The 72,089-nt window shown below is 46.4% G+C and overlaps 2 non-coding genes and 1 pseudogene across 2 annotated transcripts; all 3 read right to left on the minus strand.

Moving 5' to 3' along the window:
* Nucleotides 1-35,224: 35,224 nt before the first annotated feature.
* On the minus strand, nucleotides 35,225-35,296 carry TRNAC-GCA (transfer RNA cysteine (anticodon GCA)). Its single transcript has one exon. It is a non-coding gene; the product is annotated as a tRNA-Cys (tRNA).
* Nucleotides 35,297-37,818: 2,522 nt separating this feature from the next.
* On the minus strand, nucleotides 37,819-37,890 carry TRNAC-GCA (transfer RNA cysteine (anticodon GCA)). The gene has a single exon. It is a non-coding gene; the product is annotated as a tRNA-Cys (tRNA).
* An 11,088-nt stretch (nucleotides 37,891-48,978) lies between these two features.
* Nucleotides 48,979-49,727, minus strand: LOC132424243 (ras-related protein Rap-1b-like; annotated as a pseudogene).
* Between the last annotated feature and the right edge of the window lie 22,362 nt (nucleotides 49,728-72,089).

Raw genomic sequence — 72,089 nt, forward strand, 5'->3', positions numbered from 1 at the left:
TGCCAAGCAGAAGGTCGACTTCAGAGGCAGCCTGACAAATGTACAATTTGCCCCTGAACGCTACCCTGGGTTTTGTAAGACACAAGGACAGTTTGGCCCATCCCCGGGAATTACGTCGTTGAGGCCATTCAGCCCACGCAGGACTACCCTGGTGCCAAAGTCTTATCAGCGAAGGTCCAGGGTGCTGCTTGAGTCTCTTTCTGTTGGTCAGAAACTACAAGTGCATGTGCTGGGTTCAATTTTGATATTGGTTACCTAAAGCCAAGAGCATTATTTTCCCGGCGGGAGAGCTGAAAGTGCGGCCTCAAAGTGTCCTGAGAAACAGTGCGGTTCCTCGTGTTCTCTTCACAAGTAGAATGGCTATGTGCGGGGAAAGGGAGTTTGCCTAGAGAAACACTCTGTTTACTACGCCGTGCAGGAGGCCTCCGGGCGCCCTCTGTCCATCAACGGAACACTCTACTGTTCCAAAATGACCCAAGTGAGGTTCAGGTATTCCCTCCACGAATACCTGACGCGTGCAGAGGTTTTCCAGGAAACCTTAGGCGAGTAGTGCATTGAAGTTAGTATGCCTTTCCTAGGGTCCCCGCTGCCTCACCACGTCCCTTGGAAGAACACTGTGTACCGAGACTCTTCTTGGCCCCCTGAGCACCTTTCCGCTGTCAAAGTCCTCCGGATCACCTCTTTGAATGCAGACTGAGAAGCGACAAAGTCTCCTCTTTGCTGTAGAGCTAGATAGCCACGACATTCAAAAGTGCCCCTGAACAGAGGTGTAGAAGGTCCTAGGTGGCATGCCAGGGGCTCCCACTGCTGACGCTGAGGAGCCATGTGAGACACGGTGCGTAGTGTTCATTCTGGGTGTACTTACCTACCGGCTCTTCCTGGCAAGCTGTAACTCGACCTTTGATGCAGTCTGGAAAATGGACAGTTTCCCCCCCGAACACTGCTAGGCTTTTGGCAGGTTCAGGGAGCACCTAAATCTGATACCTAGCACCTTTAAGAGTTCATGCCATTCGCACAGCGCACAACCAACTCCCTGGCTACAAACCTATTCAGAGAAGGTGCCACCGTCCTCCTGGGGTCCCCCTCAGTTCCTGAGAAACTATACGCACGTGGGCTGTGTGCAACTCTGAGACCGGGACCCTTAGAGAACTGTAGTACCTCCCAACGGGAAAGAAGGATCGTTCAGCGTGAAAGCTGCCTGAAATACAGTGCTCTGTCAGTCCATTCTTGCATGCTGGAATGTCTTTGGAAGGAAAGTGGAATTTTCTTGAGAGCGGTGGTGGGTTTCCGCTTCCATTCCTGGGGCATCCCAGAGCCGCCTTTACACAGAAGGAACACGACACTGAGCGCCAAGCTGAAGGCAAGGTCCAGGAATTGCATCCACAAATGCCAGGCAGGCGTGCAGCATTTCCCAGGGAGCCCTACTCAAAGCAGTGGCTAAACGCTAGTGGGCTTTTCAGGACTCCTGGGACTCCCGCGCCCTCACCACGTCTCACGGCAACACCATGTGTACCGGTTGTCACGTCTTAGGCGACCTACCGACGTACAGGCACCTAGGCCCTTCGCATCGTCTCTTGGAACGAAGAGTGAATTCAAGGCAAAACACTGTTCTCTTTGTTGCACCGTTGGATTGCCCATCTTTCAAAAGTCCTCCCGAACACGGGTCTGGCAGGTCTTAGGTGGACCGCAAGCGGTCCCCGTTGCTGAACCAGGATGGCAATGAAAACACCCCCTGCTTAGCGTTCGCACTGGGAACACGAAGCTGCCCTCGCTTGCCAAGCAGACCGTCGACTTCAGGCGCAGCCTGACAAACGGACTTGTTGCCCCTGCAACACTGCCTGAGCTCTGGTAGGATACAAGGACACTTTTTGGCCTCACCTAAGGAATTACGTCGGTCACGCCTTTCAGCTCCCTGTGTGCCGAAGTTTTATCAGGGAAGGTCCAGGGTGCTCCTTGAGTCTCTTTTCGCCGGTCAGAAGCTACACGTACGTGTGCTGCGTCAAGTCTGACCGAGGGGCCTAATGAGAAAAGCATTATTTTCCCAACGGGAAAGCAGGACACTTGCGGCCTCAGATTTAAGTGAAAAACAGCGTTGTTGCCCGTGCCCTCTTCACAGTGGTAATGCCGAGTGATTGAACGGCAGGTTTCCTAGGCTAACAGACAGTTTCCTACTCGTTACAGGAGGCCTCCAGCAGCCCTTGTTCACATAACGGGAAAGCCAGACCTGTCCCCCAGGCTCAACGTAATGGCAGGGTTTCCACGCACGACTTGACGTGTACAAACGATTTCCATGAACCCTTAAGGGAAGCAGGGCATTAACGCTGGAATGCTTCTCCCAGGACTCCCTCTGCCCCACCATGTCCCTTTGGAAGAATACTGTGCACTCAATGACTCCCGTTGACCGATTGAGCACCGTTCGGCGACCCAGGTACCTCCGGATCACCTCTTGGAACGCAGTGTGAAAGGCAGCAAACTGTTGCCTTCGTTGGATAGAGAGATTGACAAGTCTTTCAACTGTGCCCCGACCCGAGTTCTGGAAAGTCTTCGGTGTGATGCCAGTGGCTCTCAGGGCTGACCCTGAGCTGCAATGTAACAAGCTCTGTGCTGACTGTTCATTCTCCGCTTACATACCTGCCGTCTCTCCCTGCCCAGCAGAAACTCGACTTTACATGCCGTCCGGAAAACGAACGGTTTCCTCCTGAAGCCTGCTAGTCTTTTGGCAGGTTCAAGGACACCCAGATCTAGCTAGCGCCTTAAAACGCCTATGTCACTCGGACAGTGCTCATCTCCCTGCGCAAGATATTATTCTGAGAAGGTACCACAGTGCTTCTTGTGTCTCTTCTGGTGCTTGAGAAACTACACGTACGTGGGGCTGCGTTCAACTTTGATGCCGGGACCTTAGGAGAAACGTTGGATTGTCCCTAGTTGAACGAAGAATCCTCGTAGCCTCAAAGGTGCCTAAACACAGCGTTCCGCTAGTCTTCCCTTGCATGCTGGAACGTGTCTCAAAGGAAAGGGTGCTATGCAAGAAAGAAGAAAGGTCTTTCCACTTCCTTGCCTGAGGCGTGCCAGAGCCCCCTTCGCATAAAGGGCAGACCACACTGGTCACGAAGATCCAAACAAGGTCCGGGAACGGCATCCACAGTGCCTGCAGGCATGCAGCATTTGCCCAGAAGCCTTCGTCAAAGCAGTGGCTTGACGCTAGGGTGCTGGTTCAGGACTCCTAGGACTCCTGGGTCCTCACCACCTCGCATGGAAAAACACTGTGTACCCAATGTGTACCCAATTCTTAGGGGACCCAACCAAATACAGGTACCTGGGCCCTTCGGATCGTTTCTCTGCAAGAAGAATGAAAGGCGACACTCTGCTCCCTTCGCTGCCCGTCTAGACTGCCGAGCTTTCAAAAGGCCTCCCGAACACAGGCCTAGCAGGTCTTCGGTGTTATGTCAATGATCCCCACGGCTGAACCACTGCTGCTATGAAGAGACACTGTGTTTACGGTTCATGCTGGGAACACTTCCCTGCCGCCCCTCTCTCTCTCTCTCCTTCTCTCTCTCTCTCTCTCTTTCTCTCTCTCTCTCTCTGCCAAGCAGAAGGTCGACTGCAGAGGCAGCCTGACAAACGTACAATTTGCCCCTGAACGCTACCCTGGGTTTTGTAAGACACAAGGACAGTTTGGCCCATCCCCGGGAATTACGTCGTTGAGGCCATTCAGCCCACGCAGGACTACCCTGGTGCCAAAGTCTTATCAGCGAAGGTCCAGGGTGCTGCTTGAGTCTCTTTCTGTTGGTCAGAAACTACAAGTGCATGTGCTGGGTTCAATTTTGATATTGGTTACCTAAAGCCAAGAGCATTATTTTCCCAGCGGGAGAGCTGAAAGTGCGGCCTCAAAGTGTCCTGAGAAACAGTGCGGTTCCTCGTGTTCTCTTCACAAGTAGAATGGCTATGTGCGGGGAAAGGGAGTTTGCCTAGAGAAACACTCTGTTTACTACGCCGTGCAGGAGGCCTCCGGGCGCCCTCTGTCCATCAACGGAACACTCTACTGTTCCAAAATGACCCAAGTGAGGTTCAGGTATTCCCTCCACGAATACCTGACGCGTGCAGAGGTTTTCCAGGAAACCTTAGGCGAGTAGTGCATTGAAGTTAGTATGCCTTTCCTAGGGTCCCCGCTGCCTCACCACATCCCTTGGAAGAACACTGTGTACTGAGACTCTTCTTGGCCCCCTGAGCACCTTTCCGCTGTCAAAGTCCTCCGGATCACCTCTTTGAATGCAGACTGAGAAGCGACAAAGTCTCCTCTTTGCTGTAGAGCTAGATAGCCACGACATTCAAAAGTGCCCCTGAACAGAGGTGTAGAAGGTCCTAGGTGGCATGCCAGGGGCTCCCACTGCTGACGCTGAGGAGCCATGTGAGACACGGTGCGTAGTGTTCATTCTGGGTGTACTTACCTACCGGCTCTTCCTGGCAAGCTGTAACTCGACCTTTGATGCAGTCTGGAAAATGGACAGTTTCCCCCCCGAACACTGCTAGGCTTTTGGCAGGTTCAGGGAGCACCTAAATCTGATACCTAGCACCTTTAAGAGTTCATGCCATTCGCACAGCGCACAACCAACTCCCTGGCTACAAACCTATTCAGAGAAGGTGCCACCATCCTCCTGGGGTCCCCCTCGGTTCCTGAGAAACTATACGCACGTGGGCTGTGTGCAACTCTGAGACCGGGACCCTTAGAGAACTGTAGTACCTCCCAACGGGAAAGAAGGATCGTTCAGCGTGAAAGCTGCCTGAAATACAGTGCTCTGTCAGTCCATTCTTGCATGCTGGAATGTCTTTGGAAGGAAAGTGGAATTTTCTTGAGAGCGGTGGTGGGTTTCCGCTTCCATTCCTGGGGCATCCCAGAGCCGCCTTTACACAGAAGGAACACGACACTGAGCGCCAAGCTGAAGGCAAGGTCCAGGAATTGCATCCACAAATGCCAGGCAGGCGTGCAGCATTTCCCAGGGAGCCCTACTCAAAGCAGTGGCTAAACGCTAGTGGGCTTTTCAGGACTCCTGGGACTCCCGCGCCCTCACCACGTCTCACAGCAACACCATGTGTACCGGTTGTCACGTCTTAGGCGACCTACCGACGTACAGGCACCTAGGCCCTTCGCATCGTCTCTTGGAACGAAGAGTGAATTCAAGGCAAAACACTGCTCTCTTTGTTGCACCGTTGGATTGCCCATCTTTCAAAAGTCCTCCCGAACACGGGTCTGGCAGGTCTTAGGTGGACCGCAAGTGGTCCCCGCTGCTGAACCAGGACGGCAATGAAAACACCCCCTGCTTAGCGTTCGCACTGGGAACACGAAGCTGCCCTCGCTTGCCAAGCAGACCGTCGACTTCAGGCGCAGCCTGACAAACGGACTTGTTGCCCCTGCAACACTGCCTGAGCTCTGGTAGGATACAAGGACACTTTTTGGCCTCACCTAAGGAATTACGTCGGTCACGCCTTTCAGCTCCCTGTGTGCCGAAGTTTTATCAGGGAAGGTCCAGGGTGCTCCTTGAGTCTCTTTTCGCCGGTCAGAAGCTACACGTACGTGTGCTGCGTCAAGTCTGACCGAGGGGCCTAATGAGAAAAGCATTATTTTCCCAACGGGAAAGCAGGACACTTGCGGCCTCAGATTTAAGTGAAAAACAGCGTTGTTGCCCGTGCCCTCTTCACAGTGGTAATGCCGAGTGATTGAACGGCAGGTTTCCTAGGCTAACAGACAGTTTCCTACTCGTTACAGGAGGCCTCCAGCAGCCCTTGTTCACATAACGGGAAAGCCAGACCTGTCCCCCAGGCTCAACGTAATGGCAGGGTTTCCACGCACGACTTGACGTGTACAAACGATTTCCATGAACCCTTAGGGGAAGCAGCGCATTAACGCTGGAATGCTTCTCCCAGGACTCCCTCTGTCCCACCATGTCCCTTTGGAGGAACACTGTGCACTCAATGACTCCCGTTGACCGATTGAGCACCGTTCGGCGACCCAGGTACCTCCGGATCACCTCTTGGAACGCAGTGTGAAAGGCAGCAAACTGTTGCCTTCGTTGGATAGAGAGATTGACAAGTCTTTCAACTGTGCCCCGACCCGAGTTCTGGAAAGTCTTCGGTGTGATGCCAGTGGCTCTCAGGGCTGACCCTGAGCTGCAATGTAACAAGCTCTGTGCTGACTGTTCATTCTCCGCTTACATACCTGCCGTCTCTCCCTGCCCAGCAGAAACTCGACTTTACATGCCGTCCGGAAAACGAACGGTTTCCTCCTGAAGCCTGCTAGTCTTTTGGCAGGTTCAAGGACACCCAGATCTAGCTAGCACCTTAAAACGCCTATGTCACTCGGACAGTGCTCATCTCCCTGCGCAAGATATTATTCTGAGAAGGTACCACAGTGCTTCTTGTGTCTCTTCTGGTGCTTGAGAAACTACACGTACGTGGGGCTGCGTTCAACTTTGATGCTGGGACCTTAGGAGAAACGTTGGATTGTCCCTAGTTGAACGAAGAATCCTCGTAGCCTCAAAGGTGCCTAAACACAGCGTTCCGCTAGTCTTCCCTTGCATGCTGGAACGTGTCTCAAAGGAAAGGGTGCTATGCAAGAAAGAAGAAAGGTCTTTCCACTTCCTTTCCTGAGGCATGCCAGAGCCCCCTTCGCATAAAGGGCAGACCACACTGGTCACGAAGATCCAAACAAGGTCCGGGAACGGCATCCACAGTGCCTGCAGGCATGCAGCATTTGCCCAGAAGCCTTCGTCAAAGCAGTGGCTTGACGCTAGGGTGCTGGTTCAGGACTCCTAGGACTCCTGGGTCCTCACCACCTCGCATGGAAAAACACTGTGTACCCAATGTGTACCCAATTCTTAGGGGACCCAAGCAAATACAGGTACCTGGGCCCTTCGGATCGTTTCTCTGCAAGAAGAATGAAAGGCGACACTCTGCTCCCTTCGCTGCCCGTCTAGACTGCCGAGCTTTCAAAAGTCCTCCCGAACACAGGCCTAGCAGGTCTTCGGTGTTATGTCAATGATCCCCACGGCTGAACCACTGCTGCTATGAAGAGACACTGTGTTTACGGTTCATGCTGGGAACACTTCCCTGCCGCCCCTCTCTCTCTCTCTCCCTCTCTCTCTCTCTCTCTCTTTCTCTCTCTCTCTCTCTGCCAAGCAGAAGGTCGACTTCAGAGGCAGCCTGACAAACGTACAATTTGCCCCTGAACGCTACCCTGGGTTTTGTAAGACACAAGGACAGTTTGGCCCATCCCCGGGAATTACGTCGTTGAGGCCATTCAGCCCACGCAGGACTACCCTGGTGCCAAAGTCTTATCAGCGAAGGTCCAGGGTGCTGCTTGAGTCTCTTTCTGTTGGTCAGAAACTACAAGTGCATGTGCTGGGTTCAATTTTGATATTGGTTACCTAAAGCCAAGAGCATTATTTTCCCGGCGGGAGAGCTGAAAGTGCGGCCTCAAAGTGTCCTGAGAAACAGTGCGGTTCCTCGTGTTCTCTTCACAAGTAGAATGGCTATGTGCGGGGAAAGGGAGTTTGCCTAGAGAAACACTCTGTTTACTACGCCGTGCAGGAGGCCTCCGGGCGCCCTCTGTCCATCAACGGAACACTCTACTGTTCCAAAATGACCCAAGTGAGGTTCAGGTATTCCCTCCACGAATACCTGACGCGTGCAGAGGTTTTCCAGGAAACCTTAGGCGAGTAGTGCATTGAAGTTAGTATGCCTTTCCTAGGGTCCCCGCTGCCTCACCACGTCCCTTGGAAGAACACTGTGTACCGAGACTCTTCTTGGCCCCCTGAGCACCTTTCCGCTGTCAAAGTCCTCCGGATCACCTCTTTGAATGCAGACTGAGAAGCGACAAAGTCTCCTCTTTGCTGTAGAGCTAGATAGCCACGACATTCAAAAGTGCCCCTGAACAGAGGTGTAGAAGGTCCTAGGTGGCATGCCAGGGGCTCCCACTGCTGACGCTGAGGAGCCATGTGAGACACGGTGCGTAGTGTTCATTCTGGGTGTACTTACCTACCGGCTCTTCCTGGCAAGCTGTAACTCGACCTTTGATGCAGTCTGGAAAATGGACAGTTTCCCCCCCGAACACTGCTAGGCTTTTGGCAGGTTCAGGGAGCACCTAAATCTGATACCTAGCACCTTTAAGAGTTCATGCCATTCGCACAGCGCACAACCAACTCCCTGGCTACAAACCTATTCAGAGAAGGTGCCACCGTCCTCCTGGGGTCCCCCTCGGTTCCTGAGAAACTATACGCACGTGGGCTGTGTGCAACTCTGAGACCGGGACCCTTAGAGAACTGTAGTACCTCCCAACGGGAAAGAAGGATCGTTCAGCGTGAAAGCTGCCTGAAATACAGTGCTCTGTCAGTCCATTCTTGCATGCTGGAATGTCTTTGGAAGGAAAGTGGAATTTTCTTGAGAGCGGTGGTGGGTTTCCGCTTCCATTCCTGGGGCATCCCAGAGCCGCCTTTACACAGAAGGAACACGACACTGAGCGCCAAGCTGAAGGCAAGGTCCAGGAATTGCATCCACAAATGCCAGGCAGGCGTGCAGCATTTCCCAGGGAGCCCTACTCAAAGCAGTGGCTAAACGCTAGTGGGCTTTTCAGGACTCCTGGGACTCCCGCGCCCTCACCACGTCTCACGGCAACACCATGTGTACCGGTTGTCACGTCTTAGGCGACCTACCGACGTACAGGCACCTAGGCCCTTCGCATCGTCTCTTGGAACGAAGAGTGAATTCAAGGCAAAACACTGCTCTCTTTGTTGCACCGTTGGATTGCCCATCTTTCAAAAGTCCTCCCGAACACGGGTCTGGCAGGTCTTAGGTGGACCGCAAGCGGTCCCCGCTGCTGAACCGGGATGGCAATGAAAACACCCCCTGCTTAGCGTTCGCACTGGGAACACGAAGCTGCCCTCGCTTGCCAAGCAGACCGTCGACTTCAGGCGCAGCCTGACAAACGGACTTGTTGCCCCTGCAACACTGCCTGAGCTCTGGTAGGATACAAGGACACTTTTTGGCCTCACCTAAGGAATTATGTCGGTCACGCCTTTCAGCTCCCTGTGTGCCGAAGTTTTATCAGGGAAGGTCCAGGGTGCTCCTTGAGTCTCTTTTCGCCGGTCAGAAGCTACACGTACGTGTGCTGCGTCAAGTCTGACCGAGGGGCCTAATGAGAAAAGCATTATTTTCCCAACGGGAAAGCAGGACACTTGCGGCCTCAGATTTAAGTGAAAAACAGCGTTGTTGCCCGTGCCCTCTTCACAGTGGTAATGCCGAGTGATTGAACGGCAGGTTTCCTAGGCTAACAGACAGTTTCCTACTCGTTACAGGAGGCCTCCAGCAGCCCTTGTTCACATAACGGGAAAGCCAGACCTGTCCCCCAGGCTCAACGTAATGGCAGGGTTTCCACGCACGACTTGACGTGTACAAACGATTTCCATGAACCCTTAAGGGAAGCAGGGCATTAACGCTGGAATGCTTCTCCCAGGACTCCCTCTGCCCCACCATGTCCCTTTGGAGGAACACTGTGCACTCAATGACTCCCGTTGACCGATTGAGCACCGTTCGGCGACCCAGGTACCTCCGGATCACCTCTTGGAACGCAGTGTGAAAGGCAGCAAACTGTTGCCTTCGTTGGATAGAGAGATTGACAAGTCTTTCAACTGTGCCCCGACCCGAGTTCTGGAAAGTCTTCGGTGTGATGCCAGTGGCTCTCAGGGCTGACCCTGAGCTGCAATGTAACAAGCTCTGTGCTGACTGTTCATTCTCCGCTTACATACCTGCCGTCTCTCCCTGCCCAGCAGAAACTCGACTTTACATGCCGTCCGGAAAACGAACGGTTTCCTCCTGAAGCCTGCTAGTCTTTTGGCAGGTTCAAGGACACCCAGATCTAGCTAGCGCCTTAAAACACCTATGTCACTCGGACAGTGCTCATCTCCCTGCGCAAGATATTATTCTTAGAAGGTACCACAGTGCTTCTTGTGTCTCTTCTGGTGCTTGAGAAACGACACGTACGTGGGGCTGCGTTCAACTTTGATGCCGGGACCTTAGGAGAAACGTTGGATTGTCCCTAGTTGAACGAAGAATCCTCGTAGCCTCAAAGGTGCCTAAACACAGCGTTCCGCTAGTCTTCCCTTGCATGCTGGAACGTGTCTCAAAGGAAAGGGTGCTATGCAAGAAAGAAGAAAGGTCTTTCCACTTCCTTGCCTGAGGCGTGCCAGAGCCCCCTTCGCATAAAGGGCAGACCACACTGGTCACGAAGATCCAAACAAGGTCCGGGAACGGCATCCACAGTGCCTGCAGGCATGCAGCATTTGCCCAGAAGCCTTCGTCAAAGCAGTGGCTTGACGCTAGGGTGCTGGTTCAGGACTCCTAGGACTCCTGGGTCCTCACCACCTCGCATGGAAAAACACTGTGTACCCAATGTGTACCCAATTCTTAGGGGACCCAACCAAATACAGGTACCTGGGCCCTTCGGATCGTTTCTCTGCAAGAAGAATGAAAGGCGACACTCTGCTCCCTTCACTGCCCGTCTAGACTGCCGAGCTTTCAAAAGGCCTCCCGAACACAGGCCTAGCAGGTCTTCGGTGTTATGTCAATGATCCCCACGGCTGAACCACTGCTGCTATGAAGAGACACTGTGTTTACGGTTCATGCTGGGAACACTTCCCTGCCGCCCCTCTCTCTCTCTCTCCCTCTCTCTCTCTCTCTCTCTCTCTCTCTCTCTCTGCCAAGCAGAAGGTCGACTTCAGAGGCAGCCTGACAAACGTACAATTTGCCCCTGAACGCTACCCTGGGTTTTGTAAGACACAAGGACAGTTTGGCCCATCCCCGGGAATTACGTCGTTGAGGCCATTCAGCCCACGCAGGACTACCCTGGTGCCAAAGTCTTATCAGCGAAGGTCCAGGGTGCTGCTTGAGTCTCTTTCTGTTGGTCAGAAACTACAAGTGCATGTGCTGGGTTCAATGTTGATATTGGTTACCTAAAGCCAAGAGCATTATTTTCCCGGCGGGAGAGCTGAAAGTGCGGCCTCAAAGTGTCCTGAGAAACAGTGCGGTTCCTCGTGTTCTCTTCACAAGTAGAATGGCTATGTGCAGGGAAAGGGAGTTTGCCTAGAGAAACACTCTGTTTACTACGCCGTGCAGGAGGCCTCCGGGCGCCCTCTGTCCATCAACGGAACACTCTACTGTTCCAAAATGACCCAAGTGAGGTTCAGGTATTCCCTCCACGAATACCTGACGCGTGCAGAGGTTTACCAGGAAACCTTAGGCGAGTAGTGCATTGAAGTTAGTATGCCTTTCCTAGGGTCCCCGCTGCCTCACCACGTCCCTTGGAAGAACACTGTGTACCGAGACTCTTCTTGGCCCCCTGAGCACCTTTCCGCTGTCAAAGTCCTCCGGATCACCTCTTTGAATGCAGACTGAGAAGCGACAAAGTCTCCTCTTTGCTGTAGAGCTAGATAGCCACGACATTCAAAAGTGCCCCTGAACAGAGGTGTAGAAGGTCCTAGGTGGCATGCCAGGGGCTCCCACTGCTGACGCTGAGGAGCCATGTGAGACACGGTGCGTAGTGTTCATTCTGGGTGTACTTACCTACTGGCTCTTCCTGGCAAGCTGTAACTCGACCTTTGATGCAGTCTGGAAAATGGACAGTTTCCCCCCCGAACACTGCTAGGCTTTTGGCAGGTTCAGGGAGCACCTAAATCTGATACCTAGCACCTTTAAGAGTTCATGCCATTCGCACAGCGCACAACCAACTCCCTGGCTACAAACCTATTCAGAGAAGGTGCCACCGTCCTCCTGGGGTCCCCCTCGGTTCCTGAGAAACTATACGCACGTGGGCTGTGTGCAACTCTGAGACCGGGACCCTTAGAGAACTGTAGTACCTCCCAACGGGAAAGAAGGATCGTTCAGCGTGAAAGCTGCCTGAAATACAGTGCTCTGTCAGTCCATTCTTGCATGCTGGAATGTCTTTGGAAGGAAAGTGGAATTTTCTTGAGAGCGGTGGTGGGTTTCCGCTTCCATTCCTGGGGCATCCCAGAGCCGCCTTTACACAGAAGGAACACGACACTGAGAGCCAAGCTGAAGGCAAGGTCCAGGAATTGCATCCACAAATGCCAGGCAGGCGTGCAGCATTTCCCAGGGAGCCCTACTCAAAGCAGTGGCTAAACGCTAGTGGGCTTTTCAGGACTCCTGGGACTCCCGCGCCCTCACCACGTCTCACGGCAACACCATGTGTACCGGTTGTCACGTCTTAGGCGACCTACCGACGTACAGGCACCTAGGCCCTTCGCATCGTCTCCTGGAACGAAGAGTGAATTCAAGGCAAAACACTGCTCTCTTTATTGCACCGTTGGATTGCCCATCTTTCAAAAGTCCTCCCGAACACGGGTCTGGCAGGTCTTAGGTGGACCGCAAGCGGTCCCCGCTGCTGAACCGGGACGGCAATGAAAACACCCCCTGCTTAGCGTTCGCACTGGGAACACGAAGCTGCCCTCGCTTGCCAAGCAGACCGTCGACTTCAGGCGCAGCCTGACAAACGGACTTGTTGCCCCTGCAACACTGCCTGAGCTCTGGTAGGATACAAGGACACTTTTTGGCCTCACCTAAGGAATTACGTCGGTCACGCCTTTCAGCTCCCTGTGTGCCGAAGTTTTATCAGGGAAGGTCCAGGGTGCTCCTTGAGTCTCTTTTCGCCGGTCAGAAGCTACACGTACGTGTGCTGCGTCAAGTCTGACCGAGGGGCCTAATGAGAAAAGCATTATTTTCCCAACGGGAAAGCAGGACACTTGCGGCCTCAGATTTAAGTGAAAAACAGCGTTGTTGCCCGTGCCCTCTTCACAGTGGTAATGCTGAGTGATTGAACGGCAGGTTTCCTAGGCTAACAGACAGTTTCCTACTCGTTACAGGAGGCCTCCAGCAGCCCTTGTTCACATAACGGGAAAGCCAGACCTGTCCCCCAGGCTCAACGTAATGGCAGGGTTTCCACGCACGACTTGACGTGTACAAACGATTTCCATGAACCCTTAAGGGAATCAGCGCATTAACGCTGGAATGCTTCTCCCAGGACTCCCTCTGCCCCACCATGTCCCTTTGGAGGAACACTGTGCACTCAATGACTCCCGTTGACCGGTTGAGCACCGTTCGGTGACCCAGGTACCTCCGGATCACCTCTTGGAACGCAGTGTGAAAGGCAGCAAACTGTTGCCTTCGTTGGATAGAGAGATTGACAAGTCTTTCAACTGTGCCCCGACCCGAGTTCTGGAAAGTCTTCGGTGTGATGCCAGTGGCTCTCAGGGCTGACCCTGAGCTGCAATGTAACAAGCTCTGTGCTGACTGTTCATTCTCCGCTTACATACCTGCCGTCTCTCCCTGCCCAGCAGAAACTCGACTTTACATGCCGTCCGGAAAACGAACGGTTTCCTCCTGAAGCCTGCTAGTCTTTTGGCAGGTTCAAGGACACCCAGATCTAGCTAGCGCCTTAAAACGCCTATGTCACTCGGACAGTGCTCATCTCCCTGCGCAAGATATTATTCTGAGAAGGTACCACAGTGCTTCTTGTGTCTCTTCTGGTGCTTGAGAAACTACACGTACGTGGGGCTGCGTTCAACTTTGATGCCGGGACCTTAGGAGAAACGTTGGATTGTCCCTAGTTGAACGAAGAATCCTCGTAGCCTCAAAGGTGCCTAAACACAGCGTTCCGCTAGTCTTCCCTTGCATGCTGGAACGTGTCTCAAAGGAAAGGGTGCTATGCAAGAAAGAAGAAAGGTCTTTCCACTTCCTTGCCTGAGGCGTGCCAGAGCCCCCTTCGCATAAAGGGCAGACCACACTGGTCACGAAGATCCAAACAAGGTCCGGGAACGGCATCCACAGTGCCTGCAGGCATGCAGCATTTGCCCAGAAGCCTTCGTCAAAGCAGTGGCTTGACGCTAGGGTGCTGGTTCAGGACTCCTAGGACTCCTGGGTCCTCACCACCTCGCATGGAAAAACACTGTGTACCCAATGTGTACCCAATTCTTAGGGGACCCAACCAAATACAGGTACCTGGGCCCTTCGGATCGTTTCTCTGCAAGAAGAATGAAAGGCGACACTCTGCTCCCTTCACTGCCCGTCTAGACTGCCGAGCTTTCAAAAGTCCTCCCGAACACAGGCCTAGCAGGTCTTCGGTGTTATGTCAATGATCCCCACGGCTGAACCACTGCTGCTATGAAGAGACACTGTGTTTACGGTTCATGCTGGGAACACTTCCCTGCCGCCTCTCTCTCTCTCTCTCTCTCTGCCAAGCAGAAGGTCGACTTCAGAGGCAGCCTGACAAATGTACAATTTGCCCCTGAACGCTACCCTGTGTTTTGTAAGACACAAGGACAGTTTGGCCCATCCCCGGGAATTACGTCGTTGAGGCCATTCAGCCCACGCAGGACTACCCTGGTGCCAAAGTCTTATCAGCGAAGGTCCAGGGTGCTGCTTGAGTCTCTTTCTGTTGGTCAGAAACTACAAGTGCATGTGCTGGGTTCAATTTTGATATTGGTTACCTAAAGCCAAGAGCATTATTTTCCCGGCGGGAGAGCTGAAAGTGCGGCCTCAAAGTGTCCTGAGAAACAGTGCGGTTCCTCGTGTTCTCTTCACAAGTAGAATGGCTATGTGCGGGGAAAGGGAGTTTGCCTAGAGAAACACTCTGTTTACTACGCCGTGCAGGAGGCCTCCGGGCGCCCTCTGTCCATCAACGGAACACTCTACTGTTCCAAAATGACCCAAGTGAGGTTCAGGTATTCCCTCCACGAATACCTGACGCGTGCAGAGGTTTTCCAGGAAACCTTAGGCGAGTAGTGCATTGAAGTTAGTATGCCTTTCCTAGGGTCCCCGCTGCCTCACCACGTCCCTTGGAAGAACACTGTGTACCGAGACTCTTCTTGGCCCCCTGAGCACCTTTCCGCTGTCAAAGTCCTCCGGATCACCTCTTTGAATGCAGACTGAGAAGCGACAAAGTCTCCTCTTTGCTGTAGAGCTAGATAGCCACGACATTCAAAAGTGCCCCTGAACAGAGGTGTAGAAGGTCCTAGGTGGCATGCCAGGGGCTCCCACTGCTGACGCTGAGGAGCCATGTGAGACACGGTGCGTAGTGTTCATTCTGGGTGTACTTACCTACCGGCTCTTCCTGGCAAGCTGTAACTCGACCTTTGATGCAGTCTGGAAAATGGACAGTTTCCCCCCCGAACACTGCTAGGCTTTTGGCAGGTTCAGGGAGCACCTAAATCTGATACCTAGCACCTTTAAGAGTTCATGCCATTCGCACAGCGCACAACCAACTCCCTGGCTACAAACCTATTCAGAGAAGGTGCCACCGTCCTCCTGGGGTCCCCCTCAGTTCCTGAGAAACTATACGCACGTGGGCTGTGTGCAACTCTGAGACCGGGACCCTTAGAGAACTGTAGTACCTCCCAACGGGAAAGAAGGATCGTTCAGCGTGAAAGCTGCCTGAAATACAGTGCTCTGTCAGTCCATTCTTGCATGCTGGAATGTCTTTGGAAGGAAAGTGGAATTTTCTTGAGAGCGGTGGTGGGTTTCCGCTTCCATTCCTGGGGCATCCCAGAGCCGCCTTTACACAGAAGGAACACGACACTGAGCGCCAAGCTGAAGGCAAGGTCCAGGAATTGCATCCACAAATGCCAGGCAGGCGTGCAGCATTTCCCAGGGAGCCCTACTCAAAGCAGTGGCTAAACGCTAGTGGGCTTTTCAGGACTCCTGGGACTCCCGCGCCCTCAGCACGTCTCACGGCAACACCATGTGTACCGGTTGTCACGTCTTAGGCGACCTACCGACGTACAGGCACCTAGGCCCTTCGCATCGTCTCTTGGAACGAAGAGTGAATTCAAGGCAAAACACTGTTCTCTTTGTTGCACCGTTGGATTGCCCATCTTTCAAAAGTCCTCCCGAACACGGGTCTGGCAGGTCTTAGGTGGACCGCAAGCGGTCCCCGTTGCTGAACCAGGATGGCAATGAAAACACCCCCTGCTTAGTGTTCGCACTGGGAACACGAAGCTGCCCTCGCTTGCCAAGCAGACCGTCGACTTCAGGCGCAGCCTGACAAACGGACTTGTTGCCCCTGCAACACTGCCTGAGCTCTGGTAGGATACAAGGACACTTTTTGGCCTCACCTAAGGAATTACGTCGGTCACGCCTTTCAGCTCCCTGTGTGCCGAAGTTTTATCAGGGAAGGTCCAGGGTGCTCCTTGAGTCTCTTTTCGCCGGTCAGAAGCTACACGTACGTGTGCTGCGTCAAGTCTGACCGAGGGGCCTAATGAGAAAAGCATTATTTTCCCAACGGGAAAGCAGGACACTTGCGGCCTCAGATTTAAGTGAAAAACAGCGTTGTTGCCCGTGCCCTCTTCACAGTGGTAATGCCGAGTGATTGAACGGCAGGTTTCCTAGGCTAACAGACAGTTTCCTACTCGTTACAGGAGGCCTCCAGCAGCCCTTGTTCACATAACGGGAAAGCCAGACCTGTCCCCCAGGCTCAACGTAATGGCAGGGTTTCCACGCACGACTTGACGTGTACAAACGATTTCCATGAACCCTTAAGGGAAGCAGGGCATTAACGCTGGAATGCTTCTCCCAGGACTCCCTCTGCCCCACCATGTCCCTTTGGAAGAATACTGTGCACTCAATGACTCCCGTTGACCGATTGAGCACCGTTCGGCGACCCAGGTACCTCCGGATCACCTCTTGGAACGCAGTGTGAAAGGCAGCAAACTGTTGCCTTCGTTGGATAGAGAGATTGACAAGTCTTTCAACTGTGCCCCGACCCGAGTTCTGGAAAGTCTTCGGTGTGATGCCAGTGGCTCTCAGGGCTGACCCTGAGCTGCAATGTAACAAGCTCTGTGCTGACTGTTCATTCTCCGCTTACATACCTGCCGTCTCTCCCTGCCCAGCAGAAACTCGACTTTACATGCCGTCCGGAAAACGAACGGTTTCCTCCTGAAGCCTGCTAGTCTTTTGGCAGGTTCAAGGACACCCAGATCTAGCTAGCGCCTTAAAACGCCTATGTCACTCGGACAGTGCTCATCTCCCTGCGCAAGATATTATTCTGAGAAGGTACCACAGTGCTTCTTGTGTCTCTTCTGGTGCTTGAGAAACTACACGTACGTGGGGCTGCGTTCAACTTTGATGCCGGGACCTTAGGAGAAACGTTGGATTGTCCCTAGTTGAACGAAGAATCCTCGTAGCCTCAAAGGTGCCTAAACACAGCGTTCCGCTAGTCTTCCCTTGCATGCTGGAACGTGTCTCAAAGGAAAGGGTGCTATGCAAGAAAGAAGAAAGGTCTTTCCACTTCCTTGCCTGAGGCGTGCCAGAGCCCCCTTCGCATAAAGGGCAGACCACACTGGTCACGAAGATCCAAACAAGGTCCGGGAACGGCATCCACAGTGCCTGCAGGCATGCAGCATTTGCCCAGAAGCCTTCGTCAAAGTAGTGGCTTGACGCTAGGGTGCTGGTTCAGGACTCCTAGGACTCCTGGGTCCTCACCACCTCGCATGGAAAAACACTGTGTACCCAATGTGTACCCAATTCTTAGGGGACCCAACCAAATACAGGTACCTGGGCCCTTCGGATCGTTTCTCTGCAAGAAGAATGAAAGGCGACACTCTGCTCCCTTCGCTGCCCGTCTAGACTGCCGAGCTTTCAAAAGTCCTCCCGAACACAGGCCTAGCAGGTCTTCGGTGTTATGTCAATGATCCCCACGGCTGAACCACTGCTGCTATGAAGAGACACTGTGTTTACGGTTCATGCTGGGAACACTTCCCTGCCGCCTCTCTCTCTCTCTCTCCCTCTCTCTCTCTCTCTCTCTTTCTCTCTCTCTCTCTCTCTGCCAAGCAGAAGGTCGACTTCAGAGGCAGCCTGACAAACGTACAATTTGCCCCTGAACGCTACCCTGGGTTTTGTAAGACACAAGGACAGTTTGGCCCATCCCCGGGAATTACGTCGTTGAGGCCATTCAGCCCACGCAGGACTACCCTGGTGCCAAAGTCTTATCAGCGAAGGTCCAGGGTGCTGCTTGAGTCTCTTTCTGTTGGTCAGAAACTACAAGTGCATGTGCTGGGTTCAATGTTGATATTGGTTACCTAAAGCCAAGAGCATTATTTTCCCGGCGGGAGAGCTGAAAGTGCGGCCTCAAAGTGTCCTGAGAAACAGTGCGGTTCCTCGTGTTCTCTTCACAAGTAGAATGGCTATGTGCAGGGAAAGGGAGTTTGCCTAGAGAAACACTCTGTTTACTACGCCGTGCAGGAGGCCTCCGGGCGCCCTCTGTCCATCAACGGAACACTCTACTGTTCCAAAATGACCCAAGTGAGGTTCAGGTATTCCCTCCACGAATACCTGATGCGTGCAGAGGTTTTCCAGGAAACCTTAGGCGAGTAGTGCATTGAAGTTAGTATGCCTTTCCTAGGGTCCCCGCTGCCTCACCACGTCCCTTGGAAGAACACTGTGTACCGAGACTCTTCTTGGCCCCCTGAGCACCTTTCCGCTGTCAAAGTCCTCCGGATCACCTCTTTGAATGCAGACTGAGAAGCGACAAAGTCTCCTCTTTGCTGTAGAGCTAGATAGCCACGACATTCAAAAGTGCCCCTGAACAGAGGTGTAGAAGGTCCTAGGTGGCATGCCAGGGGCTCCCACTGCTGACGCTGAGGAGCCATGTGAGACACGGTGCGTAGTGTTCATTCTGGGTGTACTTACCTACCGGCTCTTCCTGGCAAGCTGTAACTCGACCTTTGATGCAGTCTGGAAAATGGACAGTTTCCCCCCCGAACACTGCTAGGCTTTTGGCAGGTTCAGGGAGCACCTAAATCTGATACCTAGCACCTTTAAGAGTTCATGCCATTCGCACAGCGCACAACCAACTCCCTGGCTACAAACCTATTCAGAGAAGGTGCCACCGTCCTCCTGGGGTCCCCCTCGGTTCCTGAGAAACTATACGCACGTGGGCTGTGTGCAACTCTGAGACCGGGACCCTTAGAGAACTGTAGTACCTCCCAATGGGAAAGAAGGATCGTTCAGCGTGAAAGCTGCCTGAAATACAGTGCTCTGTCAGTCCATTCTTGCATGCTGGAATGTCTTTGGAAGGAAAGTGGAATTTTCTTGAGAGCGGTGGTGGGTTTCCGCTTCCATTCCTGGGGCATCCCAGAGCCGCCTTTACACAGAAGGAACACGACACTGAGCGCCAAGCTGAAGGCAAGGTCCAGGAATTGCATCCACAAATGCCAGGCAGGCGTGCAGCATTTCCCAGGGAGCCCTACTCAAAGCAGTGGCTAAACGCTAGTGGGCTTTTCAGGACTCCTGGGACTCCCGCGCCCTCACCACGTCTCACGGCAACACCATGTGTACCGGTTGTCACGTCTTAGGCGACCTACCGACGTACAGGCACCTAGGCCCTTCGCATCGTCTCTTGGAACGAAGAGTGAATTCAAGGCAAAACACTGCTCTCTTTGTTGCACCATTGGATTGCCCATCTTTCAAAAGTCCTCCCGAACACGGGTCTGGCAGGTCTTAGGTGGACCGCAAGCGGTCCCCGCTGCTGAACCAGGACGGCAATGAAAACACCCCCTGCTTAGCGTTCGCACTGGGAACACGAAGCTGCCCTCGCTTGCCAAGCAGACCGTCGACTTCAGGCGCAGCCTGACAAACGGACTTGTTGCCCCTGCAACACTGCCTGAGCTCTGGTAGGATACAAGGACACTTTTTGGCCTCACCTAAGGAATTACGTCGGTCACGCCTTTCAGCTCCCTGTGTGCCGAAGTTTTATCAGGGAAGGTCCAGGGTGCTCCTTGAGTCTCTTTTCGCCGGTCAGAAGCTACACGTACGTGTGCTGCGTCAAGTCTGACCGAGGGGCCTAATGAGAAAAGCATTATTTTCCCAACGGGAAAGCAGGACACTTGCGGCCTCAGATTTAAGTGAAAAACAGCGTTGTTGCCCGTGCCCTCTTCACAGTGGTAATGCCGAGTGATTGAACGGCAGGTTTCCTAGGCTAACAGACAGTTTCCTACTCGTTACAGGAGGCCTCCAGCAGCCCTTGTTCACATAACGGGAAAGCCAGACCTGTCCCCCAGGCTCAACGTAATGGCAGGGTTTCCACGCACGACTTGACGTGTACAAACGATTTCCATGAACCCTTAAGGGAAGCAGCGCATTAACGCTGGAATGCTTCTCCCAGGACTCCCTCTGCCCCACCATGTCCCTTTGGAGGAACACTGTGCACTCAATGACTCCCGTTGACCGGTTGAGCACCGTTCGGCGACCCAGGTACCTCCGGATCACCTCTTGGAACGCAGTGTGAAAGGCAGCAAACTGTTGCCTTCGTTGGATAGAGAGATTGACAAGTCTTTCAACTGTGCCCCGACCCGAGTTCTGGAAAGTCTTCGGTGTGATGCCAGTGGCTCTCAGGGCTGACCCTGAGCTGCAATGTAACAAGCTCTGTGCTGACTGTTCATTCTCCGCTTACATACCTGCCGTCTCTCCCTGCCCAGCAGAAACTCGACTTTACATGCCGTCCGGAAAACGAACGGTTTCCTCCTGAAGCCTGCTAGTCTTTTGGCAGGTTCAAGGACACCCAGATCTAGCTAGCGCCTTAAAACGCCTATGTCACTCGGACAGTGCTCATCTCCCTGCGCAAGATATTATTCTGAGAAGGTACCACAGTGCTTCTTGTGTCTCTTCTGGTGCTTGAGAAACTACACGTACGTGGGGCTGCGTTCAACTTTGATGCCGGGACCTTAGGAGAAACGTTGGATTGTCCCTAGTTGAACGAAGAATCCTCGTAGCCTCAAAGGTGCCTAAACACAGCGTTCCGCTAGTCTTCCCTTGCATGCTGGAACGTGTCTCAAAGGAAAGGGTGCTATGCAAGAAAGAAGAAAGGTCTTTCCACTTCCTTGCCTGAGGCGTGCCAGAGCCCCCTTCGCATAAAGGGCAGACCACACTGGTCACGAAGATCCAAACAAGGTCCGGGAACGGCATCCACAGTGCCTGCAGGCATGCAGCATTTGCCCAGAAGCCTTCGTCAAAGCAGTGGCTTGACGCTAGGGTGCTGGTTCAGGACTCCTAGGACTCCTGGGTCCTCACCACCTCGCATGGAAAAACACTGTGTACCCAATGTGTACCCAATTCTTAGGGGACCCAACCAAATACAGGTACCTGGGCCCTTCGGATCGTTTCTCTGCAAGAAGAATGAAAGGCGACACTCTGCTCCCTTCGCTGCCCGTCTAGACTGCCGAGCTTTCAAAAGTCCTCCCGAACACAGGCCTAGCAGGTCTTCGGTGTTATGTCAATGATCCCCACGGCTGAACCACTGCTGCTATGAAGAGACACTGTGTTTACGGTTCATGCTGGGAACACTTCCCTGCCGCCTCTCTCTCTCTCTCTCACTCTGCCAAGCAGAAGGTCGACTTCAGAGGCAGCCTGACAAACGTACAATTTGCCCCTGAACGCTACCCTGGGTTTTGTAAGACACAAGGACAGTTTGGCCCATCCCCGGGAATTACGTCGTTGAGGCCATTCAGCCCACGCAGGACTACCCTGGTGCCAAAGTCTTATCAGCGAAGGTCCAGGGTGCTGCTTGAGTCTCTTTCTGTTGGTCAGAAACTACAAGTGCATGTGCTGGGTTCAATGTTGATATTGGTTACCTAAAGCCAAGAGCATTATTTTCCCGGCGGGAGAGCTGAAAGTGCGGCCTCAAAGTGTCCTGAGAAACAGTGCGGTTCCTCGTGTTCTCTTCACAAGTAGAATGGCTATGTGCAGGGAAAGGGAGTTTGCCTAGAGAAACACTCTGTTTACTACGCCGTGCAGGAGGCTTCCGGGCGCCCTCTGTCCATCAACGGAACACTCTACTGTTCCAAAATGACCCAAGTGAGGTTCAGGTATTCCCTCCACGAATACCTGACGCGCGCAGAGGTTTTCCAGGAAACCTTAGGCGAGTAGTGCATTGAAGTTAGTATGCCTTTCCTAGGGTCCCCGCTGCCTCACCACGTCCCTTGGAAGAACACTGTGTACCGAGACTCTTCTTGGCCCCCTGAGCACCTTTCCGCTGTCAAAGTCCTCCGGATCACCTCTTTGAATGCAGACTGAGAAGCGACAAAGTCTCCTCTTTGCTGTAGAGCTAGATAGCCACGACATTCAAAAGTGCCCCTGAACAGAGGTGTAGAAGGTCCTAGGTGGCATGCCAGGGGCTCCCACTGCTGACGCTGAGGAGCCATGTGAGACACGGTGCGTAGTGTTCATTCTGGGTGTACTTACCTACCGGCTCTTCCTGGCAAGCTGTAACTCGACCTTTGATGCAGTCTGGAAAATGGACAGTTTCCCCCCCGAACACTGCTAGGCTTTTGGCAGGTTCAGGGAGCACCTAAATCTGATACCTAGCACCTTTAAGAGTTCATGCCATTCGCACAGCGCACAACCAACTCCCTGGCTACAAACCTATTCAGAGAAGGTGCCACCGTCCTCCTGGGGTCCCCCTCGGTTCCTGAGAAACTATACGCACGTGGGCTGTGTGCAACTCTGAGACCGGGACCCTTAGAGAACTGTAGTACCTCCCAACGGGAAAGAAGGATCGTTCAGCGTGAAAGCTGCCTGAAATACAGTGCTCTGTCAGTCCATTCTTGCATGCTGGAATGCCTTTGGAAGGAAAGTGGAATTTTCTTGAGAGCGGTGGTGGGTTTCCGCTTCCATTCCTGGGGCATCCCAGAGCCGCCTTTACACAGAAGGAACACGACACTGAGCGCCAAGCTGAAGGCAAGGTCCAGGAATTGCATCCACAAATGCCAGGCAGGCGTGCAGCATTTCCCAGGGAGCCCTACTCAAAGCAGTGGCTAAACGCTAGTGGGCTTTTCAGGACTCCTGGGACTCCCGCGCCCTCACCACGTCTCATGGCAACACCATGTGTACCGGTTGTCACGTCTTAGGCGACCTACCGACGTACAGGCACCTAGGCCCTTCGCATCGTCTCTTGGAACGAAGAGTGAATTCAAGGCAAAACACTGCTCTCTTTGTTGCACCGTTGGATTGCCCATCTTTCAAAAGTCCTCCCGAACACGGGTCTGGCAGGTCTTAGGTAGACCGCAAGCGGTCGCCGCTGCTGAACCGGGACAGCAATGAAAACACCCCCTGCTTAGCGTTCGCACTGGGAACACGAAGCTGCCCTCGCTTGCCAAGCAGACCGTCGACTTCAGGCGCAGCCTGACAAACGGACTTGTTGCCCCTGCAACACTGCCTGAGCTCTGGTAGGATACAAGGACACTTTTTGGCCTCACCTAAGGAATTACGTCGGTCACGCCTTTCAGCTCCCTGTGTGCCGAAGTTTTATCAGGGAAGGTCCAGGGTGCTCCTTGAGTCTCTTTTCGCCGGTCAGAAGCTACACGTACGTGTGCTGCGTCAAGTCTGACCGAGGGGCCTAATGAGAAAAGCATTATTTTCCCAACGGGAAAGCAGGACACTTGCGGCCTCAGATTTAAGTGAAAAACAGCGTTGTTGCCCGTGCCCTCTTCACAGTGGTAATGCCGAGTGATTGAACGGCAGGTTTCCTAGGCTAACAGACAGTTTCCTACTCGTTACAGGAGGCCTCCAGCAGCCCTTGTTCACATAACGGGAAAGCCAGACCTGTCCCCCAGGCTCAACGTAATGGCAGGGTTTCCACGCACGACTTGACGTGTACAAACGATTTCCATGAACCCTTAAGGGAAGCAGGGCATTAACGCTGGAATGCTTCTCCCAGGACTCCCTCTGCCCCACCATGTCCCTTTGGAGGAACACTGTGCACTCAATGACTCCCGTTGACCGATTGAGCACCGTTCGGCGACCCAGGTACCTCCGGATCACCTCTTGGAACGCAGTGTGAAAGGCAGCAAACTGTTGCCTTCGTTGGATAGAGAGATTGACAAGTCTTTCAACTGTGCCCCGACCCGAGTTCTGGAAAGTCTTCGGTGTGATGCCAGTGGCTCTCAGGGCTGACCCTGAGCTGCAATGTAACAAGCTCTGTGCTGACTGTTCATTCTCCGCTTACATACCTGCCGTCTCTCCCTGCCCAGCAGAAACTCGACTTTACATGCCGTCCGGAAAACGAACGGTTTCCTCCTGAAGCCTGCTAGTCTTTTGGCAGGTTCAAGGACACCCAGATCTAGCTAGTGCCTTAAAACGCCTATGTCACTCGGACAGTGCTCATCTCCCTGCGCAAGATATTATTCTGAGAAGGTACCACAGTGCTTCTTGTGTCTCTTCTGGTGCTTGAGAAACTACACGTACGTGGGGCTGCGTTCAACTTTGATGCCGGGACCTTAGGAGAAACGTTGGATTGTCCCTAGTTGAACGAAGAATCCTCGTAGCCTCAAAGGTGCCTAAACACAGCGTTCCGCTAGTCTTCCCTTGCATGCTGGAACGTGTCTCAAAGGAAAGGGTGCTATGCAAGAAAGAAGAAAGGTCTTTCCACTTCCTTGCCTGAGGCGTGCCAGAGCCCCCTTCGCATAAAGGGCAGACCACACTGGTCACGAAGATCCAAACAAGGTCCGGGAACGGCATCCACAGTGCCTGCAGGCATGCAGCATTTGCCCAGAAGCCTTCGTCAAAGCAGTGGCTTGACGCTAGGGTGCTGGTTCAGGACTCCTAGGACTCCTGGGTCCTCACCACCTCGCATGGAAAAACACTGTGTACCCAATGTGTACCCAATTCTTAGGGGACCCAACCAAATACAGGTACCTGGGCCCTTCGGATCGTTTCTCTGCAAGAAGAATGAAAGGCGACACTCTGCTCCCTTCGCTGCCCGTCTAGAGTGCCGAGCTTTCAAAAGGCCTCCCGAACACAGGCCTAGCAGGTCTTCGGTGTTATGTCAATGATCCCCACGGCTGAACCACTGCTGCTATGAAGAGACACTGTGTTTACGGTTCATGCTGGGAACACTTCCCTGCCGCCTCTCTCTCTCTCTCCCCCTCTCTCTCTCTCTCTCTCTCTCTCTCTCTGCCAAGCAGAAGGTCGACTTCAGAGGCAGCCTGACAAACGTACAATTTGCCCCTGAACGCTACCCTGGGTTTTGTAAGACACAAGGACAGTTTGGCCCATCCCCGGGAATTACGTCGTTGAGGCCATTCAGCCCACGCAGGACTACCCTGGTGCCAAAGTCTTATCAGCGAAGGTCCAGGGTGCTGCTTGAGTCTCTTTCTGTTGGTCAGAAACTACAAGTGCATGTGCTGGGTTCAATTTTGATATTGGTTACCTAAAGCCAAGAGCATTATTTTCCCGGCGGGAGAGCTGAAAGTGCGGCCTCAAAGTGTCCTGAGAAACAGTGCGGTTCCTCGTGTTCTCTTCACAAGTAGAATGGCTATGTGCGGGGAAAGGGAGTTTGCCTAGAGAAACACTCTGTTTACTACGCCATGCAGGAGGCCTCCGGGCGCCCTCTGTCCATCAACGGAACACTCTACTGTTCCAAAATGACCCAAGTGAGGTTCAGGTATTCCCTCCACGAATACCTGACGCGTGCAGAGGTTTTCCAGGAAACCTTAGGCGAGTAGTGCATTGAAGTTAGTATGCCTTTCCTAGGGTCCCCGCTGCCTCACCACGTCCCTTGGAAGAACACTGTGTACCGAGACTCTTCTTGGCCCCCTGAGCACCTTTCCGCTGTCAAAGTCCTCCGGATCACCTCTTTGAATGCAGACTGAGAAGCGACAAAGTCTCCTCTTTGCTGTAGAGCTAGATAGCCACGACATTCAAAAGTGCCCCTGAACAGAGGTGTAGAAGGTCCTAGGTGGCATGCCAGGGGCTCCCACTGCTGACGCTGAGGAGCCATGTGAGACACGGTGCGTAGTGTTCATTCTGGGTGTACTTACCTACCGGCTCTTCCTGGCAAGCTGTAACTCGACCTTTGATGCAGTCTGGAAAATGGACAGTTTCCCCCCCCGAACACTGCTAGGCTTTTGGCAGGTTCAGGGAGCACCTAAATCTGATACCTAGCACCTTTAAGAGTTCATGCCATTCGCACAGCGCACAACCAACTCCCTGGCTACAAACCTATTCAGAGAAGGTGCCACCGTCCTCCTGGGGTCCCCCTCGGTTCCTGAGAAACTATACGCACGTGGGCTGTGTGCAACTCTGAGACCGGGACCCTTAGAGAACTGTAGTACCTCCCAACGGGAAAGAAGGATCGTTCAGCGTGAAAGCTGCCTGAAATACAGTGCTCTGTCAGTCCATTCTTGCATGCTGGAATGTCTTTGGAAGGAAAGTGGAATTTTCTTGAGAGCGGTGGTGGGTTTCCGCTTCCATTCCTGGGGCATCCCAGAGCCGCCTTTACACAGAAGGAACACGACACTGAGCGCCAAGCTGAAGGCAAGGTCCAGGAATTGCATCCACAAATGCCAGGCAGGCGTGCAGCATTTCCCAGGGAGCCCTACTCAAAGCAGTGGCTAAACGCTAGTGGGCTTTTCAGGACTCCTGGGACTCCCGCGCCCTCACCACGTCTCATGGCAACACCATGTGTACCGGTTGTCACGTCTTAGGCGACCTACCGACGTACAGGCACCTAGGCCCTTCGCATCGTCTCTTGGAACGAAGAGTGAATTCAAGGCAAAACACTGCTCTCTTTGTTGCACCGTTGGATTGCCCATCTTTCAAAAGTCCTCCCGAACACGGGTCTGGCAGGTCTTAGGTAGACCGCAAGCGGTCCCCGCTGCTGAACCGGGATGGCAATGAAAACACCCCCTGCTTAGCGTTCGCACTGGGAACACGAAGCTGCCCTCGCTTGCCAAGCAGACCGTCGACTTTAGGCGCAGCCTGACAAACGGACTTGTTGCCCCTGCAACACTGCCTGAGCTCTGGTAGGATACAAGGACACTTTTTGGCCTCACCTAAGGAATTACGTCGGTCACGCCTTTCAGCTCCCTGTGTGCCGAAGTTTTATCAGGGAAGGTCCAGGGTGCTCCTTGAGTCTCTTTTCGCCGGTCAGAAGCTACACGTACGTGTGCTGCGTCAAGTCTGACCGAGGGGCCTAATGAGAAAAGCATTATTTTCCCAACGGGAAAGCAGGACACTTGCGGCCTCAGATTTAAGTGAAAAACAGCGTTGTTGCCCGTGCCCTCTTCACAGTGGTAATGCCGAGTGATTGAACGGCAGGTTTCCTAGGCTAACAGACAGTTTCCTACTCGTTACAGGAGGCCTCCAGCAGCCCTTGTTCACATAACGGGAAAGCCAGACCTGTCCCCCAGGCTCAACGTAATGGCAGGGTTTCCACGCACGACTTGACGTGTACAAACGATTTCCATGAACCCTTAGGGGAAGCAGCGCATTAACGCTGGAATGCTTCTCCCAGGACTCCCTCTGCCCCACCATGTCCCTTTGGAGGAACACTGTGCACTCAATGACTCCCGTTGACCGATTGAGCACCGTTCGGCGACCCAGGTACCTCCGGATCACCTCTTGGAACGCAGTGTGAAAGGCAGCAAACTGTTGCCTTCGTTGGATAGAGAGATTGACAAGTCTTTCAACTGTGCCCCGACCCGAGTTCTGGAAAGTCTTCGGTGTGATGCCAGTGGCTCTCAGGGCTGACCCTGAGCTGCAATGTAACAAGCTCTGTGCTGACTGTTCATTCTCCGCTTACATACCTGCCGTCTCTCCCTGCCCAGCAGAAACTCGACTTTACATGCCGTCCGGAAAACGAACGGTTTCCTCCTGAAGCCTGCTAGTCTTTTGGCAGGTTCAAGGACACCCAGATCTAGCTAGCGCCTTAAAACGCCTATGTCACTCGGACAGTGCTCATCTCCCTGCGCAAGATATTATTCTGAGAAGGTACCACAGTGCTTCTTGTGTCTCTTCTGGTGCTTGAGAAACTACACGTACGTGGGGCTGCGTTCAACTTTGATGCCGGGACCTTAGGAGAAACGTTGGATTGTCCCTAGTTGAACGAAGAATCCTCGTAGCCTCAAAGGTGCCTAAACACAGCGTTCCGCTAGTCTTCCCTTGCATGCTGGAACGTGTCTCAAAGGAAAGGGTGCTATGCAAGAAAGAAGAAAGGTCTTTCCACTTCCTTGCCTGAGGCGTGCCAGAGCCCCCTTCGCATAAAGGGCAGACCACACTGGTCACGAAGATCCAAACAAGGTCCGGGAACGGCATCCACAGTGCCTGCAGGCATGCAGCATTTGCCCAGAAGCCTTCGTCAAAGCAGTGGCTTGACGCTAGGGTGCTGGTTCAGGACTCCTAGGACTCCTGGGTCCTCACCACCTCGCATGGAAAAACACTGTGTACCCAATGTGTACCCAATTCTTAGGGGACCCAACCAAATACAGGTACCTGGGCCCTTCGGATCGTTTCTCTGCAAGAAGAATGAAAGGCGACACTCTGCTCCCTTCGCTGCCCGTCTAGACTGCCGAGCTTTCAAAAGGCCTCCCGAACACAGGCCTAGCAGGTCTTCGGTGTTATGTCAATGATCCCCACGGCTGAACCACTGCTGCTATGAAGAGACACTGTGTTTACGGTTCATGCTGGGAACACTTCCCTGCCGCCCCTCTCTCTCTCTCTCCCTCTCTCTCTCTCTCTCTCTCTCTCTCTCTCTCTCTCTGCCAAGCAGAAGGTCGACTTCAGAGGCAGCCTGACAAACGTACAATTTGCCCCTGAACGCTACCCTGGGTTTTGTAAGACACAAGGACAGTTTGGCCCATCCCCGGGAATTACGTCGTTGAGGCCATTCAGCCCACGCAGGACTACCCTGGTGCCAAAGTCTTATCAGCGAAGGTCCAGGGTGCTGCTTGAGTCTCTTTCTGTTGGTCAGAAACTACAAGTGCATGTGCTGGGTTCAATGTTGATATTGGTTACCTAAAGCCAAGAGCATTATTTTCCCGGCGGGAGAGCTGAAAGTGCGGCCTCAAAGTGTCCTGAGAAACAGTGCGGTTCCTCGTGTTCTCTTCACAAGTAGAATGGCTATGTGCGGGGAAAGGGAGTTTGCCTAGAGAAACACTCTGTTTACTACGCCGTGCAGGAGGCCTCCGGGCGCCCTCTGTCCATCAACGGAACACTCTACTGTTCCAAAATGACCCAAGTGAGGTTCAGGTATTCCCTCCACGAATACCTGACGCGTGCAGAGGTTTTCCAGGAAACCTTAGGCGAGTAGTGCATTGAAGTTAGTATGCCTTTCCTAGGGTCCCCGCTGCCTCACCACGTCCCTTGGAAGAACACTGTGTACCGAGACTCTTCTTGGCCCCCTGAGCACCTTTCCACTGTCAAAGTCCTCCGGATCACCTCTTTGAATGCAGACTGAGAAGCGACAAAGTCTCCTCTTTGCTGTAGAGCTAGATAGCCACGACATTCAAAAGTGCCCCTGAACAGAGGTGTAGAAGGTCCTAGGTGGCATGCCAGGGGCTCCCACTGCTGACGCTGAGGAGCCATGTGAGACACGGTGCGTAGTGTTCATTCTGGGTGTACTTACCTACCGGCTCTTCCTGGCAAGCTGTAACTCGACCTTTGATGCAGTCTGGAAAATGGACAGTTTCCCCCCCGAACACTGCTAGGCTTTTGGCAGGTTCAGGGAGCACCTAAATCTGATACCTAGCACCTTTAAGAGTTCATGCCATTCGCACTGCGCACAACCAACTCCCTGGCTACAAAACTATTCAGAGAAGGTGCCACCGTCCTCCTGGGGTCCCCTTCGGTTCCTGAGAAACTATACGCACGTGGGCTGTGTGCAACTCTGAGACCGGGACCCTTAGAGAACTGTAGTACCTCCCAACGGGAAAGAAGGATCGTTCAGCGTGAAAGCTGCCTGAAATACAGTGCTCTGTCAGTCCATTCTTGCATGCTGGAATGTCTTTGGAAGGAAAGTGGAATTTTCTTGAGAGCGGTGGTGGGTTTCCGCTTCCATTCCTGGGGCATCCCAGAGCCGCCTTTACACAGAAGGAACACGACACTGAGCGCCAAGCTGAAGGCAAGGTCCAGGAATTGCATCCACAAATGCCAGGCAGGCGTGCAGCATTTCCCAGGGAGCCCTACTCAAAGCAGTGGCTAAACGCTAGTGGGCTTTTCAGGACTCCTGGGACTCCCGCGCCCTCACCACGTCTCACGGCAACACCATGTGTACCGGTTGTCACGTCTTAGGCGACCTACCGACGTACAGGCACCTAGGCCCTTCGCATCGTCTCTTGGAACGAAGAGTGAATTCAAGGCAAAACACTGCTCTCTTTGTTGCACCGTTGGATTGCCCATCTTTCAAAAGTCCTCCCGAACACGGGTCTGGCAGGTCTTAGGTGGACCGCAAGCGGTCCCCGCTGCTGAACCAGGACGGCAATGAAAACACCCCATGCTTAGTGTTCGCACTGGGAACACGAAGCTGCCCTCGCTTGCCAAGCAGACCGTCGACTTTAGGCGCAGCCTGACAAACGGACTTGTTGCCCCTGCAGCACTGCCTGAGCTCTGGTAGGATAAAAGGACACTTTTTGGCCTCACCTAAGGAATTACGTGGGTCACGCCTTTCAGCCCCCTGTGTGCCGAAGTTTTATCAGGGAAGGTCCAGGGTGCTCCTTGAGTCTCTTTTCGCCGGTCAGAAGCTACACGTACGTGTGCTGCGTCAAGTCTGACCGAGGGGCCTAATGAGAAAAGCATTATTTTCCCAACGGGAAAGCAGGACACTTGCGGCCTCAGATTTAAGTGAAAAACAGCGTTGTTGCCCGTGCCCTCTTCACAGTGGTAATGCCGAGTGATTGAACGGCAGGTTTCCTAGGCTAACAGACAGTTTCCTACTCGTTACAGGAGGCCTCCAGCAGCCCTTGTTCACATAACGGGAAAGCCAGACCTGTCCCCCAGGCTCAACGTAATGGCAGGGTTTCCACGCACGACTTGATGTGTACAAACTATTTCCATGAACCCTTAGGGAAAGCAGCGCATTAACGCTGGAATGCTTCTCCCAGGACTCCCTCTGCCCCACCATGTCCCTTTGGAGGAACGGTGTGCACTCAATGACTCCTGTTGAGCTGTTTGCCATTTTTCATTTGGATATTTTTGTGTCAGTATAGAAGAAGCCACTCTGTTCTGTTGTGTTGATGAAATTTGTACACTGCGCGCGAACTGATTTTTCTGAGTCATTCTGTCTCTGGGAGGAGGGTGTGGGGCAGAGTGTCACCTTCAACATTTTCTCTGTAGAGAATCAGGTCAGTTGTGCTCTCTCTTCTGCCTTCGGATTCCTCTTCTTCTTTCCATGTAGTTATTTTGGCAAGGACTTCCTCTACCTTGGTGAATGAAAGATGTAAGCGTGCTCAGGGTTAGAGTTAGGTGTAAGCTATATCTGGTCCCCTTCCCCCTCCTCCCTCTCCATCTGTCTGAAATCTCAAGTAATGTCAGGACTAGGCCATTCCCCCACAAGACTCAGCTAGTTTCATTGCAGTGCTGTTTTCCCTCTGTCTCTTCCATAATTTGGTATACCTTCTGTGTCCCTTCTCTGGCCAAGGGACACTTCAGACTTTTCCCTGTTTGAATGGGAGGTCTGTGTACATTTCGAGACCAATCCTTTCTTTGTTATGTATGTGTTGGCAAATTGTAGTCCACCAGATGGGTGGTCTTAGGCCAGCCTTTGTTGCAGTCCCGGCACCAGCCTCTGGGGACTTCTCCCTGTGAGCCCCAGACTACTCATGTATGTGCTCTGCTTTAGTGGGCTCCAGTTCCTCCCACTGACTCTGGGTGAAGCTTGGCACAGTGCTCCATTTCAGATCCGGCTGTGCTGAGCTCCACTGAAGCCCGAGTTTGGGCCCCATGGACCTCTGGGTCCTGGTTTGGAGAACCCTCCATGACTACACTCACCCGGAGCCTTTATGGGCAGTGGGAGGGGGGCACCCCACCCCTCACTCAGGGTGTTGCCATCTATGAACTCCTCTCCTGTCTCCCATGTGGTGCTCTGCCATGACAGTGAACAGCAGATGGGCCTTCCCAGCCTTTATCACTGCTTTTTCTGCCCAGTCAACCTTCTGCTCCTAGATTAGGCATAGATCTGCATCTTCTTGCATATCCACCTGGCACAAAAGAGATCCACCTAGAGGGCTTGGCATAAACTTTGGGCCCGAGGGCTCACTCCATCCCACCTAGCCAGCTTAGGCTTGAGGTGATGACATGACCAACCCACCAGGCTTCTGGCCCTTCATCAACCTGCTCTTGCTGTAGGCTAACCACCCCGCAGGACAAGACCACTCCCCTACCCCACACATCCAGGGAAGGGACTGAGGTCTACCCAGCTGACATCAGGGTGGTGGCCTGGCCTGGGGCTCCCAGACTTACCTTTGGATTTTTATGGAGAAATGGTCCAAAGCCTATTGGGTGAAACCTTACCCAACGTCTACAGCCCTGAGGACACCTTGACTGTGACCTTCCTTGAGGCCACAACCTCAGCGCATCAGGACACAGCAGAACCATATTTCCAGCCAAGTGAGTTTAGGAGGGAGCTCTTCTAGGATATGGATGTCTGGTTACACAGGTTCCAAGTTCAGTTGTGCTCTATTGCCAGGGAATTGGTGTCACATCTGGTGGTTCCCTGGCCTGGGTTTCTTCCTTACTACAGTGACACCAATCCAGCCCACCCAACAGCTGTGGGGCAGCTTAGGTGTAGCCAAGACCCCAGATTTGTGGACACAGCTGCTTTCAGACCAGGCTCTCTTCCTTTTCATCAGGGATGTGGCCCAGAACAAGCCATGGGTCTTCTCTGGGTCTCCTCAATGTCCCCATCTGCACAGTAGTGCTCATTCTGGCATTGCCTTTCTAGGGAAGCCATCAGGTGGATAGACCTAGAAACACCTACAGTGCCTTTCCCACCTGTGGCTTGGTATGACATGGAATGCAGGCACACACTACACAAAGGAAGGATTCAGTCAAGGGCTGGCTTAGAGCAGAATACAACTGAAACTGGCCTGGGTCTACTCTGGGATCTAGTGAGAGTCACTCATCTTCCAACCTACTTCCCAGGCCCGCTGTGGGAAGACTGAAAGTCAAGAAACTTCAGACATCACCCGCTCTGGCATACAACCTTCCAGGTCCTCCTGTTGCAGGTAGATTCAGGTCCAAGTGTCACCTCTTGGTCTCTGGGTTGGGCTGTCCCTGCAATGGCTCCCAGCATCCTTGTGGATATGTGGTATGGTCACTTACTTCTGGTCACATATCCTTGTGGATATGGGGTATGGTCACATACCCCATCCCTCCAGAATGCATGGACATTGTGATTTGGTCCTTGCCTCTAGATGGATTTAGGGAAAGTCTGTGACTTCTACTCATTTCCTCTCACCTGTGATCGTTTATGTGTGTTTGTGTGTGTGTATGTCTCTGTGTGTGTATATACATATATGTACATATATGACGCACAATATACATTTGTATTATATATTTATAATGTAGAAAGATTTATGATACATGATATATTTATATATAATAAAGTGTATATATATGCATACACACAGTGGAACATTACTCAGACATAAAAAAGAATGAAATAATGCCACTTTGCAGCAACATGGATGGGCCTAGAGATTATCATATTAAGAGTCAGTCAGACAGAGAAAGACAAATACCATATGATATCAGTTATGTGTAGAATCTAAAAATGATACAAATGAACTTATTTACAAAACAGTGATAGACTCACAGACATAGAAAACAAACTTACGGTTACCAAAGGGGATAGCAGGGTGGGAGAGGGATAAATTAGGAGTTTGAGATTAACATATACACCCTACTATATATAAAATAGATAAACTACAAGGACCTACTGTATAGCACAAAGAACCATATTCAGTATCTTATAATAACCTCTAATAGAAAAGAATCTGAAACAGAATATGTATATTTTGGGTGGTATGTGGAAGGAAGCTTTTCCCCAAAGATTGGTGGTTTTAAAATAAGGCCACAAATTCATTGATACTCTTCCCTTTAGAAGGTACAGGCTCCCCTGAGTGTGGACTATCCTTAATGACTGGCTTCTAACAAATAAAATGTAACAGAAATGATGGTTTATGCAAGGGAAGATAGCTGCCACATCCTAAGAATATTCAGGCACTCCTGTAAAGTCTAGATGGCAATGAGCATAGGCCTCTTGCCAACAGCCAGCATTAGTTTGTTGACTGTGTGAGTGAGTGAGCCCCTTTGAAAGCAGCACGGCCAGTGGCATCCAAGCCTTCCTCCATGAATAGCTTGATGGCAACCTCATGAGTGACCCCGAGCCATAACCACCTAGCAAAGCTTCTCCTGAATTCTTGTCCCTCAGAAACTGTGTAAGGTAACAAATGTTCATCATTGTTTTAAGTCAATAAGTGACAGGGTAAATTTTTATGCAGCAGTAGGTAACTAATATACTGAGAGCAGTAAGAACTCCAACCCCTAAGACTAATGAGAGGCGAGTAGGGCTCCAGCCCTAGAGGAAAGGGGGTACTGAACTGGAAATGAAGACAGAGACTCAGGTGGAAATTGGGAGCAGTCAAAGCAACAGGAACCACATGTTGGACTGAGTCCTGGAGACAGAGCTATGAATCCAGAGATTATTTTATTTCCCTGATTTGGAGTTGCATTGCTGCAGAGCCTGGAGCAGGACTGAGTCTGGAAGGTTGGCTAGTAATGGGTCAGTCTGTGCACAGGGTCCAAAACCTGGTAGAAATGTTGGCTTCCTGATCTGGCTCCAGGCAGACTGACGTCCCAGGGCCTAAACTGTCCCAGGATGATGCAAGAGGGAAGAGATATGGGAACATATGTATATGTATAACTGATTCACTTTGTTATAAAGCAGAAACTAACACACCATTGTAAAGCAATTATACTCCCATAAAGATGTTAAAAAAATCATTACTGGAGTAATAAATGTTCTGAACAGCTCAAAATAAACAAAGTTAAAGTGAGCAAAAAAATAATAAGATAAAGGTACATAAAAGTGCATGTGTGTGTGTATTTTTGTCTATTGGTGTGTCTGGATCTGTGTGTGTGTGTGTGGTTGGGGGACATCTGGTGTGGGGGTGTCTTTGGGTGTCTCTGGGTGTGTGGCTGTGTTTGTGTGTGTCTGGTGCAGGCAGGGTGGGTTTACATGAGCACATAGTTCTACTGTGAGGGAATTAATAAGCCAAGGCGCCTCCATGAACCTGAGAGTGAGTGCCTCCTTAAATTTTTAGCCCTAGGTACCTTGCTTAACTCACCCTAGAGCCAGGCTTTTAAAGAAGCTGCCAGGAAGAACAAAAGAAAAAAACACAGGGGGCACCTGGATTTGAACCAGGGACCTCTTGATCTGCAGTCAAATGCTCTACCACTGAGCTATACCCCCTGATGCTATTATGCCTCCTATAAGCACTTATTCCACTTTTATGAGTTTCATCATACTTCATAAATATCTGTGTGGCTGAGATTCCTGCTAGATTTAATTTCATCCCTGATTCCGTTATAGCCACATCATCTCCTACTTATCCCAGAGCTTGTATGTTCATTCCGTTCTCAGAACTTAAAGCTCAGTGCTCTAATATCAAACTCTCCAGTGTTTAAAATACACCACCAACTGCCCATAAATCTCCAGGCACATCAGTGAATGTTGTAAATATCGTGGGCTGCCATCAAGTATTGGACATGGAGGTGGTCTTAACTGGAAATCCACAACTGGACTACAGAGGTTCATGTTCAGCTCTGAATTACAGGCAAATATTGTATGTGTGCATGGATTGTATATGGTACATGATTTTATCAGATTTTCAAGGGGATCTCATCCAGGTGAACTGTCTCACTTTACAGCTGGAAAAAGAAACAGATAAGAAGTCCAAAATTCACCTTTGAACACCACTGATTCCTAGTTCCTTGAGTTCCAGTCTGAGAACTTTCAATCTTGTGTATTGAGAAGAAAGGTCGAGGAAATCTCTGTCGCTGCAGTAAGTTCTCCCTGATGAAGGCTGGAAGCTCTGTGAAGCTAAGGAGCCCACAGCCCCCAGAGCTCCAGCTCACAGCTCTCTGAGGGCTGTAGACGACCCTTCCCAGCCACTCCACTCTGAGGTTCTACCGAAACTTCAGATTGCAAACCCAGTGTGCCCCAAACTACACTTGCTGTTTTCCTGCTCAAACCTGCATCTTCTCCTATTTTGCTTTGTTGTAATAATAGTCCATATTTACTAAACACTTGCTATGTGCCAGGCTCAGTTCTAGCCATAACTTCTGGCTCAATCATCAGAAATAAATCCTACAAAACAGATATTATAGTTAGCATACTGATTTTACAAGTAAGAAAACTAAGGCACAGAGTGGCCATGCAGCTGAGAGGTGGTGGGGCCAGGATTTCATTGTGGGCTCAGAGCTGGGTGCCAGGCCTACCTATGTAACCATCTGATTAGCCTTTTCCCTGTCTTGATTGGTGACACCACTGCATACTGTCATTTGGTCAAAGAATGTAACACAGCACTGGGCTTCTTCCAACCTCTCCTCCCAGTGCCAGTTAATCACTGGGTACTGCTGAGTTTAGCTTTGACATCACTTACGCCCACCCCCACCCTTGCACCTCAGTGCCACCACCTCCTAAATGGCCTCCCAGCTTCCACCCCTGACATCCATCTCCTACTGCTCCCACAGCAGTCATTTTAAAGTCAGGTGCATCTAGACTACTCCTCTTAAAGGCCTTCATGATAAACTGCAAGACTCTCAGCACAAGAGTTCTTACATTTTGATCCCTGTCTGCCTCCTCAGCTTCAGCCTCCTCTGCTGACACTCCCCATAGCACATTTTGTGCTCCAGCTGCCTCCAACTGCATCCATCTGGCTCCAGCCTCTGCCCATGCAGTTTTCTCTGCTTGGGACCCAACCCTCACTCACCGCACCCCTGCCTCTCCTCCACCCTCCCTCTGGTGCGATACTGTTCTTCTATGAGACCCTGACTTGCCATCAGCTCCTCTTGGAAGCCTCCTGTAACCTCCCTCCTCTGGACAGAGGTAATAACTGCCTCCTCTGCATTCCTGAAGCTGGCCCAGCTCGGTCCAGCTCACAGCTGTCTGACTTCTTATTTTACAGGCCTGCTTCCTGGCTGAAAGCACACTGAGTCCAGAGGCTGTGTCTTATTCACTTCTGGGTTCACACTTTGCACAATTCTGGCATGTAGTAGGGGCTCAGTGGATGTCATTCAAGCTGATTTTAAAATGCAGCAGTGCCTGAGTGTCAGGCAGGAGTTAAACCTAGACTAAGGCCTGACCTCTGGCCCCACCCTGGCTAGGGAATGCAGGCACCCAAGGTGGGGTGCTCGCTGCAGCCAATGAACTGGGGATGGAAAGGTAATAGAAAGTCCCCAAGCTTTAGATCAGGAAAAGAGTGCAGTTTCCTAAATTTTAGGCCAGTTCATGTTTATCCACAGCAGTGCTCTGTGAACAAGGACTCTATTCCCTGACTGCCCTCAGGACACTATAAAGTGTGGGCATCATCACTGTTACTGGGTTTGCCCTGCAGCCAAAATGTTCTAAAAGGCTATGGACAGTTGTAGCATTTTGGGAGCATTGCTAAATGGAAATTTGTGACAAAGCTTTTAACAGAAGGAGAACAGAATGAGTAGTATCATGAAGTCATTGAGAACGTGTTCTCCTAGTTTAAATCCTGGACCTGTCTTTGTAGCATCTCCAAGTCTCAGACTCCTTGTGTAAAATAGAGATAATGTATCTCGTAAAATTTTGGTGAGAAATGAAGGAGATAATTAATGTAAAGTACCTAGTCTGCTGCCTGGCATATATACAAGGGACATTAGTTATTATTCAACCAGTCATGAGCTACAGAATATATTAAAGTCAAAATCAATCCATACTCTTCTAAAGCAAAAAGAAAAATGTGGAGGGGGCACCTGGATTTGAACCAGGGACCTCTTGATCTGCAGTCAAATGCTCTACCCTTGAGCTATACCCCCAGTGAAATGGCCTTGTTTTTATATTCTATCTCTCTCTCAACATTATAGCTCTAAACACCTGCAGTGACTCAGTGGAGCTATAATTAGAGAGAATGCTGCCTGGAAGGAGTCTGGGCATCATAGAATTTCATTACGAAAAAAGACCTGACTCCTGAGAATTAAGTTCTCTGAGCCTGGAAACTCTCTTGACTTTCATACCCAAAGCCTCTTCTGTCTGCCATAGCTTATACAAAGTGAACCTTGGTTCCAGGTAAAAATCATCAGATTTTCCACAAATAGCATCATCAGTATAATGTGATGATTGGATTCCTGTCATGCTTCCTTAGCCACAGCTCCCAGAAACTGAGATCCTCATTGCACTTCTGATTTCACAGAACTGATCTCATAACTGGCACTCAATAGACATTTGTTTCATTAAATTGATTCTGGAAAATATATGTATAAATAATGATTTGTGTGAGATAGCTTTTCCAAGACGTAACTGTAAGATGTTTTTACTCACACAAAAACAGATGGCCAAGGAGATACACTCTTATGTAACATAACTTGCTTGAAACTTGGAATACTGCCAACTCCAAAATGTCATTTGATGAAGAGAAACAAGATTCTAAATAAGAGCTTCTTAATCGAGTAAATTATTTATCATGGTCTTACCACCAAGATTCCTTTTCAACTTCCAAACGCCACCACAGTTGGAGCAACCTGTATTTCTGGGCACCATAAACATCCCCTCTTCCCCTAATAAATTCTTCATGTGCTTCTTATGGAGTCTTAAACCTATTAGGAAGGCTCTCTTCTGCCAATTTCCTGACCATATACATTATTGAAATCTTTTCAAAAGATCCTAGTGTGTCAGGGTGGTGGTTGGTTGGGAGCCCAGGAGAGGGGAGTCTCCACTACATTCATTTTCCCTCCTAACTCAGGCTGGAATTGAGAGATAAGAAAAGAACCACATGTACCCTTTGCTCATTGTTATTTTCTCACCCTGGATGTCAGTGGGAGTAGAGATTTTAGCAGTAACAGATGTATCGTGTGCTTTGTATCGAAGAACTCTGGCGTTGGAAAGGATTTAGAGATCATTTATTTCAACCACTTCCTTTGCAGACTAAGAAACAGATGGAGGGAAGATGGAAAACCCTGCTTAAAGGCACAGACATAACAGTAGCAAAAGCAACAGAACCAAGGGTCCATTCCACTGGCAACTCCTTAGAGGCTATTTGGAAGCCTCCAGTGCTTGGAATGACGCAGGTGCTCATCAAATGTTTGTGGAATAAATATCAAACTGTAGTTATATAGTTAGACCAAACATCCTGGTTTGCTGGGGATTCTCCTGGTTTTAGCACTGTATGTCCTACATCTTGGGTAATCTCTCAGAAAACCAGGCTGGGGTTGTTTGGTCACCACAAATATGACCTTATTTTTTATCATTCGTAGTATTTCCTAAACCTAAGGAATTCCTAAACCTAAGGAATTCCTAAACCTATTTCACTTTCCACTGTCTCAATTTTTTTTTACCATTATCACATACCTCCTATACTAATATTTATTATTTGTCTTGAAATCAACCCACTTTTTTTTTATATTTAGCCTCATCCTAAGCAGAAATATTCTTGAAATCATGCCAACTGTATTTCTTTGTAGTGCACCTCAAAATAAATACACAGCTTTTGAAATATATTAAAATTGTATTTAACACATGTTGCGCTTAACTACTTGCCATGTACCATTCTAAGTGATTTACAAGTATTGATTCATTTAATCTTTAAAACAATCCAATGAGAGAGGAACTATTGTCATCCTTACAGTGAGGAAATTGAGGCACAGTGAACTTAAATAACTTGCCAAAATATTGGCTCTCTGTACACAGTTGCCAAACAGAAATACACAGCTGGTAAATTTATCCATGTTCCCCAAAGTCATCTTGGAAACCTTCAGTGATAATCACAGTGTGATGATAATTTTATGTGTCCACCTGACTGGGTCACAGGGTGCCCAGACATTTGGTGTCTAGATGTGTCTATGAGGGTGTTTCTGGATGAGATTAACATGTGAATCAGTAAAGGAGTAAGGCAGATTAATCCCCTCTTTTTCGGTGGGCCTCTTCCAATTCACTAAAAGACTGAAAGATCAAGTAAGAACAGAATGGAGGTTCCTTAAAAAAATACAAATAAAACTACCATACGACCCAGCAATCCCATTACTGGGCATATACCCTGAGAAAACCATAATTCAAAAAGAGTCGTGTACCACAGTGTTCATTGCAGCACTATTTACAATAGCCATGAGACGGAAGCAACCTAAGTGTCCATCATCCGATGAATGGATAAAGATGTGGCACATATATAAATACAATATTAGCCATAAAAAGAAATGAAATTGAGTTATTTGTAGTGAGGTGGATGGATCTAGAGTCTGTCACACAGGGTGAAGTAAGTCAGAAAGAGAAAAACAAATACCATACAGAGTGAAGTAAGTCCGAAAAAGAAAAACAAATACCGTATGCTAACACATATATATGGAATCTAAGAAAAAAAAAAGTCATGAAGAAGCTAGGGGTAAGACGGGAATAAAGACACAGACCTACTACAGAATGGACTTGAGGATATGGGGAGGGGGAAGGGTAAGATGTGACAAAGTGAGAGAGTGGCATGGACATATATACACTACCAAACGTAAAATAGATAGCTAGTGGGAAGCAGCTGCATAGCACAGGGAGATCAGCTCAGTGCCTTGTGACCACTTAGAGGGGTGAGATAGGGAGGGTGGGACGGAGGGAGACGCAAGAGGGAAGAGATATGGGAACGTATGTATATGTATAACTGATTCACTTTGTTATAAAGCAGAAACTAACATACCATTGTAAAGCAATTATACTCTAATAAAGACGTAAAAAAAAAGTATACCACACACACAAAAAAACCCCCACAAATAACCAGTGTTGTTGGAGAGGATGTGGAGAAAAGAGAACCCTTGTACACTGTTGGTGGGAAAGTAAATCGAGGCAGCCACTATGGAAAACATTATGGAGGTTCCCCAAAAAGCTAAAAGTAGAACTAACATATGATCCAGGAATTCCACTCCTGGATATATATCCAGAGTAACTGAAAACACTAATTCAGAAAGATACATGCACCCCAACGTTCATAGCAGCACTATTTACAATAGCCATAATATGGAAGCAGCATTGTTTACAATAGCCAAGATATAAAAGCCAAGATAAGTATTCATCAACTGTTGAATGGATAAAGAAGATACAGGTATTGGAACATTACACAGAAAAAAGAATGAAATTTTGCCATTTGCAACAATATGGATAGGGAATTGGAGGGTAATATTCTTGGTGAAATAAATCAGATAGAGAAAGGCAAACACTGTATGTGTTGCGGAGCACAGGCTCCCGGACGCTCAGGCTCAGGAGACCCCTAATACACGGGACAAATGAAGGAATATAACAAAACAGAAACAGGTTCACAGATATACAGAAAGAACTAGTGGTTACCAGGAGGAGAGAAAAAAGAAGAGAAGTAAGGGGGGGGTGGTTAAGAGGCACAAACTACCATGTATAAAATAAATAAGCTACAAGGATATATTGTACAACACAGGGACTATAGCCAATATTGTAAAATAACTTTTTTTTTACATCTTTATTGCAGTATAATTGCTTTACAATGGTGTGTTAGTTTCTGCTTTATAACAAAGTGAATCAGTTATACATATACATATGTTCCCATATTTCTTCCTTCTTGCGTCTCCCTCCCTCCCACCCTCCCTATCTCACCCCTCTAGGTGGTCTGTATAATAACTTTAAATGGAATATAATCTATAAAATTTTTGAATCACTATTTTGTACACCTGAAACTAATATTGTAAATCAACTATACTTTAATAATTAAAAAAATAATCCAATAAGAGGTACCTCCTCCTGCCTGACTACTTTGAGCTGAGACATCAATCTTTTCCTGCCTTCAGAATGATGCTGAGCAGGACCCTGTGGGACTCCTGGGCAGAAAGACCTTCTGTGCCCCCATTTCTTTGATTATAGGAAATAGCCTTCATTCAGTCTCCATGACCTTCCCTGAGTTCCAACGGGCAGATTCAAGCAGCTGTTATTTAGGGAAGGGAGGAGATATGAGACATGGGAGAAACAAAGTCAAGAGAAACAGTAGTTCAGCATTGGGGCAAGGTCCTGGTTCCCCATCAATGGACACACACACAACAATATCTTTGAGCTATTTTGCAGATACTGAAACCCCCTCCAGGTAGGAAAAGTTAACGATTAATGATGATATGCTGCCTACAAGAACAAAGACTACAGACCAATTAGAACCAGAAGGTTGATGATGCTGACTCCCACTTACCTTACCACCAACCAATCAGAAAAATGTCCATGAGCTTGATCATGGCTTCTTTGAATCATTACTATAAAAACTTCTTACTACCCTCTCCAAGGAGGCACAGTGTTTGGAGGCACTAGCCTGCTGTGTTCCCTCTTTGCCTGGCAAAGAAATAAAGCTACTCTTTCTCTTTCCTCCTAAATTCTGTCTCCGTATTTCTATTTGGCAACTGTGTACAGATAGCCAATATTTTGGCAGCAGAAATCAAACTGAAACATCAGCTCATCTGGGTCTCCAGCTTGCTGACTACAAATTTTGGGACTTTTCAGCCTGCATATTCATGCGAGTCAATTCCTTATCATAACTATCTTTATATACATACATACATCCTATTGTTTCTCTTTCTCAGGAGACCCCTAATACACAGGACATGCTCTGGGAAGAATTGTTGGGCCTGTACTGGCCTTGAGGCTCCTGTCCATATTGTTGAGATTTCATATACTTCATGAGGCCCAGAACAGCACCTGCCACAAGATGGGGGTTCAGTAATGATGGTTAAGCTGACCTGCTGTTTTATTCCTAACTTCATGTTCCTTTCACCATGATGACATCACATATGTGAATTTACTCTCATTGTCAAAACTTAAACAAAAGTAAAGGTTAATACGTTATAACTATAAGGTATACGAGCCAATAATCTGTCCTGAGTTCCAAAGCCTATACTCAGTCACATTGGACCTACAAAGAGGAGGGGATTACAGCACAAAACATCTTACGGAGACCTTAGAAAAATTGTGATAATCATTCAAAATGTGCTCAACCACAGGAAACTGAGTCTTCCAATATTTCCAGATTTGATAGAACTTTTTTTGTAATGCGGATGAAATAGAATTTAGATTTTTCAGTAATTAGAAACATTTTTTTCCTCTTATATTAATATATTTCTTCACAGTTGAATTCTTTTTCACTTTTTTTTTTTTTTTTGCAGTACGCAGACTTTTCACTGTTATGGCCTCTCCCGCTGCGGAGCACAGGCTCCAGACGCGCAGGCTCAGCAGCCATGGCTCATGGGCCCAGCCGCTCCACGGCATGTGGGATCTTCCCGGACCGGGGCACAAACCCGTGTCCCCTGCATCAGCAGGCGGACTCTCAACCACTGCACCACCAGGGAAGCCCCTCTTTTTCACTTTTTAATCCTCAGTTTTCTCAGCTGTAAAATGGGGATGTTGTAATTAGAATATCTCTTATATCCTTTCCAGTTCCAGCAATCTATGACTCATAAATTCGAAACTTAGCTTCTAGTTCGGGATCATGTCAGAGAGTACAAGTGTGCTCAAATAACAGAAGAAAAGATGACTAAGCTATGTGGGAGGTTTCACATACAGTGCAACATAAAAAAGAAAGGGAGGGACTTTCCTGGTGGTCCAGTGGTTAGAACTCCATGCTTCTAATGCAGGAGGCATTGGTTGGATTCCTGGTTGGGGAACTAAGATCCCACATGCTGCTTAGCATGACCAAAAATTTTTTTTTAATTTTAAAAATTAAAAGAAAAAAAAGGGAATATGTTCTTATCATGGCCATGAGATTTGCCATCAATGTTACTACCCTAACTTTTCTTCATTTTATTCTGCACAAGATTTCTTTTCTTATAAATACTTAGGCTCAATGGAAAGATGCTCAACATCATTAATCATAAAAGAAATGCAAACCATATTAAGATATTGAAGCCGAATCTGGTCTCTGTACCCTGAGACTGAATTAAATCTTGGAGACAGAGTTTTGGGTGAAGTAGAAAAGAATAGCTTTATTGCTTTGCCAGGCAAAGGGGGCCACAACAGGCTAATGCCCACAAAGCTGTGTCCCTACCTGGAGCGGGTAGTGAGGAGTTTTATAGTAATGACTCAAAGAGGGCATGATCAGCTCATGAACATTCTTCTGATTGGTTAGTGGTGAGGTAAGTGGGAGTCAGCATCATCAACCTTCTGGTTCCAACTGGTCTGGGGTCTACTCCCGGCTTGTGGGCAGCATACAGTTAACTTCTCCCACCTGGTGGGGGGTTTCAAGTATCTGCAAAACAACTCAAAGACATTGTACTGTATATCCCTTGAGGGGGAAACTGGACCCTGACCCAAGGCTGCACTATTGTTTCTTTTGACTTTTTCTCCCTTATTTCATATCCCCTCCCTTCCCTAATTAGCTTCTCTTTGAACCTGCCCTCAGGGAAGATCATGGAGGCTGCATGAAGCTTATTTCCTATCAAGAAATGGGGGACAGGGGACTTTCCTGGAGGCACAGTGGATAAATCTCTGTGCTCCCAATGTAGGGAGCCAAGTTTGATCTCTGGTCAGGGAACTAGATCCCACGTGCATGCCTCAACTAACACATGCCACAAGTAAGGAGCGTGCCTGCTGCAACTAAGACCCAGTGCAACCAAATAAATAAAATTTTTTTTAAAGAAAAGAAATGGGGGACGCAGAAAGACTTTTGTGCCCAGGAGCCCCATGGGGTCCTGTTTGCTATCAATATCACCTCACGTCCATTAGGATAACCACTATCAAAAAATAGAAGATAACAAATGTTGGTGAGGATGCAGAGAAGTTGGGACCCTTGTGCATCCTCCTGCTAGTGGGACTGTAAAATGGTGCAGCCATTATGGAAAACAGTGTGGAGATTCCTCAAAAAATTAAAAATGAAATTAGCATATGATACAGCAATCCCACTTCTGGTTATATATCCAAAAGAATTCAAAGCAGGATCTTGAAGAGATATTTTCACACTCATGTGCACTACAGCATTATTTACAATAGCTAAGAAATGGAAGCAACCCAAAAGTCCATTGACGAATGGCTAAAGGTAATGTGAGATATATATATATATATATATATATATATATATATATATACACACACACATGGAATATTATTCAGCCTTTAAAAAGAAGGATATTCTACCTCTTGCGGCAAGGCAGATGGGCCTGGAGGACATTATGTTAAGTGAAATAAGCCAGATACAGAAGGACAAATACTGTATGATCCCACTTTTATGAGGAATCTAATAAACTCACAGAATAGGATAGTAGATAGAATAGTGGTTACCTGGGTCTGGACAGACAGGGAAATGGGAAGGTATTGGTCAAAGTGTACAAAGTTCCAATTAGAGCAGAAGAATAAATTCTGGAGACCTCCTGTACAACATAAGGCCTATATGTAGTTGACAGTACTGTACTGTATTCTTGAAAATTTGCTAGGTCAGTAGATCTTATGTTCAGTGCTCTTACCACAAAAGAAAAATTATATTAAAAATAAACAAATAAAAATTAAAAAATATAAAGGGGGTAGGAGGAAGCTTTTGGAGGTGAGATGTTGGATGGCCTTGAATGTAGTAGAGGTTTCATGAGTGTATACTTATTTCCTAACTCATCAAATTATTGTTTCCTTTTAGATATGCACAGTTTTTTATGACAATCATACCTCAATAAAATGGCTTAAAAAAATGAAAGAAAAAAGAGTACTTGTCAAGGGCTGAGGGGAGGAAGGAATTCATTTTTAATTAATGTAGAGTGTCATATACTTAATACTAATGAACTGTACACTTAAAAATGATTACAATGATAAAATTAATGTTATGTACTTTTTACCAAAAACGCAAACCAACAACTATGTTCTGATATTAGAAAATATTCATTAATGAAGCATGCCACCTCAAAAAACCAAACGCATATTGTAGAAATGGCAGGAACATGTAAGCACTTGTCTCACTGGATGGTAAACTCCTCAGCCTCCAACTAAGTGAACAGATGTTGCCTGATTCACAGACCAAGATAAACTCTTCCTCTATAGCAAACCCAATGCCTCTCACTGCTCCCAACAGGGCACAGCACCAGGTGATGCTGTTCATTCCCTAGATGGTCACTGGGACATTGATTTTAGTCCCTTTTCAGTATCCACCTAACAACAAAGCAAAATAAAGCTAATATTAGCCTCTGTTTTTCTGTTCTGGGAGAAATGGCCTCTGGATTTAGCCCCGTGAGCAAAGCTGCAAATCCACCTGTCCCGTGCCCAGAATTTCTCTTCTGTGGCATGTGGTCTAAGGAAGTCTTTCAAGTTTTGTTAAGCCTGCAGACGGATAAGAAAGTCGGGGACTGTGCATGTTAGCTTTATTAAGAGCAAGGGTGGCGGTGTGGGGTGCTTTATTAAGAGCAAGAGTGGCGGTGTGGGGTGGTGTGGTGAATGTCCCAAAGTCCCATGGGAGAATGTCCCATGACCCAAGTGAATTGTCAAGGGGAAGATTAACCAAACGGTATTTTTAGTAATTGCCTTTGCAGTTCATATCTCAAGAACATTCAAGGGAAATTTATCTGTTCTACTTAGCCCTGAGGTCATAGTAAGTGCTGTATTTTATTTTCAAACTCTCTCTCCCTTTCTCTTTTCCTTTCCCTCTCTATTTCTGTCTATCAAATCTAGGTTTTCCCAAGGTTCAGTTTATTCTCTAAGTGAAATAAGAGCTCTTTTACAAAATACTTTTAAGTTATTCAGATTGCAGTGTTCTAATTCAGAAGTTACAATTTCAGGTAGAGATGTGCCTCATTTATGTGAAAGTTTGGTCCTTAAAAGTTACTGTGTACACCGCTTTCAGTGTGGCCTTCCATGAATGCCTCTGCTAATTTGTTTCATGAAATATTGTCTTTGCTGACAAACATGCCCCCTCTCTAAGCTTTCCTAAAAATCTCCAAAAAATAGCCAACCTGCTAACCCTTTGGCTAGCACACTGAATATGAGGTTTTTGGGAGGATAAGGAGGATAATTTAATTCATAGAGGTGGTGGTGGGTATGAAGTCTCTTTAGCTAAGATGGAACTACATCTCCCAGAATTCCCTTCCCTGCATGGTTCTGGGTTAGGGCTGCACTCACAGGAAAGGTGCAGGAGGCGTGAAAGTGTAAGTGACGTATTTCAGGGCAGGTGCAGCTACAGGCCACTCACTCACCAATCTCATGGCCCACCTTGGCTTTGGGCAGCCCCAGGCTCACAACTCTGTCCACTTCCCACTGGAGCTTCTCCTTAACTTTCTGAATCCTGGGCCAAGTTCATGAGCAGCGTTAGAGTGTAGTGTGCCAGCAGGTCACCCACATTGTTGAGGTTGGAGGTTTGGAGACATTGAGAGACTGCTGTGGGTTCCAGTTTGTCTTTGTGATTCTAGTTTGTCCTTTCTTGCCCCTGCTTCACGTTCATCTTCCCTTCTGGACTCCAGGCCTCAGTGACCTCAGGCCCAGCACAGACACAGGACAGCAGACTCACATACACTGCTCAACCAGCTCCCACAATTGCATGAGGTCTTGTCCCTGCAATAAATCCTTTATATCACTTACATGGTCCTACCTTTCTGCTTGAATCCTAACTAGTTACTGGAGGAAACGTCAGCAAACAACATGTAGAAGCTGAAATTCTTTTTTATTTTTTTTTTAATAAACGCAAGCTCTTGCACGGCAATCCAAATTTATTGAACTACTGATGCTAAGTTACACAAAATTGTACCACTTTTTTTTTTGTGTGGTACGCGGGCCTCTCACTAAGGCTTTTAGTTTACATTTGGCCACCTCAAAGTAGTTGTAACATTAGGTTGGTCAGTTTAAATACTGTGGCTACCTGTTGGATTAGACACACAATCTGTACACCCAAATGTTAATGCATACAAAGCAACAGGTATTGTTAAATAAAATAGCAATAATTACTGCAGCTTAGGCCTTGTGACCAATTACACATGATCAAAATTACTTCCCACATTCACCTCCACAGTACTCGTTCACCATTTAACATCTCAACCAAAACATTACACATGTGAAACAATCACTAACAGGCAAAAATACTAAACCTGTTTATTTGGTATTGCAAATACACTTATGCATGAGCAAGCAGGGGAGTCACAGTGAGAATCTCCAGCTGCAGAAGCCTGAACATTATTTACAAAAATTAAAAAATTATTTGAATATATACACTTCTTGTTGTAGACCCCCTCTGTACACACAACTATAAATGTTGTTCCCTATGTAAACAAAAGAAGAAACATATAATAAAAGATTTGAAAAGTCTGGACATTTTCTTCCCAACAGATATTAAAAGCAACGTCTTTAATCTAAGACATTTTTACTGAAAGGACTATCATATTTTAAAGACAAGATCACTATCTCCACAGTTCTTTTAATTAAAAAAACTGTATAGCTGTGTTAATCAAAGCGATTACAATACAAGGTAAGTGAGTAAAATACAATGATAATAACCTTGAATGTCTTAAAAAAAATTACAATAAACTACAAGTATCAAAGAAGCAAAGTTATCTGGAGTAGTCTATATAGGAGCTCTTTGGGCTTTCTTTTATTATGGTAAAATAGTGGTGCTTTTAGGATTTACATTATTATACTCTCCAATACAAAGTATGGGATGTGTTCACCATTTTCATACATATACAACATTGGTGGATGAAAAATGTCTCTTAGCAGTAATACTGGATTGTAGCCTCTGGTTTTACCAGCTGCATACTCTAGGACTATTATATAAGTAAAAAATCTCTCTTGTGATACTGGAAAGTGATTAGAATGTGCAAACTGATGTAGTAGCTTTCACCTGCCTCTTAAAGTGCTCCGCCACAGAAAATTTAACATGTTGGTAGGTTTAACAAAGTTGGAATGCTGGCACCATTGAAGTGAGCAACAGTTCTTCAGACCTGGCTCAGAGCTGCAATGCATTTATCAATAGTATATTAAAGCAGCTGACATGATGACATTTTGCGGTCCTTCCTAGGCACTGGAGTTTTTCTGTAAATTTGCTGCACTAGGTCATAAAAGATCTTATTAGCATTTATTTTATTTTGCAGAGGATTCTAAGACGGCATATTGTCTTGCTAGATGTTGACCTTGTTTCTTTCCTACAACTCTTTCATCTATAATCATTGGAACATCATCAGTGTCTTTAACTCGAAGAATCTGTTCTCTCAGACATTGTAAATCATTAAATGTGGACTCTGCTGTGATGGAATAAACTAATGTAACGCTCTGTCCGTTTTTCTTTTTCTTTTTTTTGTGGTACGAGGGCCTCTCACTGCTGTGGCCTCACCCCTTGCGGAGCACCGGCTCCGGACGCGCAGGCCAAGTGGCCATGGCCCACAGACCCAACCGCTCCGCGGAATGTGGGATCTTTCCGGACCAGGGCACGGACCCGTGTCCCCTGCATCGGCAGGCAGACTCTCAACAACTGCGCCACCAGGGAAGCCCTTTTTTTTTTGGCTTTGTCCGTCTTTCATGTACAAATCCCTCATTGCTGTAAATTGTTGCATTCCCGCAGTATCCCAGATTTCAAGCATACACTGTTGTGCATCTACTTCAGCTTGCTTTCTATAAAAATCTATATAGGATCATATTTTTCAACAAAAATTTCTTGAACAAATTGTACAGTCAGAGCAGATTTTTCAACTCCTCCCGAGCCAAGAACGACTAGCTTATACTCATGCATATTGCAAACTTGTAAAACCTAGTACCTCTTGTGCTGTCACCGGGTCCCTGCAGCCAGCGTCGCCTCCTGCTCCCTCCGGGTCGCCGCTCCCAGAGCCACGCGGTACTGCTGCTACTGCTGCCGCCGCAGATCCAGCTGGTTTACCGAAGATGAAATTCTTGGACCTGATCAAATTCTGCTTTGTAAAGCCCTTCACCTCAGTGGAGGGTAGTGGCATCCAGACTCAATCTCTCATTTTCTCTGGAGCGTCCCTGCAAGGTAGTGACTGGAAGAATAACTTCTGGCTTCCTTGGGGCCTCCCTGCACAATCTCACCCTTATTGCTCTCTCTTGATTCCACTACCTCAGTCCCCTGGTACTCACCACTGTCCAGCCATGCTGGTTCATGTTTCTTTAGAGTCCCTTTATATCTGAAATAAGACCAGTGTATAACAAATCATAATTTCTTATATATAGTTTTAATTTTTTTCTTGTTAAACTTTATTTAGAAGTAACTCTGAAAACTTCAGAGGTAAGAATTTCTCCTCTATGGTATAAGGGGAAGAATATGGAGCTAGCAGTCAACCCCAGCTCTGCTCCATCAGTCTGACCTATGAGCAAAGCCCTGAATCTCTTTAGATCTTCCAACCTTCATCTGTAGACAGAAAGAACCGAAATTGATGACCTCTCAAGACCTCTCTAACTTCAAACATTCTATACAGAATAAACTTCTAAACAATGCTCTAAATACACTAAGAGAAATTTCATCTTTAAAGGAACTGGAAGTAAATAGCTGTTTGTACATTTTCAAAGATATGTCAGACATAGCTGTGTTAAAGCTTTTTCTGGAATGAAGCTCAGAGCAAATTTAATCACTAATGATAAATTAACTCTAATTTTTAGCATACAGTTTACATAGTTTTTGATCTTTTATTTTGATAAGCTTGGTTTTCTTTTAAGTATCCTGCCTCGATACTATTTAGGAGTATGTGAAATATAAACTGTAAGGAGGTAATTAAAATATCCTAGTAGCTCTGAAGGAAAACTACTTCAGGTTAAAGCTCCTTTACTGTGTCACCTGGAAACAGCAAGTTAATGCATTATTTTAATATTACTGTGAAGAATACAGCTCTCAAAAGGCCCTGATTAACTTTTAGGAAGCAAATTAAGTTTGGGGAAAAAAGCAAGCATAAAGTTTTTGCTGATTTAACCTACTTCATATGGATTGAAATAGCTTCACTCTTTGTCTTACAATAATATTCTGCCATCGACCTGGATCCTCCACTCTACCTCACTTTGTGTGAGGGATGTTGGACACTAATTTCTATCTAGTCCCCTGAAGAAGGACCAGGGCTGAATGTCTCACTGTATCTCCAGTCTCTATGCCCAGGAACGACCAGATCCCTGCTCCAAAACCAAACCCAGGGGCCAAAGCTCTGCTCCCTATGGACAAGTAGCCCAGGTGTCAGCTGCCTCCCTTCTCCAAACTCCTTGCATTACCTGTGAGTCTATTTCTTGAGGACAAGGAAACGTAACTCTGAGGGTAAAACTAAGAGCCCAGAGAGCAGAGTCAAGGGCCACGGAATTAATATTCCCAGATAGTAGTATTGAGCCCTGATAAGAAACTAGTCAAATGTGCCTTGTTGGATTGCAGAATTGCTGGATTTCAGAATTTGAGAATTTCAGTGGCTGCTGTGTGCAACCTGTTTTCTCTCTTTTGGAATGGGAGTGTCAATTGCAGTTACCCCATGCCTATCCCACTACAGTGGGACAGATAATCTCTTCAGTTCACAGGTCTTCAGATTGAGAAGATTAGTACTCAAGGAGCCGGATTTGAGGAACCAGACCCAGGGAACCTCATTTGCACTTAGACCTTGAGGCTGAACCTAATTTCATAATGGGGTGAGACTTCTGTAGGGACTTGGGAGGAGTAAATATATTTTGCACATGGGAGGAATGTAAACAATTGTGGTCAGAGGATATTGTGTTTTAAAACATGACCCCAAATTTCTTTATCATTCCTCCCATGGAAAAGTGGTATCTGTGTCCCCGCTACATGATTCTGACCAGGGACTTGAAACTTCTAAAGGAGAGTAGAGGTATCCAGGAGAGTATGGCAGAAGTAATGATGTGTTACTCCCAAGGTTAGGTCAGAAAGGGATATGCAGCTTCCACCTGCTTCTCTTGGTATTCTTGCTTTTGGATCCCAGCCACCATGCTGTGAGGAAGCCCAAGCTGCCATATGGAAAGGTCACGTGTAGGTATTCAGGCCAACAGTCCCAGCTAAAGTCTAACTACAAGATGTGAGTGATCAAGTCTTTAAGTCATTCTAGCTCTAGCTGTCAAGTCATCCTCAGACTTCAAATCCTCCCAGCTGAGGCCCCAGACAATGTAGACAGAGACAAGCCATCTCCATCATGCTCCTTCCAAATTCCTGACACACAGAATTTGACACACACTTTGGGATGGTTTAATTTACTGCAGTACATAACTGGAACCACCTATCTATATTTGTAGTCACTGTTGTAGCTGCTGGGGTATTCCACCACTTCATGCTTCAAGCAGGACTGGAGTTTGCAGTGCCATTGGGTCCTGTTCCTTTCCTGTCTTGCTGACTATCTCCAACCACCATCACAACATATGTAGCTAAGATCCAGACCTTGTCCCTCCCCTTACTGGCTCTGATTTTACATGTTAAAATGCACTGCTTTATGGATGAAACCCACGATAGCACAGAAACACAATCATGAGTAACATGATTATGAGTAGGCAGTAAATAAGGCAAAGGAAGAGTCTAATAGTTGACACTTGGCAATATGGGATGATGGGCTGAGCCTGAGACTTCCGAATTTTTTGTTTTGTTTTTATGTATCCTGGCACTTATATTTAGAAAGTTACATTACATCTCCAGTTTCCATTTCATCCAGGACAAGGACCAATGACCAGTAGATGGTGAGTTTCTGGCAAATCACCAGCTTCACTTGACAGAACTCCACGCCAGATGCCATTGCCTCAGACTCCTCTAGACAAGCTAGGATTCCCCATGAGGGAAAGAGAGCAGCTAGTAGCAATACTTTCTCTCACTTTCAAATTTCCTTGTCAGCACCCACCATCCCTTCTACACAGTCTCAGTCTCCTTTGGGTCTGAGATATCAAGACTTCAAGGAAAGTGAGATGTTCTTCTCTCAAAATTGAATCTGGCACATAGCCCCTACACCAGTGCTATCAGCTCCTCTTACAGTAAGTAATACATGTCACACATGTACTACAAAGTCTTCAAAATAATGACAGCAATGCAAACAAGAAGACCTATGTTTGGGGGAGGTCTGCAGGATTAGATGAAATAACCACTAGATTCACTAGATTGCCAGCTGCTAAATGTGACAGCAACTCCTTCCCACTGGCCTGAGACCTTGGATAGCATATCATAGAACCAGGTAACAAGGCCTGTGGAGGGCAGTGTGGAAAACTGGGCAGCGGGTAGTGAGACTAAGAAGAAAAAGTGGAAATGGACAGATGGTGGATCCTGCAGCTGAGAGCTGATTCTTCAGTTTGACATGGTTGACCTATAGATTTCAAAGGGAACTCGGTAAAGGTCAAGTTGTTTGACCATAGACCAAACCCTTGCTCTCCATAAGGTCCAGAATTTTTATTTGCTTTGCTCTCACTACTGTTTCTTTACTTCCCAAGAACTTCAGAAGGAGCTTAGGCAGTTGGGGGAGGAAGAAAGTGGGAGATCAAAGAGAATTTAAGTCCTAGATCTAAACTTTGGGACCCTAAAATATTGTGTTATTTTTTTAAAAAAGTGCCACTTCCAGGAACCCAGTTCTGTAAATAGTTTTCAGAAGTGAAGAGACTCACAGAGATTGGCTGATGAAATTTTCATTTGCCTCTAGCAAATATAATTAGAGCTGTCCTGCCACCACCAATTTGCAACCATAAAACCAAAAGAAGAAAAAGAAGGAGTAAACAAGAACAACTCAGCACAGCTTCCAGGAACCACAACATTTCCCAACTAACCATCTTTAATCAGCCCCATCTTACCTCCTCCCACTGTGTCTCAATCTAATGTCATAATTCAACTGCAAATATACTTAATAGGAAACATCAATCCTAATCCTATTTGTTCTGGAATCACTCAAAAACCACCAAGGTTTGGTCAGAATAGAAAAGAAAAACAATGAAAACTACAACTTTGTGCACATAAACTACGCTCAAGGATTCTGTACATCCCCAACCGTTTCAGCCATACATGCTTCTAATGAGGAGAATCTAACTCCTTCTGGGCAGGCTGGCACCTGGCTTCTGGCCTGATGGTAATTATTAGGTCTCCCTGACATGGCTTTGACTCTAAGCCAGAGCTGTTCATTGGAAATGTAATGTGAACTGCAAATGTGAGCTCCATATAAAATTTTAGATTTTCCTACAGCCACATTTAAAAAGTAAAAGAAACAGGTGAAATTAATTTACATAATACATTTTAATCCTATATATGAAAAATATTGTCATTTCAATATTTAATCAATATGTGGCTAGTGTGCAGGTAAGCCTGTCCTTATTTTTGTTCCTTTCTGATAGGAAGTGACACTCCTGAGTTAAGAAAATGAAATGGGAACCCCTGTTCCCTGGAAGTAAGCTTGCCAGGTAAAATTTAAGACACGTAGTTAAATTTGAATTTCAGATAAACAATGAATACTTTTTTAGTATAAGTATGTCCCAAGTATTACATGGGACATACCTACACTACAAAAAATATTTCATTGTTTATTTGAAATTCAAATATTTCTATTTGGTAAATCTAGCAACCTGAAAGGCGTTATTAGAATTGAGTCCTTCTTCAGCTAAAAGAGAGTATGTAAGTGGTGAGTGAAGATACCTCTCTCTTATGAGAACCACAATTAAGGTAGTAGGCAGGGGACATGTCTTCAGGTGGCCAGTAGAGGTAGGAAGGGCCAAGATGTGTTCTACCTTGGCCCAGCATAGACAGGAAGGTACTGGCAATCCCACAAAAGAAGGAGGAAATGGAGAGAAAATATGACCAGTACTTGGGGCACTGGTGAAGGGGCACTGAGGTGAAGGGCTTTACAAATGGAGAGAAAATATGACCAGTACTTGGGGCAACAGAAGATGATGGAACACAAGGAAGTCAGAGGCAGGTGTGCTGGGAGAGTCCTTGTGCTCAGGGTGAGAAGCACCCTTATCAAGGATGAGTAATGAGGGCACCTGCTAGGAATGTACACAGGCTGAGCAGCAGGTGGTGCTGACTCACCACCTACTCCTCTCTACCCTGTTTTCTTCTCTTTCCATGAATTTGACAAAATATCTGTGATCCCATATGGATATACCGTTTGCAAGATGTTGATCTTAATGTGGCATCTGCTGCTTTCCAATTTGCTATGGATTTTCTTTAATAAAAAAGTCTTTTATTTTCATTTTATGTGCTAAGAGCTCTAAAAATAGGTGAGGAGAGAAACACTGAGGTTGTTCAATTTATTCCTTTGTATGCTACGTGAGAGGGGTGAAATATGCCCCCCCAAAATTCCTAGAAATTCTAAAAGGGTAACCCGGTTAAAGCTAAGGGGCATAGGGATTACAGAACTTTGGGGGTGATATGTTTTCAATTGCTAGGTGTTGAGCACTTATAAAACTCAGAGTTAAGATTCAGAGTGTCTAATACAGTAGATTGGGGCTGGGTCTCGAAAATTTGCATTTCTAACCATTTCTCGGGTGATGCTAACACTGCTGGTCCAGGGACCACACTTTAAGAACCATTGCCTTAGACAATGAGAGAGTCTCCACAGGGATTTAAATAATACCTGTTGAGACTTTTTGTTTTCTCATTAGTTAGAGACCAAAAGAATATAAACTGCATCAGCAGTGGTCCTGCAGAGCCAGTGGTCTCTGCTGCTGCTGTTGATGGTGCAGCTGAATTATGTGGGTTTTCACATCATGAGTCAGATGGTTTAATTGAAGCTCTGGAGGTTGGAGGAGGAAGTGTCTAAAAGGTGATCCTTTGCAATCCAAACCAGATGCTTACCACTCCTGGTCACATCTGCTCTTTCTGCCCTATGTCGTTCATTGTGCTTCCTTCTAATCAGCCCTAAATTTCCCTAGTCTATCCCGCTGCCTCAGCGTACAGCCAGTCCTACCCTGGGTCAGAGGAAGGTTATCTTCCTTAGCCAATATTCAAGATGATTGGCATCCAAAAATTTGCTTCTGGGTATAGGAAGCCTTCCATGCTCTTTTCCTGAGCATGGTGGTTAGAGGACCCACTTGGTAGTGACATCTTCCATTCCCTTGTTACATTTTTGTCTAGAAGGAGAGAGCCCATCAGTCCCAGACAAATGTGGAAGATGGAACTCTACATAAGGCCACTAACAATGAGACAGTGAGATTTTCAGCACTTACAAAAACATTTCCTTCTTCTAACCTCTCCTGAGCCTATCCACTTCCTTCCCAGTAGGCTTCTGGGATGCAAGCCTATTCTCACTTTCTCTTTAAGAATTTCGTCCTCTTAGAACTGTCTCCAAGACTTCCTGTCAACCCAGGTCCCCCATGTCCATCCATTTTTAATTTAAGAACTTAATAACTAAGTTAAATGGAGTTATAAGGGATGTCCAAGATCAAACATAAAGAAACCACAGAGAAGCAGGGGGAAAAGGCCTACACAAGGTCACACCAGCTTGGAAAAGGAAGTCACACCTGTCCACCAAGATGATTGGACTCAATGTGAGCTTCCTGATTCCTTGGAATGGAGACCCCAAGAAGAAAGAGAAGTCTTCAAAAAGAGACAAGACTGGTTTCCCCCCTTCCTGGTAGGGAAGGCTCTGTGACCCGTCCTGGCCACTGCGGTGTCTTCTGCTGAGACTTCTGATTTCCTTGCTGAGGCTTTCCATTTTTCATCTGTTTCAAGTGTGTTCATGGGCAGTTGCTAGTTGGAGCTTTTTTTTTTTTTTTTTTTTTGCTTCAAAATCTTTGTTAGGGGAGACCTTCAAGATGGCTGAAGCGTAAGACGTGGAGATCAACTTCCTCCCCACAAATACATCTGAAATACATCTATATATGGAACAACTCCTAAAGAACACCTACTGAATGCTGGCAGAACACCTCAGACTTCCCAAAAGGCAAGAAACACCCCACGGACCTGGGTAGGCCAAAAGAAAAAACAGAGACAAAAGAATAGGGATGGGACCTGCACCAGGGGGAGGGACCTGTGAAGGAGGAAAAGTTTCCACACACTAGGAAGCCCCTTCATTGGCGGAGATGGGGGTGGCAAGGGGGAAGCTTTGGAGCCACAGAGGAGAGCGCAGCAACAGGGGTGCAGAGGGCAAAGTGGAGAGATTGCCTCACAGAGGATCAGTGCCGACTAGGACTCACCGGCCCAAGAGGCTTGTCTGTTCACCTGCCGGGGCGGGTGGGGGGTGGGAATTGAGGCTCAAGCTTCGGAGGTCAGATCCCAGGGAGAGGACTAGGGTTGGCTGCAGGAACACAGCCTGAAGTAGACTAGTAGCCACAGCTAACCGGGAGGGAGACCGGGAAAACCTCTGACCTGCCTAAGAAGGAAGAGATCATTGTTTCGGGATGCGTGTGGAAAGGGGATTCAGAGCACCGCCTAAATGACCTCCAGAGATAGGCATGAGCCGTGGCTATCAGCGCGGACACCAGTGACAGGTATGAAATGCTAAGTCTGCTGCTGCAGCCACCAAGAAGCCTGTGTGCAAGCATAGGTCACTATCCACACCTCCCCTCCTGGGAGCCTGTGCAGCGCAACACTGTGGGACAATGACAGTTTCTCCAGGAGAACACACTGTGTGCCTCAGGCTGTTGCAATGTCACGCTGGCCTCTGCTGCCACAGGCTCGCCCTGCAGTCCGTAACAATCCCTCCCCCTGGCCTGAGTGAGCCAGAGCCCCCTAATCAGCTGCCACTTTAACCCCGTCCTGTCTGATCGAAGAACAGAGACCCTTAGGTGACCTACACACAGAGGCTAGGCCAAATCAAGAACTGAGCTCTGCAAACAAAGGAGAGAAAGGGAAATCTCTCCCAGCAGTCTCAGGAGCAGCAGATTAAATTTTCAAAATCAACTTGATTTACCCTGCATCAGTGGAATACCTGAATAGACAATGAATGAATCATCCGAAAACCGAGGCAATGGACTTTGGGAGCAACAACATATATATATTATTCCTTTATCTCTTTCTGTAAGTGTGTATGTATATGCTTCTTTGGGTGATTTTGTCTGTATAGCTTTGCTTTTACCATTTGTCCTAGGGTGCCGTCTGTCCTTTTTTTTTTTTTTTTTCAGTATAGTTACTAACACTTCTTATCATTGGTGGATTTGTTTTTTGGTTTGGTTGCTCCCTTCTTTCCTTCTTTCCTTTTTAAAAATTTTAAAAATTACTTTAAAATTTTTTTATTTTTAATAATTATTTTTATTTTCTATTTTAATAACTTTATTTTATATATATATATATTTTTTCCCCTTTTATTCTGAGCCATGTGGCAGACAGGGCCTTAGTGCTCTGGCCAGGTGTCAGGCCTGTGTCTCTGAGGTGGGATAGCCAGGTTCAGGACATCGGTCCACGAGAGACCTCCCAGCTCCACGTAATTATCAAATGACATAAACATCCCAGAGATCTTAATCTGAATGCCAAGACCCAGCTCCACTCAACGACCAGCAAGCTACAGTGCTGAACACCCTATGCCAAACAACTAGCAAGACAGGAACACAAACGGACCCATTAGCAGAGAGGCTGCCTAAAATCATGATAAGGTTACAGAAATCCTATAACACACCACCAGACGCAGACCTAACCACAAGAAAAGCAAGATCCAGCCTCATCCATCAGAACACAGGCAGTACTCCCCTCAACCAGGAAGCCTACACAACCCACTGAGCCAACCTTAGCCATTGCAGGCAGACACCAAAAACAATGGGAACTATGAACTGGCAGCCTGTGAAAAGGAGACCCCAAACACAGTAAGATAAGCAAAATGAGAAGACAGAGAAACACACAGCACATGAAGGAGCAAGGTAAACACCCACCAGACCAAACAAATGAAGAGGAAATAAGCAATCTACCTAAAAAGAATTCAGAATAATGATAGTAAAGATGATCCAAAATCTTAGAAATAGAATGGAGAAAATACAAGAAACGTTAAACAAGGACCTAAAAGGACAAAAAAGCAAACAAACAATGATGAACAACACAGCAAATGAAATTTAAAATTCTCTGGAAAGAAAAAAAAAAGCAAGAATAAAAATAGAAAAAAAAATTCTCTAGAAGGAATCAATAGAATAACTGAGGCCAAAGAATGGATAAGTGACTTGGAAGATAAAATAGTGGAAATAACTACCACAGAGCAGAATAAAGAAAAAAGATGAAAATAATTGAGGACAGTCTCAGCGACCTCTGGGACAATATTAAAAGCACCAACATTTGAAATATAGGGGTCCCAGAAGAAGAAGAGGAAAAGAAGGGACTGAGAAAATATTTGAAGAGATTATAGTTGAAAACTTCCCTAATATGGGAAAGGAAGGAATTAATCAACTCCAGGAAGAGCAGAGAGTCCCATACAGGATAAATCCAAGGAGAAACATGCCATGACACATATTAATCAAACTATCAAAATATTAAAAGCAGCAAGGGAAAAACAACACATAATATACAAGAGAATCCCCATAAGGTTAACAACTGATCTTTCAGCAGAAACTCTGCAAGCCAGTGGGCGTGGCAGGACATATTTAAAGTGATGAAAGGGAAAAACCTACAACCAAGATTATTCGACCCAGCAAGGATCTCATTCACATTCGACAGAGAAATTAAAATCTTTACAGACAAGAAAAAGCTAAGAGAATTCAGCACCACCAACCCAGCTTTACAACAAATGCTCAAGGAACTTCTCGAGGCAGGAAACACAAGAGAAGGAAAAGACAATAATACACACAAAACAATTAAGAAAATCGTAATAGGAACATACATATTGATAATTACCTTAAATGTAAATGGATTAAATGCTCCCACCAAAAGACACAGACTGGCTGAATGGATAAAAAAAACAAGACCCGTATATATGCTGTGTACAAGAGACCCACTTCAGACCTAGGGACACATACAGACTGAAAGTGAGGGGATGGAAAAAGATATGCCATGCAAATGGAAATCAAAAGAAAGCTGGAGTAGCAATTCTCATATCAAACAAAATAAACTTTAAACAAAGACTATTATAGGAGACAAGGAAGGACACTACATAACGATCAAGGTATCAATCCAAGAAGAAGGTACAACAATTGTAAATATTTATGCACCAAACATAGGAGCACCTCAATACATAAGGCAAATGCTAACAGGCACAAAAGGGAAAATCGACAATAACACAATCATATCGAAAATCGACATAACAAATCAAAGGTACTTTAACATCCCACTTTCACCAATGGATAGATCATCCAAAATTAAAATAAAGAAGAAAACACAAGCTTTAGATGATACAGTAAACATCATGGACTTGATATTTATAGGACATTCCACCCAAAAGCTGCAGAGTACACCTTCTCTCAAGTGCCTATGGAACATGCTCCAGGATAGATCATATCGTGGGTCACAAATCAAGCCTTGGTAAATTTAAGGAAATTGAAATAGTATCAAGTATCTTTTCCAACCACAATGCTATGACACTAGATATCAATTACAGGAAAAAATTTGTAACAAATACAAACACAGAGAGGCTAAAACATACACAACATAATAACCAAGAGATCACGGAAGAAATCAAAGAGGAAATCCAACACTACCTAGAAATAAATGACAATAAAAACACGATGACCCAAACCTATGGGACGCAGCAAGAGCCGTTCTAAAAGGAAGTTTATAGCAATACAATCCTACCTCAAGAAAAAAGAATCATCTCAAATAAACAACCTAACTTAACAACTAAAACAACTAGAGAAAGAAGAACAAAATAACCCCAAAGTTAGCAGAGGGAAAGAAATCATAAAGATCAGATCAGAAATAAATGAAAAAGAAATGAAGGAAAAGATAGCAAAGATCAATAACTCTAAAAGCTGGTTCTTTGATAACATAAACAAAATTGATAAACCATTAGCCAGACTCATCAAGAAAAAAAGGGAGAAGACTCAAATATATAGAATTAGAAATTAAAAAGGAGAAGTAAAAACTGACACTCCAGAAATACAAGAGATCATGAGAGATAACTACAAGCAACTCTATGCCAATAAGATGGACAACCTGGAAGAAATGGACAAATTCTTGGAAATGCACAACCTGCCAAAATTGCCTCAGGAAGAAATAGAAAATATGAACAGACCAATCACAAGCACTGCAATTGAAACTGTGATTAAAAATCTTCCAACAAACAAAAGCCAAGGACCAGATGGCTTCACAGGCGAATTCTATCAAACATTTAGAGAAGAGCTAACACCTATCCTTCTCAAACTCTTCCAAAATATAGAAGAGGGAGGAACACTCCCAATCTCATTCTACGAGGCCACCATGACCCTGATAGCAAAACCAGACAAAGATGTCACCAAGAAAGAAAACTACAGGCCAATATCACTGATAAACATAGAGGCAAAAATCCTCAACAAAATACTAGCAAACAGAATCCAACAGCACATGAAAAGGATGATACACCATGATCAAGTGGGGTTTATTCCAGGAATGCAAGGATTCTTCAATATACGCAAATCAATCAATGTGATACACCATACAAAAAACTGAAAGAGAAAAATCCATATGATCATCTCAATAGATGCAGAGAAAGCTTTCGACAAAACTCAACACCCATTTATGATAAAAAACCCTCCAGAAAGTAGGCATAGAGGAAACTTTCCTGAACATAATAAAGGCCATATATGACAAACCCACAGCCAACATTGTCCTCAATGGTGAAAAACTGAAACCATTTCCACTAAGATCAGGAAAAAGAGAAGGTTGCCCACTCTCACCACTCTTATTCAACATAGTTTTGGAAGTTTTAGCCACAGCAATCAGAGAAGAAAAGGAAATAAAAGGAATCCAAATCGAAAAAGAAGTAAACCTGTCACTGTTTGCAGCTGGCATGATACTATACATAGAGAATCCTAAAGATGCTACCAGAAAACTACTAGAGCTAATCAATGAATTTGGTAAAGTAGCAGGATACCACAGAAGTCTCTGGCATTCCTATACACTAATGATGAAAAATCTGAAAATGAAATCAAGAAAACACTCCCATTTACCATTGCAACAAAAAGAATAAAATATCTAGGAATAAACCTACCTAAGGAGACAAAAGATTTCTATGCAGAAAATTATAAGACACTGGTGAACGAAGTTAAAGATGATACAAATAGATGGAGAGATATACCATGTTCTTGGATTGGAAGAATCAACATTGTGAAAATGACTGTACTACCCAAAGCAATCTACAGATTCAATGCAATACCTATTCAACTACCACTGGCATTTTTCACAGAACTAGAACAAAAAATTTCACAATTTGTATTGAAACACAAAAGACCCCAAATAGCCAAAGCAATCTTGTGAATGAAAAATGAAGCTGGAGGAATCAGGCTCCCTGACTTCAGACTATACTACAAAGCTACAGTAATCAAGACAGTATGGTACTGGCACAAAAAACAGAAAGATAGATCCAGGGAACAGGATAGAAAGCCCAAAGATAAACCCACACACATATGGTCACCTTATCTTAGATAAAAGAGGCAGGAATGTACAGTGGAGAAAGTGGTGCAGGGAAAACTGGACAGGTACATGGAAAAGTATGAGATTAGATCACTCCCTAGAACCATACACAAAAATAGGGTCATAATGGATTAAAGACCTCAATGTAAGGCCAGAAACTGTCAAACTCTTGGAGGAAAACACAGGCAGAACACTCTGTGACATAAATCACAGCAAGATCCTTTTTGACCCACTTCCTAGAGAAATGGAAATAAAAAAAAAAAAAAAATGGGACCTAATGAAACTTCAAAGCTTTTGCACAGCAAAGGAAACCTTAAACAAGACCAAAAGACAGCCCTCAGAATGGGAGAAAATATTTGCAAATGAAGCAACTGACAAAGGATTAATTGCTAAAATTTATAAGCAGTTCATGCAGCTCAATAACAACAACAAAAAAAAAAAAAACCCAATCCAAAAGTGGACAGAACGCCTAAATTGACATTTCTCCAAAGAAGATATAGAGATTGTCAACAAACACATGAAAGAATGCTGAACATCATTAATCATTAGAGAAATGCAAGTCAAAACTACAAAGAGATATCATCTCACACCAGTCAAATGGCCATCATAACAAAATATACAAACAATAAATGCTGGAGAGGGTGTGGAGAAAAGGGAACACTCTTACACTGCTGGTGGGAAAGTGAATTGGTACAACCACTATGGAGAACAGCTTGGAGGTTCCTTAAAAAGCTACAAATAGAACTACCATATGACCCAGCAATCCCACTCTTGGGCATATACTCTGAGGAAACCATAATTCAAAAAGAGTCATGTACCAAAATGTTCATTGCAGCTCTACTTACAATAGCCCAGAGAAGTGTCCATCACTGGATGAATGGATAAAGAAGATGTGACCACATATATACAATGGAATATTACTCAACCATAAAAAGAAATGAAATTGAGTTATTTATAGTGAGGTGGATGGACCTAGAGTCTGTCATACAAAGTGAAGTAAGTCAGAAAGAGAAAGACACTGTATGCTAACACGTATATATGGAATATAAGAAAAAAATGTCATGAAGAACCTAGGGGTAAGATGGGAATAAAGACACAGACCTACTAGAGAATGGACTTGAGCATATGGTGAGGGGGAAGGGTATGCTGTGACAAAGTGAGAGAGTGGCATGGACATATATACACTACCAAACGTAAAATAGCTAGCTAGTGGGAAGCAGCCGCATAGCACAGGGAGATCAGCTCCGTCCTTTGTGACCACACGGATGGGTGGGATACGGAGGTTGGGAGGGAGACAGACGCAAGAGGGAAGAGATATGGGAACATATGTATATGTATAACTGATTCACTTTGTTATAAAGCAGAAACTAACACACCATTGTAAAGCAATTATACTCCAATAAAGATGTAAAAAAAATAGTTATTTTATGACAAGGTCCAACAGACATATACACACACAAGACCACAAAATGATCAGTTGAGGGGTGAACTTTTACTCTAAACAAATCTTATATAAAATTTTGCCTCAAATAAGCTAACATTTTAACAAGCCTCGATTACAAATATTTCCCTTTATATCAATATCATCAGTCAATATTATTGCATGCCCAACATTCCATAAGGCACTGAGAACCAAATAATAGAATCGTAAGGATGTAGCAAGTCAGAGAGTTTTAACACAGCAGTCCTACCTGGGAACAAATAATATACCTATTGATGGATCTCCACTCCAACCCAGACTCTTGCTATCAGAGGCTCACTTGGTGATTTTATAGCTCTTTATCTACCAAGGATCGTGAATTTTTTTTCCCTACAAATATTTGTTCATTGTAATGGATTGTATGCGACACCATCCAGATATCCCTTCATGACCTACAGAGTTAATTTGCCCCAGCTCTCGGGAATTTGTTGTCTGACATCACTCAACTGTCAATTCCTTTGAGAACTGCCACTGGAGAAGAGAGGTTTTTTGTTTTTCTTAAGTCTCTGAAATGTGCACATTGATACCTTTTATTTTCTTTAACATCTTTATTGGAGTATAATTGCTTTACAAAGGTGAGTTAGTCTGTACTTTATAACAAAGTGAATCAGCTATACATATACATATATCCCCATATCTCTTCGCTCTTGCACCTCCCTCCCACACTCCCTGTCCTACCCCTCTGGGTGGTCACAAAGCACTGAGCCGATCTCCCTGTGCTATGCGGCTGCTTCCCACTGGCTATGTTTTACATTTGGTAGTGTATATATGTCCATGCCACTCTCTCACTTTGTCCCAGCTTACCCTTCCCCCTCCCCGTGTCATCAAGTGCATTCTCTAGTAAGTCTTTTCTTTATTCCCGTCCTGCCCCTAGGTTCTTCATGACTGTTTTTTCTTTTTTAGATTCCATATATATGTGTTACCATACAGTATTTGTTTTTGTCTTTCTGACGTACTTCACTCTGTATGACACACTGTAAGTCCATCCACCTCAGTACAAATAACTCAATTTCGTTTCTTTTTATGGCTAATATTCCATTGTATATATGTGCCACATCTTCTTTATCCATTCATTTGTTGATGGACACTCAGGTTTCTTCCATGCCCTGGCTATTGTAAATAGAGCTGCAGTGAACACTGTGGTACATGACTTTTTGGATTATGGTTTTTGCACGGTGTATGCCAAGCAGTGGGATTGCTGGGTCACATGGTAGTTTTTTTCAGTTTTCTAAGGAACGTCCATACTGTTCTCCATAGTGGCTGTATCAATTTACATTCCCACCAACAGTGCAAGAGGGTTCCCTTTTCTCCACACCCTCTCCAGCATTTATTGTTTGTATATTTTGTTATCATGGCCATTCTGACTGGTGTGAGATTATATCTCATTGTAGTTTTGACTTGCATTTCTCTAATGATTAATGATGTTGAGCATTCTTTCATGTGTTTGTTGACAATCTCTATATCTTCTTCGGAGAAATGTCTATTTAGGTCTTCTGCCCATTTCTGGTTTGGGTTTTTTTTTTTTTTTATGACATTGAGCTGCATGAGCTCCTTGTGAATTTTGGAGATTAATCCTTTGTCAGTTGCTTCATTTGCAAATATTTTCTCCCATTCTGAGGGTTGTCTTTTGTCTTCTTTATGGTTTCCTTTGCTGCGCAAAATCTATTGTTTCATTAGGTCCAATTTGTTTAGTTTTGTTTATATTTCCATTTCTTTAACAGGTGGGTCAAAAAGGATCTTGCTGTGATTTATGTCATAGAGTGTTCTGCCTATTTTTTCCTCAAAGAGTTTTATAGCCTCTGGCTTGAAATTTAGTTCTTTAATCCATTTTGAGTTTATTTTTGCGTATGGTGTTAGGGAGTGTTCTAATTTCATTCTTTTACATGTAGCCATCCAATTTCCCAGAGCCACTTGAAGAGGCTGTCTTTTCTCCATTGTATATCATTGTCTCATTTATCAAAAATAACGTGACCATATGTGCGTGGGTTTACCTCTGGGCTCTCTATCCTGTTCCATTGATCTATATGTCTGTTTTTGTGCCAGTACCATACTGTCTTGATTACCTTCACTCTCTAGTATAGTCTGAAGTCATGGAGTCTGATTCCTCCAGCTCCGTTTTTCGTTCTCAAGATTGCTTTGGCTATTTGGTGTCTTTTGTGTTTCCATATAAATTGTGAAATTTTTTGTTCTAGTTCTGTGAAAAATGCCAGGGGTAGTTTGAGAGGGATTGAACTGAATCAATAGATTGCTTTGGATAGTATAGTCATTTTTACAATGTTGATTCTTCCAATCCAAGAACATGGTTATCTCTCCATCTATTTGTATCATCTTTAATTTCTTTCATCAGTTTCTTACAGTTTTCTGCATACAGGTCTTTTGTCTCCTTAGGTAAGTTTATTCCTAGGTATTTATTCTTTTTGTTGCAATGGTACATGGGAGTGTTCCCTTAATTTCACTTTCAGATTTTTCATAATTAGTGTTCAGGAATGCAAGAGATTTCTGTGCATTAATTTTGTATCCTGCTACTTTAGCAAGTTCATTGATTATCTCTAGTAATTTTCTGGTAACATCTTTAGGATTTTCTATATATAGTATCATGTCATCTCTGAACAGTGACAGTTTACTTCTTATTTTCCGATTTGGATTTCTTTTATTTATTTCTTTCTCTTCTCTTGATTGTTGTGGCTAAAACTTCCAAAACAATGCAGAATAATAGTGGTGAGAGTGGACAACCTTGTCTTCTTCCTGATCTTAGTGTAAATCTTTTCAGTGTTTCACCATTGAGCACGATGTTGGCTGTGGGTTTGTCATATATGGCCTTTATTATGTTGAGGTAAGCTCCCTGTATGCCTACTTTCTGGAGGGTTTTTTATCAGAAACCGGTGTTGAATTTTGTCAAAAGCTTTCTCTGCATCTATTGAGATGATCATATGGTTTTTATCCTTCAGTTTGTTAATATGGTGTATCACATTGATTGATTTGCATATATTGAAGAATCCTTGCATTCCTGGGATAATCCCCACTTCATCATAATGTATGATCCTTTTAATGTATTGTTGGATTTTGTTTGCTACTATTTTGTTGAGGGTTTTTGCATCTATGTTCATCAGTGATATTGGCCTGTAGTAGGCCTTTCTTTCTGACATCTTTTTCTGGTTTTGGTATGAGAGTGATGGTGGCTTCACAGAATGAGTTTGGGAGTGTTCCTCCCTCTGCTATGTATTGGAAGAGTTTGAGCAAGATAGGTGTTAGCTCTCCTGTAAATGTTTCATGGAATTCGCCTGTGAAGCCATCTGGTCCTGGGCTTTTGTTGGTTGGAAGGTTTTTAATCACAGTTTCAATTTCAGTGCTTGTGATTGGTCTGCTCATATTTTCTACTTCATCCTGGTTCAGTCTGGGAATGTTGTGTACTTCTAAGAATTTGTCCATTTCTTCCAGGTTGTCCATTTTATTGCCATAGAGTTGCTTGTAGTAATCTCTCATTATCCTTTGTGTTTCTGCAGTGTCAGTTGTTACTTCTCCTTTTTCATTTCTAATTCTATTGATCTGAGTCTTCTCTCATTTTATCCTGATAAGTCTGGCTAATGGTTTATCAATTTTGTTTATATTCTCAGAGAACCAGCTTTTAGTTTCATTGATCTTTGCTATTGTTTCCTTCATTTCTTTTTCATTTATTTCTGATCTGATTTTTATGATTTCTTTCCTTCTGCTAACTTTGGGGTTTTTTTGTTCTTCATTCTCTAATTGCTTTAGGTGTAATGTTAGGTTGTTTATTTGAGAGGATTCTTTTTTCTTGAGGTAGGATTGTATCGCTATAAAGTTCCCTCCTAAAACTGCTTTTGCTGCATTGCATAGGTTTTGGGTCATTGTGTTTTCATTGTCATTTGATTCTAGGTATTTTTTGAGTTCCTCTTTGGTTTCTTCAGTGATTTCTTCATTATTAAGTAGTGTGTTGTTTAGCCTCCATGTGTTTGTATAACTTACACACTTTTTTCCTGTAATTGACATCCCACAATATGATCTATCCTAGAGAATGTTCTATGAGCACTTGAGAAGAATGTGTAGTCTTTTATTTTTGGATGGAATGTCCTATAAATATCAATTAAGTCCATCTTGTTTAATGTATCATTTAAAACTTGTGTTTCCTTATTTATTTTCATTTTGGTTGATCTGTCCATTGGTGAAAGTGGGGTGTTAAAGTCCCCTACTATGATGATGTTACTGTCAATTTCCCCTTTTATGGCTGTTAGTATTTGCCTTATGTATTGAGGTGCTCCTATGTTGGGTGCATAAATATTTACAATTGTTATATCTTCTTCTTGGATTGATCCCTTGATCATTATGTATGTCTTTCTTTGTCTCTTGTAATAGTCTTTGTTTTAAAGTCAATTTTGTCTGATATGAGAATTGCTACTCCATCTTTTTTTTAATTTCCATTTGCATGGAATATCTTTTTTCATCCCCTCACTTTCAGTCTGTATGTGTCCCTAGGTCTGAAGTGGGTCTCTTGTAGACAGCATATATATGGGTCTTGTTTTTTTTCACATTCAGCCAGTCTATGTCTTTTTGTTGGAGCATTTAATCCATTTATATTTAAGGTAATCATCGTCCCTTTCTTTTTCTCTTCTTCTTCTGTGACCCCTATAATTTGAACGTTGGTGCATTTTATGTTGTCCCAGATGGCTCTGAATGTGTCCTCAATTTTTTTCATTTTTATTCATTCTGCTCTGCAGTATTTATTTCCACTCTTTTTGTTTGTTTGTTTTTTGCAGTACACGGGCCTCTCACTTTTGTGGCCTCTCCCACTGCAGAGCACAGGCTCTGGACATGCAGGCCCAGCAGCCATGGTTCACGGGCCCAGCCGCTCTGTGGCATGTGGGATTCCCCCAGACCAGGGCACAAACCTGCATCCCCTGCATTGGCAGGTGGACTCCCAACCACTGCGCCACCGGGGAAGCCCGTTATTTCCACATTTTTATCTTCCAGGTCACTTATCCATTCTTCTGCCCTGGTTTTTCTGCTATTGATTTCTTCTAGAGTATTTTTAGTGTCATTTGTTGTGTTATTCATCGTTTGTTTTCTCTTTAGTTCTTTAGGTTGTTGTTAAACTTTTCTTGTATTTTCTCCATTATGTTTCCAAGATTTTGGATCATCTTTACTATCATTACTCTGAATTCTTTTTCAGGTAGACTATTTCTTCTTCATTTGTTTGGTCTGGTGGGTGTTTACCTTGCTCCTTCATCTGCTCTGTGTTTCTATGTCTTCTCAGTTTGCTTAACTTATTGTGTCTGATGTCTCCTTTTTGCAGGCTGCAGGTTCTAGTTCCCATTGTTTTTGGTGTCTGTCCCCAGAGGCTAAGGTTGGTTCAGTGGGTTGTGTAGGTTTCCTGGTTGAGGGGACTAGTGCTCGTGTCCTGGTGGATGAGGCTGTATCTTGTCTTTCTGGTGTGCAGTACCATGTCCGGTGGTATGTTTTGTGGTGTCTCTGACCTTATTATAATTTTAGGTAGCCTCTCTGCTAATGGGTGGGTTTGTGTTCCTGTCTGGCTACTTGTTTGGCATTGGGTGTCCAGCACTGTAGCTTGCTGGTCATTGAGTGAAGCTGGGTCTTGGAGTTTAGATAGAGATGTTTGGGAGATTTTCGCGATTTGATATTACGTGGAGCTGGGAGGTCTCTGGTGGACCACAGTCCTGAACTCGGCTCTCCCACCTCAGAGGCACAGGCCTGATGCCCAGCCAGAGCACCAAGAGCCTGTCATCCACACTGCTCAGAATAAAAAGAGAAAAGAAGAAAGAAAGAAAACAATAAAATAAAATAAATTTATTAAAATAAAAATAATTATTAAAAATAAAATTTTAAGTAATTAAAAAAAAGAAAGAAGAGAGCAACCAAACCAAAAACCAAATTCACCAATGATAACAAGTGCTAAAAACTATACTAAAACAAAAAACGGACAGACAGAACCCTAGGACAAATGGTAAAAGCAAAGCTATACAGACAAAATCAAACACAGAAGCATACACATAAACAGTCACAAAAAGAGAAAAAGGAAAAAATATATCATTGTTCTCAAAGTCCACTGCCTCAATTGGGGATGATTTGTTGTCTATTCAGATATTCCGCAGATGCAAGGTACATCAAGTTGATTGTGGAGATTTAATCTGCTGCTGCTGAGGTTGCTTGGAGAGATTTCCCTTTCTCTTCTTTGTTCGCTCCGCTCCTTGGGTTCAGCTTTGGATTTGGCCCCACCTCTGAGTGTAGGTCGCCTGAGGGTGTCTGTTCCGGTCCAGACAAGACGGCGTTAAAGAAGCAGCTGATTAGGGGTCTCTGGATCACTCTGACTGGTGGGGCGGGGGAGGGAGCGGCACTGAATGCAGGGCGAGTCTGTGGCGGCAGAAGCCAGCATGACCTTTCAACAGCCTGAGGTGGGCTATGTGTTCTCCCAGGGAAGTTGTCGCTGGATCATGGGACCCTGGCAGTGGCAGGCTGCACAGGCTGCTGGGAGGGGAGGTGTGGATAGTGACTTGTGCTTGCACACAGGCTTCTTGGTGGCTGCAGCAGTCTTAGTGTCTCATGCCCGTCTCTGGGGACCTCGCTGATAGCCCCGGCTCGCGCCCGTCTCTGGAGCTCGTTTAGGCGGTGCCCTTAATTCCCTCTCCTCACGCACCATGAAATAAAGAGGTAAGAAAACGTCTCTTGCCTCTTAGGCAGTTCCAGACTTTTCCCTGGACTCCCTCCTGGCTAGCTGTGGTGCACTAGCCCCCTTCAGGCTGTGTTCATGCAGCCAACCCCAGTCCTCTGCCTGGGACCCGACCAAAGCTTGAGCCTCAGCTCCCAGCCCCCACCCGCCCCGGTGGGTGAGCAGACAAGCCTCTCGGGCTGGTGAGTGCTGGTTGGCACCGATTCCTCTGTGCTGAAATCTCTCCGCTTTGCCTTCCACACCCCTGTTGCTGCGCTCTCCTCCGTGGCTCCAAAGCTTCCCCCCTCCGCCACCCCCCATCTCCGCCAGTGAAGGGGCTTCCTAGTGTGTGGAAAACTTTCCTCGTTCACAGCTCCCTCCACTGGTGCAGGTCCCATCCCTATTTTTTGTCTCTGTTTTTTTCTTTTGCCCTACCCAGGTACGTGGGGAGTTTCTTGCCTTTTGGGAGGTCTGAGGTCTTATGCCAGCATTCAGTAGGTGTTCTGTAGGGGTTGTTCCACATGTAGATGTAGTTCTGATGTATTTGTGGGGAGGAAGTTGATCTCCACGTCTTACTCTTCCGCCATCTAGAATCTCCTCCCGAAGAGAGTCATTTTAACCCACTGTCACACTCCCTGCCAGGAACAGCCTGCCTCCCATGACTGGCTAATGCAGGGATTAAAGGCCTGGCTACTTTCCCCACTTCAGGACAACTCCAAAAGGCCATCACAGCTTCAGAATTACTAGCAGCATCAACTGAGGCCCTCTCTCTCTTCCCAGTCCTGTTTATTTCTCCTCCACCTACTGTTTTTGATCCTGAGAGCACTCCCTGATAAATTTCCCCCATGCAAATCTCCACCTGGAAGTTTGCTTTCTGATGAGCCCAATCTGCTCCGCTTATGGAACTTCCTAACACTGGGCCAATTAGAGGTTGAACACTTTACATATGACAAAAGGAGTACCACGAGGGACAAAAGTGATTTCACTAGTAAGTTCTGCTACTTATTGACACTAAAATTATTGCCATGTTCATTGGGATGTCAATAAGTACACCCCACTATTTTTTCAAGTCTCACTTTCGATAATATCATATTCATATATTCATTCCCGATGACATTTTAGGTCTTTACAAAGGCCTTATGAATTCAAGGTTCAAGAGACCAAAGAAGATCCTAAAATGAGATCCATATGAATTTAGAGGACTTTTCAGTCTCAACTTCATGGTATTCAGAACTACATTAATGATCTCTGTCTCCCTTTATAATTTGATGATCAAAGTAGAAGTTAGGATGATGACTGAAATAGAGTAGAAGTAAAAGCCATTCACTTATGTGTTCAATTCAAGTAACATTTTTCTGGCACTCTCTATAAAAAGCTGTTGCTGTTATTGTTGTTCATACTTGGAAGGCTAAAAGAAGTTCAGAAGATGTGACACAGAAAAAGTAGGGTCTGTGTCAGAAGTAAGGTTTATCCAACCTAGCACAAGATGGCACAGATAGGTTAGAACCATTATCAGGAAGCA

Source organism: Delphinus delphis, chromosome 4 (genome assembly GCF_949987515.2).
Source record: "Delphinus delphis chromosome 4, mDelDel1.2, whole genome shotgun sequence".
In the NCBI taxonomy this organism is placed as follows: Eukaryota; Metazoa; Chordata; class Mammalia; order Artiodactyla; family Delphinidae; genus Delphinus; species Delphinus delphis.